Source organism: Neomonachus schauinslandi, chromosome 1 (assembly GCF_002201575.2).
Source record: "Neomonachus schauinslandi chromosome 1, ASM220157v2, whole genome shotgun sequence".
Lineage (NCBI taxonomy): Eukaryota > Metazoa > Chordata > Mammalia > Carnivora > Phocidae > Neomonachus > Neomonachus schauinslandi.
This window is the reverse complement of record NC_058403.1, coordinates 144756990-144827324: the sequence shown is the minus strand read 5'-3', so window position 1 is coordinate 144827324 and position 70335 is coordinate 144756990. Positions and strand designations below refer to the sequence as shown.

The window sequence follows — 70335 nt, the reverse complement described above, 5'->3', positions numbered from 1 at the left end:
AAGCAAGATCCAACATCAAAGGCTAAGGTCTAGGTACAAGTTCCAAAAAACCACATCTAAGGTTAAAGTCCAAGTCTAAGATTAGAGTTACTGATCCAATGTCCAGAACTGAAGTCCAGGTCCAGTGCAGAGGTCCATGTTGCAAGTCCTAAGTTCAAAGCCAGACACAGAGCCAAGGTCCAAGCGCAATGTCTAACTCCAAGTCTAATTTCCAGGTCTAAGGTTAGATCCAAGGAACCAAAGACTATTCCAAAGACTAGGTCCATGGTCCACATCCAGATCCCACATCCAGATCCATATCCAAGGGATGAATATAGCATGTTCACATCCCACATCCATATCCAAGGTCAAGTCTAGGTCCATGACAGAGGTATAAGCCTCAGGTCAACATCTGAGGTTGGTGGTCCAAATCCAAGATATAGGTCCACCTACATTCAAGTTCCAGCTCTAAGGTCATATGCATGTAACTAGGAAAACCAAGTTTCAGTGTCAAGGTCCAACATCCATGTCTAGATCAGAAGTCCAGGTCCAAGGTCAAGGTCAAAGATGAAAGGTACACTTCCAAGGTCCAGAAAAACTGCATGTCCAAGTTCCAGGATCAAAGCTGAGCAACAGTTTGAGGTCAGTGATACAGGTTTAAGGTCAAAACCTAATACCAGGCTGAAGGTGTAAGACAATGTCCAAGGTCCAATTTATATTTCAAAGTCTGAGGTCCAGGTCCAGGTCTAGGTCCAAGGTACAGGACAAATGCAGGTCTGAGGTCAAGTTCTGATTCCCATAGAGTCCAATTTCAACATCCAGGTCAAGTTCCAAGATTTAAAGTCCAGTTTGAACTCCAAGTCAAAGTCTAATATCCAGATCCGTGGACAAGATCAAAGTCCAAGATCCTAGTTCAGGGTGCACATCCAAGTACAAGTTCTAAGTGAGAGGTCCAGGTCCAAGTCCAAATTCTAATAACCACATTCAGAACTATATCCAGGTCCTGGTCAAGGTCCTGTTCTTTTTTTTTTTTTTTTTTAAAGATTTTATTTATTTATTTGAGACAGAGAGAATGAGAGAGACAGAGAGCACATGAGAGGGGGGAGGGCCAGAGGGAGAAGCAGACTCCCCGCCGAGCAGGGAGCCCGATGCGGGACTCGATCCAGGGACTCTAGGATCATGACCTGAGCCGAAGGCAGTCGCCCAACCAACTGAGCCACCCAGGCGCCCTCAAGGTCCTGTTCTAAGGTCCAGATCTGGGTTTAGGTCCAAGGTCTAAGACTGACTCTAAAGGCCTAAGTCCAGTTCCAGGTTGAAGGTCCAGATCCAAAGGCAAGTCCAGGACAAGGATCCAAAGTCTAGGTCTCGGTCTAAGGTCCAGATTCATGTCAAGGTCCAAAATCCAAGTCCAAGATCCAGGTTCAGGTCCAATTTCCAGGTGTAAAAGCAGGTGAAAAAAATAAAAATAAAATAAAGTAAAAGTAAAACAGATAAAGTTTAAAGTCTGCAGTTGCAATCCAAAGTTTAGATCCAAAGTCTAGGTTTGAAGTCTAAGTTAAAAGTCCACGTCTAAAATGCAGGTCCAGGAGTCAAGGTTGACTTTCAAGATTCAAGTCTAGTTCCAGGTCCAAGTCCCAGACCCAAATGCAGGTTCACAGTAAGGGTCAAGGACAAGGTCCAAGTCCTTGTCTAGGTTTAGATTAATATCTAAGTGTAAGATCCAAATCTTGGTTCAAGCTCCAGATCTAAGAATGGATCCAGGAACTGGAAAAAGTCCATGACCAAATTCCAGGTCCAAAATCAGTGTACCAGGTTAGTTCCAGGCCCGAGTCTGCATGCCAGGTCTGAAATCCATCCTAGGTTTAGAGATCCAGGTCCAAGGTCCAAGATAGTTCCAAGGTCCAGGTCTTAATCCAGTTTCCAGGTCTAATTCATATCCACATCAGAATGCAGTTTCAACATCTAGGACCAAGTCAATGTTCAGGTCTTAGATCCAGGTCCAGGGTTCAGGTCCACAGCCTTGGTCCAGGATTGAGTACCAGGTCCAAATTCCAAGGTCAAGAATCATGTCCCAAGTCCAGGTCTGAGCTCCAAGATCAAGGTAAATGTCATGGTCTCAGATTCAAGTCCAAAATCCAGGTCCATAACCAAGGACAAAATCTAAGGTTCTAGGTCTTAGAAAAGTCCAAAACCAAAATTGAGATCCTATGTCCGATTTAAGGCCCAAATCCATATCTAAGGGCTATGCCAAGGACTAAGATTCAAGATCCAGTTCAAAGGCTGAAGTCTGGTACAATGAAAGTAAGTTAAATAATCCATCTTCAAGATCCTGGCCCAATACCAAGATGTAGGTCTGAGGATAGGTCTATGTTTCAAGTAAAAAGTTCAGGTCCAGGTCTCAGTTACTGATCCAAAATCAGAATCCATTACAGAGGTCCAAAGTCCAGGTCCAACATCTACATCCATTATGGTCCATGTCAAAGTTTGGAGGTCCAAGCCAAGGTTCCATTGTCCAAGTCCTGGTTCACATCCAAGGTACAGGTCCTAGGTCCAACTCCAAGTTACAAAGTTTACATTTGAGGTTCCGGTCCAGGTTTGAGGCCTAGATCTAAGCAATATGTCCAAGACTGAGGTCCAGGAACAAAGTCAAAATTCCATTACCAAAATTCAGGAACAAGGTACAAAGCCTAGATCTAAGGTTGACATTCATGTCAGAAGTCCTTGTCCAACATCCATATCCATAGTCATGTGTCAGTTCAGGTCTGATGTCCAGGTCTGAAATCAACTCCAAGTTTAGAGATTAAAGTCCAAATTCCAGTCCAAAGTCCATTCCCAGGTTCAAGGTACAGAACCAAAGTCGATATCCAAGTTCAGATCAAGGTCCAGATCAGAGGTATGGGTCTAAGTTTCAGTTCCAAGATTAGAGATGCTGATCCAAGGTCCAAGCCCATGACAAAGGAGAGGTCTAAATCCAGGTCCAAGGTCCATAAGAACCAGGATGATCCCCAAGATACAGGTCCAGTTATGATGTCTGGGTTTAATATCCAGCTACCAAAGCTGGATTAATTTTAATTTAGACTTGTTGGCACAAATACTGGTTGGATTTGTTTTAACCTGTTTTAACTTTCAATAAAAACTTTTGAGAACACTCTGTGACTTGGAGCTAGTTTTCACAAATACTGCATGGATTTATCTTGTTTGTTCTAACTCAAAATAAGAGTTTCCTTTTTAGAGTAATGTGTGACTCTGAGCTTGTTTTCACATATACTGCTGAGATTTATCAGTGTAGTTGACAGGAATGTGTATTTTCAGATTTTGCTCATGTAATGCTGATGCCCCTCAGATCATTATGCCAAGCAGTAAGAAGTTAATCTGTAGAAGGGCTTCTGAGACTGAACTTGTTTGCACTAATGCTATCTTGTTTCAAAACAACAATGCAGTTTTCCAGCTCCGTGAAGATGGAGTTGTCCCACTCTCCCTGCTCCTCCTTCTTACAACTAAAAATCCCTGGACGTAATACAACAAACAAGCATAAGAAGACTGACAGGTAGAAAGAAGAGCACAGACTGCCTAGAGACCCCTAGATTTGATCAACACCATGATGAGTCCCCTGGGTTTGTTTCCTCCTTACCTCCACATGTTCTGGACAGGTATTGCACAAGCTCCCAACCCAGAACTACAAACAGGCACAGCCATAAAAACTTCAACAAAATCCTGTTCTCTCTAGCCAAAGGACCCTCCCCGCCCCCCCAAAAAAAGTGCTCTAACAACAGAAAACTTTGGCAATATTTGCCCTACTCTAATCAAACATCAATTTAAAAAACACACCCTGCCCTGGCAATTTGAGCAGAAACATGAGGGGGTAAAGGGATTTGATCTCCCACCCACCCCCTCACACCACGGAAGTAAAAGGCACAATCTGACTTTTCTGCCAGCAGCGTTAGTGAGTCTGAGCAAGGAGCTAATATTCCATTCCCTGCCTGGCAGAAGTAGGCAGCATTCTGATTCCCCCCAAAGGTGGTGTCAGCCAGGTCCAACCCTGAGCTCATCCTCCATCCACCCACACCTGGCATCAATGCAACCTGACAAGGCACTGCAAGTTGGGGCTAGTCGTCCCTCCACTTTCCTTCCATTCCAGGTATCAGGGAGGCCCAGGTGTGAGCTGTACCCCCACATGCACCCAACAGCAGTGAGACTGAATGAGGCAGTGCAAAGCAGGGCTAGTCAGCACTCCCGCACCACCTTCCCAAGTGCTATCAGGGCACAGTGGGGGGCTGAACTTCCACACCCACCCTGTGGCAATAAAGTGGTATGGGTCAGTCCACTTCTCCCCCAGTCCCTGGTAACCGTGCAGCCCAGTGGGGAGCTGAGCTTAAACTCCCACTCAGAGGCAACAAGACAGTGTGAGTTGGTGGCCCACTTTTTCTGTGTCAGTGAGGCACAGGGGAAACTGAACTTCCATCCCACCTCTCTGCAACAAGCCAGTGCCCCACTTTTGTCAGGGTGGATGTTGTCCATGCCCAGTGGGAAGCAGAACATAACACTCTCCCAGCCCATGTGCTACATGTAAACAGAGGGACTCCCTGATTAAAAAAAAAATAGGGGTGCCTGGGTGGCTCAGTTGGTTAAGCATCTGACTTTCGATTTCTGCTCAGGTCATGATCTTGGGGTCATTAGATCAAGCCCAGCGTTGGGCTCCATCCTCAGCATGGAGTTGGCTTGGGTTTCTCTCCCTCTGCCCCTCCCCCCTTCTCTCTCTCTTCTCTCTGTCAAATAAATAAATAAATAAATCTTTGAGGAAAAAAAAAGACTAAACAGGACCCAGCATCTTATGATATGATATCCAAAACATCCAAGAGACAATTGAAAATCTTACCATCATACCAAGAACCAAGAAAATCACAACATGAAGGAGAAGATACAATAAACAGATTCCACTACTGAGATAAATCAGATGTCAGAATTACCTGACAGAGACTGTTAAAGTAGCTATCATTAAAAAAAATGTTTCAGTGTGCAATAACGAATTCTCTTGAAACAAAAGAAAAAGTAAACATCTCAGCAAAAGAAACCAAAGGTTTATTTTTAAAGAACCAAATGAAAATTATAGAACTGAAAAAAACAATAACTGGAAAAAGATTGCTGCAGGGGTTCAATAGTAGAGTGGGGATGAAGGAAAATAGAATCAGATCAATAGAATTTACCTAGTATTAATAACAGAGAGAATAGATTGGGGGTGGGGAGGAAGGGCACCTAGGGGACGATAACAAAAGACATAACATCGTACTGTTGGAGTCCCAGAAAAAGAGGAGGGGAAGAGAGGGCATGCAGAAGTATTTGAATAAGTAATGGCTGAAAACTTCCCAAATTCACTAAAAGACATAAACCTACAGATTCAACATGTTCCAACCAAGATAAACCCAAATAATCTTATGCCAAGACACATCATAATTAAACTTCTGAAAACTAAAGATGAAAAACCATCTTAAAAGCAGCCAGAAGGAAACAATGCATTATTAATGAAGGAACGCCAATTCAAATGACAGCAAATTTCTCATTTGAAACTAAGTTACAAGGTGAAAATGACACAACGTTTTTCAAGTACTGAAAGAATATTATAGTTAGAGCAACCACTAAGAAAACCATACAGAGCAATATACTCAGAACGACTATAAATAAATCAAGAAGGAAGCCTTACAATGTTCAAATTTTTTTAAATTTTATTTTATTATGTTATGTTAGTCACCACACAATACATCATTGGTTTTTGATGTAGTGAATTGTTAAAAATTTTTTTAAATATTCAGGGGTGCTTGGGTGACTCAGTTAGGCATCTGACTCTTGATCTCAGCTCAGGTCTTGATCTTAGGGTCATGAGCTCAAGCCCCGCATTGGGCTCCATGCTGGGGGTGGAGCCTACTTAAAAAAATGTTCAAATTATACATGAGAAGCCAAGAAAAGACAAATAAAGGAATAAGAAATACAGAAAATGTGATAAAATAGCAAATCACCAATTAATGTAAATATACCAATAAAAAGAGATTGACAGAGTAGATTAAAAAGATGATTCAACCATATGCTATCTATAAAAAACTCATTTCATATACAAAGACACAAGTAGGTTGAAAGTATTAGGGTGGAACACTCCACCTAACAATAGCAAAATACACATTATTTTTAAGCATACATGGTACGTTCACCAAGATAAACCATATCCTGGGCCATAGGACAAACCTCAACAAATTTAAAAGAACTGAGATCAGGACATATATGTTCTCTGATCATAATGGAATCACAACAGAGATCAATAACAAAAAGATAACAGGAAACTCGCAAAACACTTGGAAAGTAAATACACTCCTAAATAATCCATGCATCAAAGGAAAATTTTAAATATGTATATAAAAAGAGAGAGCTGAATTAAACTGAAAATACAATGTATCAAAATATGGAGGATTCAGCTAAAACAGAAATGAGAGGGAAATTTACAGTACTAGAGACTTACATTAGAAAAAAGAGAAAGTTTCAAATCAATAATTTAAGCACCCATTTGAAGGAACTAAAAAAAGAAGAGCAAAATAAACCCAAAAGAAGCCAGCAGAAATCAATTGAAAAAAGAAAAAAATAAAAACAGAAAAATCAAAAGGCCAGATGTTTGGAAAAAATTTTTTTAAGATTTTTATTTATTTATTTATTTAAGATGGGGGTGGGGGTTTGAGGGGAGTGCTAATGAGGGGCAGAAGCGGGCTTCCTGCCGAGCAGGGAGCCCAGTGGAATGACGGAATGCAGGGCTCTATCCCAGGACCCTAGGATCATGACCTGAGCCAAAGGTAGCCACTTAATCGACCGACTGAGCCACCCAGGCGCCTCTGAAAGAAAAAAATCTTTTAAGATGAACCTCTAATAAGACAAAGATAAAAAGAGAGAAGACACCAATTACCAGTATCAGAAATGAAATACTAAAAGCAATTTTATGCTCATAAATTCGACTACTTAGAAGAAATGGACCAATTCTTTTAAAAACACAAACTACCAAAACTTAGCCAAGGTGAAATAGATAATTCAAATAGCCCTATAACCACTAAAGAAATAGAATTTATAATTTAGAAGCTCCTGGAGAAGAAATATCCAGATGCAGATGGTTTCAATGGAGAATCCTACCAATTTTTCTAATTGGCACCAATTTTACCAATCTTTTCTAGAAAATCAAAGAGGAAGGAATACTTACCAATTTGTTTTATGAAGTTGGTATTACCCTGAGATAAAAACCAGACAAAGACATTACAAGAAAAGAATACTATAAACCACTATGTCTCATAAGCACACAAATTCTCAACAAAATATTGGCAAATTGAATCCAACAATGTATGAAAATAATTATACATCAAGGCCAAGTGTGATTTATCTCAAGTATGCAAGGTTGGTTCAACATTCAAAAATCATTCAATGTAATCCACCATTTCAATCAGTTTAAAAAAAAAAAAACAAACATGATTATAAATATACATGGAAAGAGCATTTGACAAACTACAGCACCCATTCATGATAAACCTCTCAGAAAACTGGGAATAAAGAAGAACTTCCTCAACTTGATAAAGAACATCTATAAAAAGCCTCCAGCTAACATCTTATCTAATGGTAGATCTTTCCCTTTAAGATCAGGAACAAGATAAAGATGCTTGCTCTCACCACTGCCAATTATTGCAGTACTGAAATTTCTAGCCACTGGAGGAAGGGAAGAAAAAGAAATAAAAGCATATAGACTGAGAAGAAAAAATCAAGTTGTTCCTATTTGCAATAATATGATTGTCTATGTAGAAAATCCCAAACAATCTAAAAACAAAAAACAAACTTCTTGAATTAATACGTGAGTTAAGTGAGGTCACACACAGGACACAAGATCAATAAACAAAAAACAACTGCATTTCTATATCCCAATAATAATCATGTAGAAACTGAAATTAAAAATACAGTACCACTTACAATCATTCCAAAGAAAACACGGCACTTAGATATAGCTCTAGCAAAACATGCACAGGATATATCCTGAAAATTTTAAAGTACTGACGAAAGAAATTAAAGAAGACCTAAATAAGTGTAGAAATGTACTATGTTCAGAAATGGAAAATTCAACATATTAAAATAGGTTTAATGCAATTCCTGTCAAAATTCCCAGCAAGTGTTTTATAGACAAGTTTGTTCTAAAATGTATATGGAAAGACACAGTACCTAGAATAGCTAAAATAATTTTGAAAAAAGAAGAATAAAGTGGGAGGAATCACTCTACTCCATGTCAATTCTTGCTACAATAATCAAGACAGTGTGGTATTAGAGACCGATGGGCACGTAGATCAAAGGAACAGAATAGAGAATCCAGAAATAGACCCACACACATATGCCCAACTGATTTTTTACAAAGGCACAAAAGCAATTCGCTGGAAAAAGGGACAAATTATTTCAACAAATGATGCTGGAGCAATTGGGCATCCACAAAAAAAAGTGACTAAAATAACAAAAGAAAAAACAGTGATAACACCAAATGCAGAGAAACTGGATCACTCATACATTGTTGGTGGGAATGCAAAATGGTAGAGCAACAGTGAAAACAGGTTGGCAGTTTCTTATGACATTAAACTTGCAACCACTGAAAGACCCAGTGATTGCAGTATTGGGCATTTATCACAGAGAAGTGAAATTTGATGTTAACAGAAAAACCTATATGCACATGTTCAGACAGCTTTATTTATAATCGCCCCAAACTGGAACCAACCTTCATGTCCTTCAATGAGTAGATAAATAAACAAACTCTAGTACATACATACCTTCAAATACAGCTCAGCAATAAAAAAAGAATGACCTTTTGATATGCTCCACAATTTAGATGAATCTCCAGGGAATTATTCTGAGTGGGGAAAAAAAAATCCCAAAGGTTATGTACTGTATGATTCCATTTATATAACATTCTTGAAATGACAAAATTATAGAAATGGAGAACAGATCTGTGGTTGCCAGGAATGGGGATCAGGAATGGAATGGGGAGAGAGGGGAAGGTGGGTGTTGCTATAAAAGGGCCACTGGAGAGATTCTTGGGATGGACAGACTGGATCAAGGTCAACATTGCGCTCTAGTATTGTAAGATGTTACCGTTGAAGGAAACTGGGTAAAGGGTAGACTGGATCTCTCTGTATTATTTCTTACAACTGCATGTGAATCTATAATTATCTTGAAATAAAACATTCAATTAAAACATTTTCAAATACCAAAATAAAAATCTCTCTCTCTGTCAAATAAATAAAGTCTTTAAAAAAAAAATTTCTATCTAGATTCATCTTAACTGGCTGTAACTCACAATGAGAAAAGTCAGTTAACAATGTGTTTCTTAGCTTTTTTGCCCAGATAAAGCTTACATTCGTATCTGTTTTCTGACAAAAATTAAGTAGTTACTTTTGAGAAGAATTTCTGAGACTGGGCTTATTTCCACTTATTACTGTTTGTTTTCTCAAATGCAGTTTGAGTCATCTTCCTTTGCCTATGTCACAAGTAGGCAGAGTTGAGAAGAAAATGTGTTTCTGCGTGTCTTTGTTCACATTTGTCTCTAGTTATTTTAAAAAGCAGTAATAAGTTACTTTAGAGTAGAACATCTGAGACTGAGCTTCTTTGTTCTAATATTGTTTCTTTCCCAAATCCTGCTTAGATTCATCTTTGTCTACAAAACTGGCAAATACTGGCTTTTAGAGCAATTTCTTCCCCAACTCTAAGATGCAATTCCGGATCGTTTATTTGGCTGCCATGTCTATTTAGTCGAATTTGTAAACAATCTTCACTCTTTGTTTTTTGTGACTTTGACATTTTTGAAGACTACGGGTCCACTGTGCAGAATGTCCCTCAGTTTGGGTTTGTCTGATCATTTCCTCATGATTCAGGTAATGCATTTATTGGCAAGAATATTACATAAATGATGTCTCCAAGATCACATCAGGAGGCAAATGATGTCAATTTGTCTCCATAACTGGTGATGTTAACATTGATCACTTAGCTAAGGTGGTATCTGTCAGGTTTTGCCATTCTAAAGGTACCTTTTTTCTCTTTGTAATTTGTGTAGGTTTTTATTTTATTTTTTTTAAGATTTTATTTATTTATTAGAGAGAGAGAGAGAGAGCATGAGCAGGGGGATTGGCAGAGGGCAGAGGGAGACACAGACTCCCCGCTGAGCAGGGAGCCTGACACAGGGCTCGATTCCAGGACCCCGTGATTATGACCCGAGTCAAAGGCAGATGCTTAACCCACTGAGTCACCCAGGCGTCCCTGGTTTTTTATTTTTTTAAGTGTGTTTGATAATCGTGTCTCTTGATATTTGGAATATCCATGTTGGGAGTAGAAGGGCAAATATCTTCCTATTTCTGCCTGTTTAAATGTCAATTCCAACAAGGTGAACCTTGGTGGGACCACTTTCCAGTTTGGGAAGTTAATATCTCCACTATTTGGCGAGGTTGTCCTTTGAGCACCAGGAAGCTGTTTTCACACAGTGCTGAACACTGCATTAGGTAAATGCTGGAAGCACTAGCGTCTCCAGCAGTGAAATCCATTTCATCCACCATGATGGGATGAAGAGATGGTTGCTTTTCTGAGGGAACGTCCAGCCAGAAGAGCGCACCTTTCACCTGGGCACTCACTCTAGTCCCCACAGCTGCAGTGGATGTGGTGACAGCCCCAGGTGTTCCTGCATATGCTATATTTTTAAGTAATCTCTACCCCCAATGTGGAGCTCAAACTCACGACCCCAAGATCAAGAGTTGCATACTCTACCGACAAGCCAGCCAGGCACCCCTAGGCTATTTTTAACGTTCACATAGTCAATATGAAGCTTTTGTTTTAATGAACACGGACATAGGTTACTTTTAGAAAGAACTTTATAGGGGTGCCTGGGTGGCTCAGTTGTTGAGCATCTGCCTTCGGCTCAGGTCATGATCCCAGGGTCCTGGGATCAAGTTCCACATCGGGCTCCCTGCTTAGCAGGGAGCCTGCTTCTCCCTCTCCCACTCCCCCTGCTTGCGTTCCCTCTCTTGCTGTGTCTCTCTCTGTCAAATAAATAAATAAAATCTTTAAAAAAAATAGAAAGAACTTTATATTTGAAATTAATCCATTAATAACAATGACACAGGTCTGCCAATAAAATATAATCAGTTTGTTGGTCAATACATAAATAATTTTTAAATACATCATCATTTAAAGCCTTCCCTTTCAATAAAGAAGGTGTGATATATATGCAATGGAATATTACTCAGCCATAAAGAAGAATGAAATCTTGCCATTTGCAATGACATGGATGGAGCTAGAGAGTATAATGCCATGTGAAATAAGTCAGTGAGAGAAAGACAAATACCATATGATTTCACTCATATGTGGAGTTTAAGAAACAAAACAAATGAACAAAGGAGAAAAGAAACAAACAGACTCTTAATTATAGAAAACAAACTGGTGGTTACCAGAGGGGAGGATGGTGGGGTTATGGGTGCCATAGGTGAAGGGGAGTAAGTACGCTTATCATGATGAGCACTGAGTAATGTATAGAATTGTTGAATCACTCTATTGTACACCTGAAACTAACATAACCCTGTATGTTAATTATATGGGAATTAAAACATTTTTTTAAAAAAGCATCCCCTGAAAGTCTCAAAATTATCCCAGTTTGGGGCACCTGGGTGGCATAGTCTGTTAAGCATCCAACCCTTGGTTTCGGCTCAGGTGGTCATCTCAGGGTCATGAGATTGAGCCCTGTGTTGGGCTCTGTGCTGAGCACAGAGTTGGCTTGGGACTCTCTCTCCCTCACCCTCTGACCCTCCCACCCCTCCCTTTCCTTCTCTCTCAAATAAATAAATAACTCTTTTTTTCCCCTAAAGTTTGTCCCAGTTTACTTAAATGTAATACTTAAAACTACAAAACTCTTCGAAGAAAACACAGGGGAAAAGCTTCACAACATTGGATTTGGCAATGATTTCTTGGATATGAATGACACCAAAGGCACTGGCAACAAAAGAAAAAATAGAAAAATTTAACTTTATGAAAACTTTAAAATTTAGTACATCAAAAGACTGTCCACAGAGTAACAAGGCAACCTACAAAATGGAAGAAAATATTTATAAATCATATATGTATGATCTTAATCATAAGGGATTAAGATCCAGAATATATAGAGAACTCCTAAAACTCAACCCTCCAAAAAAATTCAAAAATGGGCAAAGGACTTGAATAGAAATTTCTCCAAAAAAGTTATGTAAATGGCTAATAAATGAAATGATGCTCATGAAACGGTGCTCAACATTATTGACGTTAGGGAAATGCAAATTGAAATCACAATGAGATACCACCCCACACCAATCAGAATGGCTACTATCAAAAAATATATATATCAAAAATAAAAAATGTTGGCAAGGATATGGAGAAATTGGAACCCTTATGCACTGTTGGTGGGAATATAAAATGGGGCAACTGCTATGGAAAACGGTATGGCAGTTCCTCAAAAAATTAAAATAAAATTACTATAGGCTCCAGCAATTCGACTTCTGGTATATACCCAAAAGAATTGATAACAGGGCCTAGAAGAGGATTTGTACACCTATGTCCATAATAGGCTTATTTGAAATAGCTAAAACATAGCAGCAACCCAAGTGTCCACCAGTGCATGGCTGGATAAGCAAAATGTGGTATACCCATATAATAGAATATCATCAACCTAAAAAAGGAAGGAAATACTGACCTATACTACAACATGAATGAACCTTGAGGACATTATACTAAATGAAATAAGTCAATCACAAAAAGACAAATACTGTGTGATTCCACATATGAGATACTTACAGTAGTTAAAACAGAAAGAATAGCCAGGTAGGTAGCCAGGTTAGGGGTAATGAGGGGATCACTGTTTAATGGGTCCAGAATTTCAGTTTTATAAGATGAAAAGAGTTCTGGAGATGGATGGTGGTGATGGTTATACAACATCATGAATGTATTTAATACCACTGAACTGTACACTTAAAAATAGTTAAGATAATAAAATTATGTTAGACGTATGTTATCACAATAAAAAATGTTTTTAAGTGTCCCAGTTTGGACACGTTAACCCACATGCCTGAGAATTCAATGGAAGATTGTCCTTGAGAAGTTGAATTCAAACATTGAGGCAGAGAGGGTAGAGGTGGTTCCAGAGTAGTCTTCAGCACCACTTTCAGTCACCCTCCATACATCCTCCCTTCCTCCATAAACTCAACATCAGAGCCCTGAGCCCCAAACCAGATATGCCCCATTGACAAGCAAGGGCATGCCTTACACCCCACACTACCAACAGGTCAAAGTTCCAAGCCAACAAATAGCTCAAGGGACTTGGGTTCTTCTGAGCAGATTGATAACCGTAACTCTTCTCTCTTCCCTCCCCCCATCTCTCCTTCCCTTAAATGCCCTCATTTCACAGGTGAGGACGATGAGGTCCAGAAGGGGCAGAAGCTGAACCAATGGCATTGCCAAGTTAACCATAGAGCCAGAAGCCAGCCTATCCTTCTAATTTCAGGAGAGTCCCTGCATTGGGGTGGGAAACAGGAATCTTGACTCAGGATTCAACTGCTCTGGCTTTTGACAAGCTGCTCACTCCAGCTTAGAGGAGAACCACTGTGGCCACCAGGACAGAAGCCCACACAACATGAGACCAGGCCTCTAGGGAAGGCTATGGGGGAAGGCCTATGGGTCCCTGGCCCCTCCAGGCTGCAGTGCACTTCTGGGTGTCCAGGGATGAAGTGCTCTCAAACACTGGAAACTCTCCTTTTTAAGGATCTCAACTCTCCTACCCCAAGAAAACCCATCATCTCAAACCTACCCATGGTCAGCCAGACGACCCCAGGGCTGCAAGTCCCTTCTATAGTCTGAGATAGCCATAAATCGCTCCATGACCTGCTGGAACACTGTGGTGATTTTGGAGTTCTTTTTTTTGTTTGTTTGTTTTTTTAAATTCATGCTCACTAGTTTTCTGACTCAAACTCACTCATGAAAATGGGTAAGAAGTTTTATATTGGTCAATGTCAGGTCAGAGTCCCCAGAAGTGGATCCTGTGACAGGGTTTATTGAGGGAGGGACTCAGGAGAAGGGGAACAGATGAAGCAGGTTGGAGTAGGGGAGGAGCTAAGCAAGGATGGTTTTGACAGGTCCAAGCTCAGCCTGACCGCATAGGAGTATCGGTGCGGGAAATGCACCAGAGTTGGTCCCACCCATGGCAAGGAGTCAGACTATTTTTTTTTTCTCTTATCCCTTGTATTGGTTGGTCTTTGGCCCTGAACAGCCCCTGGGGGTGGGAGGTGTAACCCTCCAAGTGATGTAGTTCCCACTGGTGTAAGGCCATTCTCCAGAGAAGGCTGTGATCCATCAGAACCACATTTACAGAGGCTGAGATGGGGGGTCTAATGAAGGGGATCTGGGTGAGCACCACATCATCCAGTGCAGCTAACAACCAAGGCCCCTGCCCCTGGAATCACCAAATCCCTGGGACCTCCAAGACCCATGGATGGAGTAAAAGTTTAAGCCTGAGGGTGTGACTTCTGGTTTTCATATATAGCCACTGGCCTTGCCCGGCCTTGAGGCCCACCCACTGCTTCAGAGCCCAAGAATTCAACACCTCCTTGCGGTCTGGTCACCAACCCCCAGCCTGATCCTCAAAGCAAAGTCTCCACCCTCCCTGTTCTTGGACAATCTAGTTTCATCTGGTTTCCTCGGAGAGCCTGCTGAGAGGTGTCTGAAAGGTAGCCCATCCCTCCCAGACAGCCTCCCACTCTGGCGCACAAAGAGGCTGTTGACTCCTCCCTGGAGCTAAGGAGCACCCAGACCTTGGAACTAGGCTCCTGGGAGGGTGGGTTTGCCTCTGATCCCTTCTGACTGGGCCTTTGACCGCAAAAAACAACAACCAATCCTGTGACAAACCTAATTCACTCAGGCTCCTTCCAGCCAGTTCCCTCTGGCTTCTAGGAAAAGCTGTTACACAACTTCAGGCTTTGTGTGGGTGTGGATGGGTGGGGCTGGTCAGCACCCCCGCCCTCCCAGGTGCAATGTGTGCCCTTTGTTCAGAGCCAATACTCTAGGCCTCAGCCCCGAGAGGAGAGGAGCTGATAACCCTCCAACAGGTTCCCACACTGCCACACCTCCCCAGGGCAGTAGGTGGTGGTGTTCTCGGTGCTATGGGACCTGGCTGCCTCCACAGAAAGGGCTTAGCCATCCTCTAGGTCAGTAAGGCTTTGTGGGGCTCTGAGTTCATCTATCGTCAAATGATAGCTCTCCATTAACCAAAACATTCAATTACCCAGAACCTCATCTGCCAGCCGGGAGAACCTTCCAGTGTGGGTCAGGGGCTTGTGGGTGCTTCCTGGGCCCCTGGGCCTCCAGAGAGGCCATCAGAAGAGGAGAACGAACCCCGAGTTCTAGCCCAGCCCTACTCTGTGTACTTGGAGATCTTCTGAATCCTCTCTGGGTTTCAGCTTCCTCAGAGGTGGGCAGACAATCTCTTGGGCTGTTCATCTGGAGACTGCCTCTTGGCTCTACCGTGTCTGCCTTCTGTTGACTCCCCAAGCATCCCCCTGCTCTGTGCTCTGCCTCCATGGAGTGGGGTCCGGGGGGTTAAACCCTCCTCCAAACCACCAGGTGTCTTCCTGAGGCCCTGAAGCCCCCAGCCCTCTCCAAAGCAGGGACACCTTGCAACTCCCCAGAGGTAACTGTGCTCCTCAGTCCTGGGGCCACCTGGATCTCTCAGCCACATCTCTTTTCCCCAGACGGGTAAAAAACACAAAGTACCAAGAGGGTCTAAGGGCCATGATATCAAATAGCAGGAGGGAGGGCAGGGACTGGGAATGTTCAGCCTGATTCTTCACGTGACCCTCCCCAGAACCTTTCCTCTTCCCCAGCCTCAGTTCCCTCACCAATAAAATGGGCACAAACATACACATCGCCCAGGGCCTGGCCCAGACTCCCCTTAACACCTATTTAGTTCTGCTCTCTGCCCCAGCAGTCCCCTGATCTGTCACCCTCTACTCATTCTCACGCCACAGGGAAAACTGGGCCAGCTGACCCCTTCTCACGGGGAATTCATGGAATTCCATCTTAAGGGTGATGATCAAGCCCAGACACAGCCCTCACCTACAAAGGTCTGGTCCAACAGGAATTGTGCATTCCTTTTTCTGAGCCAAAAGGGGCAAAGGGACTGAACGGCCCCTGAATAACTTGCAGTTTCCCTAGATCAGTAAAGAGCTTTGCTGAGTATGAAAAATAAGCCCCTGCTGTCAGCTGGGCTGGACCTCCAGCCTCCACTGCAGTTAGCAGCCACCGTATTTCATGGCCAGAACACAGAGTCTCAATAGCTTTGGATGTGCAGCTTCTGAAAAGATTGGTGCTAGTTTCTGAAAACAAATTGATCCATTGTCATTGGTAGACCTAGGGGAAAAAAAAAAAAAAGCCCAGCCCCTTTCTAACATCCGTAGGGTTCCATTCCCAAGCCTGGCCTGAGACCAAGCCCCAACCCTGACCCAGACTTGGCCCTGACCTTGGAGAGGCCACGAGCCCAAAAGAAATCTGAGCCCATCAAGGCAGAAGTGTTTACACCAATCATGGGCAATTACGGCATTACACATGGCAAAGGAGCAAGTATTAAACATATGAGCTGAGAATTCTGGGCAGGGAAAACTCGATGCGCTGGACTATCTCAGTCATATTGGTACCCCCGGAATCCAGCCCAGACGCTGGCATGGAGTAGGCGCTCAGGAAACATTGGGAGGGAGGGAGCAAGTTGGACCCTGAAATGCAGAGAGCCTTCCAGACAGAAGGAGCAGCATGAGCAGAGATAGAGAATGGAAGCCCGTGGCAGACAGGTGGCCCCCGAGATCCCTGCCTCTTGGTGCTGACGCCTTCCTTGTGTGATCCCCTCCCTGTGAGTTTGGGTAGAACCTGTGACTTGCATCTAACCAATAGCATCCCATCCCAAAGGTGATGGAAAGTGTGTGAGTGTGTAATATAATATTGTAGTGACCATCTTGCAGGCACCTGGGGGGCTCAGTGGGTTAAGCATCTGCCTTCAGCTCAGTCCTGATCTCAGGGTCCTGGGATGGAGTCCCCATGTCAGGCTCCTTGCTCAGCGGGGAGTCTGCTTCTCCCTCTCTCTCTGTCCCTCCCCCCCACCCACCCCCGCTCATGCTTGCGCACACACACTCTCTCTCTCTCTCAAATGAATACATGAAATCTTAAGGGGAAAAAAAAGAATGTAGTGTCCATCTTGCTATTGTCTGTCTCCCTTCCTGGCTTTGAGGGAGCAAGCAGCCATGTTGTGGAACGCCACATGGCAAGGAACCCAGACAGCCTCTAGGAGCTGAGGACAGCCTCCCCCTAGCAGCCTGCAACGGCCTCCAGCAGCAAGCAAGAAAATGAGGCCCTTAGTCCTAAGCTACAAGAAACTTAACCCTGTCAACACCTCTGTGCGCTCGGAAGTCAATCCTTCCCTGGTTAAGCCTCAGATAAGATCACAGCCTTGGCTGACAGCTTGATGGCAGCTTCACGAGACCCTGAGTTAGTGGACCCAGCAAACCATGCTTAGACCCGTGACCCACAGGAACTGTGAGATAATAAACATTCATTGTTTTAAGCTGCTAAGTTTGTGGTCATTGGTTACACAACAATAGATAACAGAGGGCTGCACTGGGAAGTCTTGATGGAAATTCTGGTCATTGGCATAGTTGAGGACGGCTAGCAGGTGACAAAATATTGGGTCGCAGTGGGAGTGGGGGGAGGGCAGCATGAAGCAGGTGATAACTGCTACCTTTTACCGAGCACATACCATGTGCCAAGCACTATGCTATGTGCTTTACATGTGCTAACTCATTTAATCCTCACACACTCCAGGATGTGGGGACTATTACTGTCTCCATTTTACGGATGAGGAAATTGAGGTGCAGAGAAGTTAAGCACCTTGCCCAAAGTCACACAGCCAGTAAGTGGTAGAGCTGGAACTCAAGCCAAGACGCCTTACTGCATTGCTCCCCCACTCACCCAACCCCCTGTTTTAAAGCATTTTCCCACGTGACTTAAAGAGCGAGGGAGCTAGGATGTCAGTCCGAGGAACTGTGTTCTTGGGGCAGTGGGAGGCCTCGATTGGAGGGACAGAGGAGTGGCACCATCCACTGTATGTTTTGGAAAGTCCTCTCTGACGGGGCAGGAGAGAGGATGAGGAGGCAGGCTGTGGGAAAATTTGGAGGCTGGGGCAGTTTGTGAAGGATGGAGGTGTCAGAGGGGAGACCCAGAGCCAGGCAACCTGCAGATGGGCTGGGGAGTGGACAAGAGACAAAGCCAAGATGCTGATAAAGAGCCACTGAGACCAGCAAGCATCTCTGGGGTCAGGGCTGGATTGAAGTGATCCAGTCTGGTCCCTGAGCCTTGTCACCGCTCAGGGGGTGCTGAGGCTGAAGGAGGCTGGGCCTCCCGTCCACAGCCCCCAGCCAATCGCTGGGCATGTTCTTCCCTCCTCCTCCAAAGGCTCCTGGGAAGTGCATTCAGGGGTGCACATGGGGGGCAGACATAGCCAGTGTCACCAGGGCACAGACCCCACCCTCTCCCAGGCTTGGCCTGGGTCCCCTTGAGCTGTCCCTACAGCCTCCACAGCCCCCACCAGAAATGACATGACGCTGGACATGGACAGGAATGAGCCAGACTTAGGGCAAATGCTATAATTCGTTTTTTAATCTGGTGATTTACAAACCTCTACGGCATCCGGGCCGCTGAGCCTCAAAGCAGCTGATCCCACACTAGCTAATGAGGGCAGTGGCTTCCAGCTGGACACTTCTGGGGCTAGCTGTCCTAAAGCCAAGACGTGGACTGGTGGCTGGACCGGCTCTCCCGGTGGTGCCCACAGGAGGAAACGCCTCGAGGGCTCAGCACCGTGGAGCTGGGGCCCAGCCTGCCCGCCTGCTCATCTCTGGGCCTATTCTTACTGTCCCGCCCTCCCTGACTCTCCAGCAGCAGCCTCACAGAAACGTGCCCTGTCTCCTGCTGGGGCTCTCCTCCACCACCCTGCAAATCACACTTGACCCTCACAGGCCAGTGTCCCAGTGACACCTTCCCGAACGAAGCCCCTCAAAAATGCCCTCTCTCCTTTCCCTAAGGCTCCTCAGCCTTCTGATGGCCCTGACCACATTCACCTTATACGATAGCACTATCTCTATGTTCCTTTCCTTCCCGACTGAGCCCCAGGGCGGGGGCTGACTTCGCTCAGCTTTGCCCTTACCTAGAAGCCATGAGGGTCACAAGGCTAGAGTTTCCTGCCTGGCCCCAGGGTCTGGATGCACCCAAGCTGGAACTGCTCCTGACCTCATTGGCTCAACAGCAACCAGCCCAGGCAGGGAGGGGATCTCCAACGGGGTCCATGAGGCCCGAGAAGGTGACCCATCTCAGGTGAGGCTCCCCAGATGTAGCCAGTGTCACCAGGGCACATCCCTGGGTCCACTGACCCCCAAAGAACACAGAAGCAGAAATCAGACGGTCCATATATTTGGGTGGGAGAAACTGACACCTTTATTCCCACTAACTTTTAACTGAAATTTAGCATTTTCTTCCACCAAGAATGTAGGCAAGAACACACAGCGGTATCCACAGGAGCTGTGACTTAGTCACCAACAGAAATCCCAGATATTCTCATTTCACTTCCGCACTGGTGGAAAGGCCTCAAGATGTCACCTACTCTCATCCCTGCTTTAGAGTCACTCTCTCTCAATTAAGTAAATAAATCTTTGAAAAAACTTTTTTAAAAAAGGGGGCACCTGGGTGGCTCAATCGGTTAAGCATTTGACTCTTGATTTCGGCTCAGGTCGTGATCTCGGGGTCGTGAGATCGAGCCCCACGTTGGGCTCCACACTCAACGGGCAGTCTGCTTCAGATTCTCTCTCCCTCTCCTTCGGCCCCTCCTGCACTCTCTAAAATAAATAAATAAACCTTAAAAATTTTTTTAAAGTCACTATAGCTATTCAGCCTGCCACTAGGTCTTATCATTTGATACATGAATTAAGAAATATAGGGGACGGATAACTATGGCATAAATTTTTCAATTTTGATTGATTTCCTTTGCAATCCTTTATGTTTTATTTTTAATGCTTTAAAAACATCATCCTAACCAGAGTCCACAAGCTTCACCAGAGGGTCCATGGCAGTGACAAGGTCCCAGCCCCTGCCATGGAGTGATCCCCAGGGGAGAGGGAAGGGGTGACCTCCAGCCGGGAGGGGTCCTCTTTCAACCCTTGCAGAGAGGGACCAGGGAGTGCTAGAAATGAGTGCTCTGGGACAGGAGCTGGGCAGCCAGACTAGCAGACGGCTTTATTCCATCTCTTCCTTCTACTTATCTTTGTTTAACTTGTATTATGGCTTCCATTTCTGAATGTTTCCATTATGCCCAGCATGGAGCTTGGCAGAAGAGGATTCCCAGCTGGATGGAGTGGAAGATGAGAACCTGAGGGTCATGTCTGTGGTCCTCTGAATTGAGGTTTCAGGTGATGGCCAGCAGCCCACAGGGAAGCCCTCAGTTACCCAGTTGGGGGGCCAGGGGATGATCAACATTGGCTGTCACTAAGGGCTGGTGATACAGGGCCAAGAAGGAAGCCCCAGGACAGGAACCAGAGAAAGCCCACAGCGCCGGCCCTAAGGAGGCAGCCCAAATAGATTCAAACTTCACAGCCCAGAGAGATTGCTGAGCTGAGCCCCCATCCCCTAAAGCAGAGACCTCAATAGCCGACTCCCTGCCCTCCTCCTCCAGCCCCATAGGATCACCTCCCAAATAAACTGTGCCCACGTTCCTGCCTGTGATGTTGTGACTTATAATAAGAAATATGTATTTGGTCCTCATCCCTGGTTCCCAGCACAAAGTTCCTAAAACCTTTGGAATTTCTAAGTCATAGGAGCACTAGGAGCATCTTTAGTTCTAATATTTGGTCTTTGACCCCAGTTCCTGACACAGTATTAAATGCTTTGGAGTTTTCTGGGTGATGGGAGTGACTTTTGTTCTAGTGAGACAACTCCAGTGGGCTCCTGCATGGCTCCTAGATGGGGTCTGGTCACCAGAGAGACCAAGCTATAATTAGAAACCTGAAATTTTCAGCCCTGCCCACCATTTTCTTAAGAAGGAGCACTGAGGGAATGCCTGGGTGGCTCGGTCAGTTAAGCATCTGACTCTTGGTTTCTGCTCAGGTCCTGATCTCAGGGTTGCGAAATCCAGCCCCACGTCGGGCTCCACACTCAGTGTGGAGTCTGCTTGAGATTCTTTCTCCCTCTCCCTCTGCCCCCCCCCCACTCGTGCTCTCTCTCCCTCTCTAAAACATAAATAAATCTTTAAAAAAAAGAGAGAGTGGGGTGCCTGGGTGGCTTAGTCGGTTAAGCATCTGCCTTGGGCTCAGGTCATGATCCCGGGGTCCTGGGATCGAGCCCCGCGTCGGGCTCTCTGCTCAGTGGGGATCCTGCTTCTCGCTCTGCCTGCCACTCTGCCTACTTGTGCTCCCTCTCTATCTCTCTATCAAATAAATAAATAAAATCTTTGAAAGGAAGGAAGGAAGAAAGAAAGAAGAAAGAAAGAAAGAAAGAAAGAAAGAAAGAAAGAAAGAAAGAAAAAGAGAAAGAAGGAGAAGCACTGAAAATGGAGTTAATGATCCATCAATCATGCCCATGTGATGAAGCCTCCATAAGAATCCCAAAAGTACAGAGTCTGGACAGCTTCTGGGTTTGCAAATACATCCAGGTACTGGCAGGGTGACGTACCCCAACTCCACAGGGACAGAGGCTCTTGCCCTCGGGACCCTCCCAGACCTCACCCTATTTATCTCTTCCTCTGGCTGTTCATCTGAATCCTTTGTCATATCCTTTAACAAACTGAGGAATGTGAGTGTTTCCCTGAGTTCTGTGAGCCACTTCATCAATTTAATCCAACACAAGGAGGGGGCACAGGAACGCTGATTTATAGCTAATTAGTAGAAGCAGAGGTGACAACCTGGACTGGGCAAATTGGCATCAGAAGTGTGGTGGGTGGTCTTGTGGGACTGAGCCCTTAACCAGTGGGATCTGAGGCTATCTTCAAGTGGAAGTGTCAGAACTGAGTTAAATTGCAGGACACACAGCCCATCACAGAATTGCTTGGTAGGGAACCCAACCCCCAACCTTTGGTGACCAAAAGCATCTGAAGGGAAGTATTCCATGTGAGTAATAAAGGAGACCTGCAAGGAGTGGAGGACTGGGGTTTCCCCTACTGACGAGAGGAAACCTGGCTTTTTCTTTTTTTTTTTTTTAAAGATTTTATTTATTCATTTGAGACACAGAGATACAGAGAGAGAGAGCATGAGCAGGCGGAGAGGCAGAGGGAGAGGGAGAAGAAGAAGCAGGCTCCCCACTGAGCCAGGAGCCCGATGTGGGGTTCGATCCCAGGACGCTGGGATCATGACCTGAGCCGAAGGCAGATGCTTAACCATCTGAACCACCCAGGCGCCCCGAAACCTGGCTTTTTCTATCCACTGTCCCAGGTCCTGCTCTCAGAGAGACTCACACTAAGACATGCAGTAACAGAATTTTGAAGCAGGGCACAGGCTTGCCCCTGATAAAGACCACATTTCCCAGCTGCGCCTTGTCGCTGCGTGTGGCCGTGATTGAGTTGTAACAAGTGATATCCCACAGAAAGCCAGCAGACATGTCCCTCCAGGGGACTGTGTTACCTCCAGGTCAGTCTGTCACCAGGAAGGTGTGCTCTCTCCTTCCCACTGGCTGGAAAGCGGAGGTGGTGGTGAGCAACCGTGGGCCACGTGGACAAGGATCTTCACCTCCTGTGTGTAAGCCATTATGTGGCCTCCTCCCACACTGAATCGGGAGTGGCCGGTGTGACCCAAAGAATGTGGCAAAAGTGACTAGGTGTGACTTCCAAGACTAGTTAGAAGAGGCACGGTAGCTTCCTCCGTCTTGGTCTCTTGGACCCCTCACCTTGGGGGAAGTGAGACACCCTGACGTGAGGACCGTCAAGCAGCCCTGTGGACGGGTTGGGGGAAGGGGGGTGGGGGGTGGAGATGACTGCAGCCACATGAGTGATCTCAAGCCAGAACTGTCCAGCCAAGTTGCTCCTAAATTCCTGACCTGCAGAAGCCAGGAGAGACAATAAATGAATTACCTAAACCACTAAGTTTAAGAGTAATTTGCTACACAACATTGGATAACTGTTAGGGGTTGACTTGCAACCCCTCAAAATTCATATGCTAAAGTCCTACCCCCCAATACCTCAGAATCTAATGTTATCTGGAGACAGGGTGTTCATAGAGGTAATCTAGTTAAAATGGGGTCGTTGGGGTGGGTCCTAACCCAATATGGTTGGTGTGCTTATAAAAGGGGCAATTTGGAGACAGACGTGCCCACAGGGAGAGCACCAGGTGACGACAAAAGCAGAGATTGGGGTGATGCTTCTACAAGCCAAGCAATGCCCGAGATCACCTGCTGCCACCAGAAGCTAGGCCAGAGGCATGGGACAGATCCGCTCTTGCAGCCTCAGAAGAAACTGACCTTGACCTCAGACTTCTAGCTTCCCGATGGGTGAGATGATACACTTGTGGTGTTAAAGCTACCCAATTTGTGGTCCTGTGTCACAGCAGGACCTCCCAAGCTAATGCCGCGACTGACCCAGGTAACAGCCAAGGGACAACAGGGCAGCCAAACGGAAGGATCTGGGCCCTTAACATTTCAGGGAGGACCTCCACACAGCTCTGGCTTCCATGTGCCAAAGAAACAAATTTCCGTCTTATTTAAGCCACTGTTTGGTCTCTACCACATGCAGCTGAAGCTATATCCTAATTAATCCAGCATCGAAAACTTCCTCCCCACATGAAAAAAATGCTAATAATTTTAAGAAACAAATACAACTTCCCACATGCCCTCCCCTCTCTCCAGCACTCATACGGAAATGATTTCCGCCAAATAAGTAAATGGAGACCCGCGCTCTCATCGACGGGAAGCCTGCCTGCCTTCCACACGCAGACTCTTAGCGTTTCTTCCACAGGACAAGCAGGTGGGATTGGGCTGGAGGAGATGCAGAGGGCCAGCTCCCCACTCTCCTCGCCGTGAAAGGGCAGCAGGTCCAGGCAGGACTGAGGGAGAGGCACCGGGGACCACCTGCCCACCATTTGGAGATGCAGCAGAGCATCTCACTATGGGAAAATGAAGAAGTACCAGATGCAGGACAGACTCCAGCGATCAGGAGCGGAGGCCAACATGAGAGTCAAAGGAAATGCGTCTCTCAGGCAGAGCAAAAATGTACAGGCACATTCTCACTCCTGGGGGAGGTGGGGTTGCAGTACTAGAATTCTTTCTGATTTGTGTCACAGAGAGCCAGCATCCACTGGCTTAAGCAAAGAGGAATGTATAGCTCAGAAACGGAGAAGTCCACAGAGAGGTTTTCGGTGCAGCTGGATCCAGGGACTCAAATAATGTCATCAGAAATCTATCTCTCACCATCTCTTGGATCCGATTTTGTGTGTACTGGCTCAAATCTCAAGCAGGTAAATATGGCCACCACAGCAGCCGGCTTATAATTTCCTGACCTATAGCCAAAAAAAGCTTCCTTCTTTCCCAAAGTTGTGGCAAAGGTTCCAGGGCTGATGCTCATTGGCTCAGCTCCGGGCATGTGACCATCAGCTTGGCTCTCATTGGCCGGGTCTGGGACGCGTACCCACGGCTGGAGCCAGAATGGCCGATGAACCCCCCCCGACCCCCGAACCGCATAAGCCAAGAGTACAGGAGCTGTGGTTTTCACCCCAACCACCAAGGGGCTGTTACCAGCAAGCCCCTGGATGATGATGGGTGTGTGCTACCTGGATGTTTTCTCACACTGACAGAGGACTGAGGAGATGACTGCGGTAGCTGAGTGGCCACCTTGTGCCAGGCGAGAGCAGCCCGGCCGTGGTAAAACACAGCCAGCCCATCCATGTGGAGGGGAGACCAAGACCCCAACCCAGTTCTGGCCCCAGGTGAAGCAACCTGGCACTTCCCCTAGACCGGGGGTGGGACATTTCTTTAATGCAAACGGTTCTGTACTTTCCTGGGGCAGAACCTCTCATGGTCCTCTGGTGGTGCCCAGTTACCCTCAAATGTGGTCTTGGCTCCAGCCCACAAGGCCTCTGCTCTCTGGCTCCTTCCTGTTCCCCCACTGTAGGTTACACACTCGCATATGTGTGCGCGCACACACACACACACACACCTTTCCTCCATCACCACCTCCATCACGCCTCCCTGGTCCTCCATTCCCTTCAGTGCATGGTTCCCACTGAACCCCTCTCTCTGGCCTGCACCACCCCAAGAGGCCAAGCACGGCCTGCAGCCCCCACTTAGACACTAACTCGTCCCTGTAGAGGATTCTGGTCTCTCCAACTACCCTGGGGGCTCCCTCCTTGCTTCTTCTCCCCAACCAGATCCTCCCCCGTCAAGGCAGAGGATAGACATGTCACATATAGCCCATGGGGAGATAAGTAGTCTCATATGTGGAGCCACCACAAAGCAAGAGAGCTAACAGTCAATCCAGGGTGGCTTCCCAGAGGCAGCAGCAGATGTCAGGGTTTACTTGGGCTGCAGCAGAGTTGCTGAAGTTGCCTGGACCCCTGTCCCACCCCAGGCAAGAAGAGGCCTAGGGCCAGATAGAGCTGGCAAGTGACTTGGGCCTGGGCAGGATCCAGGATAAGGAGGAAGTGAGAGAGGCTTGCGTAGCTGAGGCTATTTTTACCCAGACCCATGCAAACAGAGGCGTGGGCTGGTCCGGCCAGTTTTCCCCTCCCCTGGTGCCTGACCTCAAAGTCTCTTGCCAGGTGAGCAGCACCCCCGGGTTGGGAGCCAGAGGGGAAGGATGGGTAGAGGACCGCCCCCCCAAGTGCCCCAAGGCTCCCAGCTTTGAGGCCCTGGCCTGTGGACTCAGCAGCTCACACACTGCTAGTAACCAGCCACACACTTTCACTCCCTAAGACAGGCAGTGTGGACTGCGGCAGGAGTCAAAGTCAGGGGTCAGCCTGGGTCAGAAGTCAAGCTGAGCTAAGCCCTGTAATCAGAGTTAGATATCACCCTGGTGTCATGGGCCACTCTGGGCTGGGATCCATGATCAGTGTCAAAGGTTAGGCTGGATCAAGATCCATGATAAGGGTAAGGGGTCCGGCTGGGGTCAGGGAGCAGTCTGGGTCATGGGTAACTCTGGGTGGAGGCCCAGGATTGCAATTAGGGATCAGCTGTGGTCAAGGGTCAGCTCTGGCCTAGAGTCAGGATAGGTCTAAGCAGGAAAAGCCTAGAGGAGATCCGTTTCTCTTGCTAACCAACTTCCACTGACACCCACTCTGGGCCTATCATCCCCAGCAGAGGTCCCCAAACGTCTTCCCAGAAGGGATGACTGACATGAATTCAAGTCCAAAAGCATGACAAAGTCACCCCCAAGCAATGTGTGGAGGAAATCATTCCTGGCAGAAGGAACAGCCCAGGCAAAGGCACGGAGGCACAAAAAGCATGGCGTTCTGGAAGGCTTGGGTGGTGCAGGACCAGCCTCCAAGGCCAGGCTAAGGAGAAGGAAGAGAGGTTTCCCCTAGAGCCGTGGGAGGGCCGCGTTAGAAACCTGGGACACAGAGGGCTATAGGTTGTAGAAAGAATCACTCATTCACTCACTCATCCTGTAGATATGAATAGATTGTACTGTGTGCCGGGCACCACTCTAGGGACTTGAGATAAGTTGAGAACAAAGTACCTGAAAATCCCTGCCCTTGGGGAGCTTCTGTTCCAGCAGGGAGAGATAGACGATAAAATGTAATAAAGTAGATTCACAAATAATTAAAGGGCACGGTACCTTGGAAAGTGGTGAATGAATGGGGGAAAGTAGACTGTGTAGGGACCCAGGAGTTCGACGGGGGGAGCTCTTTGCAGGATTCAGGACAGATACTCTGGGAAGAGCAATGCCAGCGAAGGGAACAGCCGGTGCAAAGACTAAAAAGCAAGAGTGGGCCAGCAGTGAGTTCTTGGAAAGGCAGGGAGGCCAGTGTGACAGGAGACAAGAGGAGAGGGGAAGAGCGACAACGGGGCACTTATTCAGGGTCCGCAGGCACCTGGAACTGCGGAGCGACAGGATCTCACTTGTTTTCAAATGTATTTTAAAATCACCAGTCTTGGAGAGATAAGTTAAATAACAGCACAGGGATGCCATCAGCACACTCGGACGGTGGGAAGCAGGTGGACAGGACCAACCCTGTTTCTTCCAAAGAGAGTTTGCAGGGGACGGAGAGGTGGAGGGCACCTCTGTATTAAATTATAACGTGTGAACCTGATTTAAACAAACAACTGTTTGAGTTTTTTTGTTTTTTAAGCATTTAGGGGCACCTGGGTGGCTGAGTCAGTCAAGTGCCCAACTCTTGATTTTGGCTCAGGTAGTGATCTCGGGGTGGTGAGATCAAGCCCCACATCAGACTTCATGCATGATGGAGCCTGCTTAAGATTCTTTCTCTCTCTCCCTTTCCCCATCCCGTTCCTATGCGTCGCTCTTGGACAGGTGCTCTCTCTCTTTAAAGAAAAAAAAAGCATTTATAAAGCAAAAAATAGATATTAAATAACAACAGAATATTTAATGCTATTAAGGAATGGAGGGTTAGGTGTAAAATTGTATTGTGTGATCACGCTATTGTGGTCATTTTTTTTTTTTTTAAGAAAATCCTTTGGAGAGACATACTGAAATGTTTACAGATAATATGATAGATCTGTGACTTGTTTCCAAATGATCGAGGCTGGGATGGGGACCCAGGGAAAGAACTAAGTCATGGGGGAAACGAGGGAGCTGATTATATTATTTTATCTACTTTGTATATTTTGCAGCTCTTCTTAATAAATTAAACAAATAATAAAAATCAACCTGGCTGCTGAGATAGGAGAGTGGGGGGGCCAGGGAGAAGCCAGAGGTTATGAGGAAGCTACTGCCCTGAGCAGGGGAGGGATGAGATGCAGATGAACTGAATGAAACAGGAAGGGGTGGGTAGCAGGGATGGGCTTGCCAGAGAAGACTTCCCCTTGCAAGACTTCCCCCTGGCTCCAGCACTTGGCTTCCCCCCTCCTGCCTTGCTCATTCTTTTCCTCCCTCCCAAATTTCCTTCCTCTGCCCTGACTCCTAACCACCACCCCCTGCCCCCCCCACCTGCCTTCCCCATCCCTCCCCCATGTTTCCTTCCTCAATTCTCTTCCTCCCACCTCCCTTCTCCTCCAGCTAGCATCTTCCTGGCCTGGTTCCCAGGCCTGCGCAGGTGGTCCCACCCAGCTGCTGCTTCTCTGCAGTGGGGATGCCAGTCGCCACCCCCTTCCAGCCTCCCAGGCCTGTTCTCCCCGTGCTGAGGGCTACCCCCTCCAAGTGTCTTCCAGAGAAGAAAGGCTGTTGCAGGAGCTACTTACACTCCTCAAAACAGTACCTCAGCAGTTCTGGCCCAGCTCAGGAGGGTGGGGTGGGGCCCAACTTGGCAAGGAGACCATGACGTGGTTTTTTCTGTTCTTCTCCCAGGAAGTGAGTCCTCTCTTGGGCAGATGATCTCTCCCCACAGAGCAGGGCTGAAGCTCGGAGGGAGCTGACCCTGCAAGGGGAGGAGAAGGGGAAGACCTCCTTGGGATTTCCTGGGACTGCCTTCCTTGAGCAGCACTAAACTCCTTGCCTGCACCCATCGCTCCCCACCTCGAGAAGGGGACTGCAGTCTATACTGGAAGGCTGGACCCTGGACACAAGACCACCAGCCCCATCAAGATTCTCAGGCCCTGAAACCTCAACACCACAAAGGCTGGGCTAATGAGAGAGTCCTGGAATCAAGCAATAAGGCCCAATAACCAAGGGGGATAGAGAAGGAAGGGGCTCCCTAATACTTTCCCAGCACAAGGCACTCTGGAACCAAAGAAAGGCTGAAGTTGTACTTTCTGCCAATCTGGTGTGATGAGGGGATCAAGTCGATATTAATTTTAATTCGAAGAAAATAAAGACAAGCTGTATTTCACGGACCTGGGACTTTGTGGACTGAGAGTCCCACCCACGTGAAGGGGATGGCAAGGAAGGGAACTGAGGGCTTCTGGCTCCAGTGAGGCCCCAGCCGGGCTGCACCAGACCGCAGACCTCAGACGGCGGTCCCTGCCCAGGGGCGGTACACCAGCATGTGGGCTGCCTCTCACGAGGGCCAGGGACCCTGACATAGCCTGTTGCCACAGGAAGGCTGTCCACACGCAGTCCCAGAGAAATCAGAGGGCACAGCCTGTGGTTGGGGTTCTGATAATCATCACAGGAATAAAGATGATAGTAAGATGCATTAAGGAGTATGGCTGTCCACCCATGGGCAGAGTCAGGCCGTAAAGACCCCAGAGGCCTCCTTGCTAGACATCGGTGGCTAGGGTGGGGGACAGAAGAGGGACCAGAGACAGGCTGTCCCCACCCTCCCCTTAAGTCCCTTGCTCTGTTTGCCCAATGTTCAACCATAGCCAAGCCCCAGTCCCCGAGCCCACTCTTTGGTCTGGAAGTCACACGGTAGCTGCGGCAAAGGCCAGGTCAGACTGTAGGTCTTGCTGATGGGACAAAGGAAGCCAGCTGGATGCTTTCCCCCTAGCCCTGCAAGGACCAGGATGATGGTCATGCCTGACATTTTCCAGGCCCGGGTTGTGCTCCGTCTTCTGTGGCCCACGTCAGCCCAACTTTGAGCCCATCCCTTTCTGGAAACACCTGGTTTCTCAAGAGCAGCCTCCGTGTGACCAGCCAGGGTTCCCTCCTCCTGTCTCAGCTCCCACCTGGCAGGTGAGACTGGCCTCTGCAGAAACACCTCCTGGGCCCCGGGGCCCCCACCCCACCAGGCAATGGCTGGCAGCATCCTGTCTGAGGGCGTCCACTGACGACAGGCCTGCCCCCTCCGTTCCCCACCCCAGCGGACATGGTGTGCCTCCTTTGTCTCCATTTTTGCTTCTATGTGTATGTAGGAACGTGAATTAAACATTAAACGCTAAATTGAATTATGTATTAACATAATTCGTAAAATTCCTTATTTGTTAACATCCAGCAAATTATAAAACAGAATTATGGTCTTCTCCACTGGTGCTCTCTGTGTCTTGTTTTAATATCAGCATGATGATACCCCATAAAATATCTTGGAAAACAGTCTGTCTTCTTTGCTGTTGTCGAGCAGTTTGATTACATAAAAATCATCTGTTCCTTACAGGTTTTAGAATTCTCCTATAATAATCCCAAACATCTTCTTGATAGACTGGACATGCTAATAATATGAACTAGCTCTCTCAAATTTTCCGTCTTAAATTCTCCTGCATTCACATGGACTGTGGTGATTAGTGTTTGTAATTATTCCTGATCTTTGATTCTTTGTTTTTATTTGCCATGTATTCTTGTCTCTAACCTATCCCCTCCCCTGTACATATGATCTTTTATTGAATTGGTAGTGTTTTCTTAATTTTTTCTTCTTCTAGCTGTTTAGGAGTTACATAGAGACCTCTTTTTTTTTTTTTAATTGATACCCTTACATTTTTAACACACGCACTATTCTCTCATGACATCGATTATGTTACTTACCCCATGTCTGTCTTGTCCCACCCACATTATCTTCCTTTTCCAGAATCTCTGCCTGAGATCAGCTACACACCGATTCACAGGAACACAGGGCTAGGAAGTGGGGAGGTGAGTGTGTAAATTTAGATTTCCTGTGGGGTTACTTTGAGCTCTTCCTGGGGTGGGAGTGCTCCAACCCCCACGGGAGTCCACTGCCCCAGGAATGAGCTCTGAGAGACACCCTGGTACTGTGGTCCTGGGCACTCTCCATGACATTCATTCCCTCTCTGCCCCTAGTTACCCAGAACCTTGCCCCTGACTCCACCTCCCAACACACACTGGCCAAGCCCTGCTCTCAGACACGCCATGCTCTTATAGACGGACACGCTCACATGCGCTCCCGTGCACAAAGATGTTGCAGTAAGCATTTGACCAAGAGACTGTAGCTGCTGTTAGAGAGCAAATGGGGAGTCCTCCCCTTCTAGAGTCTCCCAGAATCCCTGCACCATGACCCGCATGCCAAATGGCACGATGACAGACGGCTGACCCCTTGGACTGAACTGAGCCTTGGGATTTTGAAGAAAGGAGTTCTTTCTCAAGTCATCCCTCTGTGTGCCCAGACGGACTTGGCGCTCCCTGAGAGTAGGACCTAAGTCTCCTCTTTCTGACTCCGCAGCAGGAGTGCTCCGACTCCCTTCATTATCCATGCCTCAGTTTCCCCTCTGTGGTAGCCTTAGACACGCATCACTTGGACCTTCCTTCAAGAAAGAACTTGCCAGGGTCACCTGGGGTGGCTCAGTCATTAAGCATCTGCCTTCGGCTCAGGTCATGATCCCAGGGTCCTGGGATCGAGCCCTGCATGGGGCTCCCTGCTCCGCGGGGAAGCCTGCTTCTCCCTCTCCCACTCCCCCTGCTGTGTTCCTTCTCTCGCTGTATCTCTCTCTGTCAAATAAATAAAATCTTTAAAAAAAAAAAAGAAAGAAAGAAAGAACTCGCCATTCAGCTGTGAGGAACGCAGTGAGCTGATGCCCCTAGAGGTGGCACTTTCAGGATCTACCCCAGCATTGGAGCTGAGGTCCTGCTCTTTGCAGACAGCTCCCAGCCGTGGACTGCGCACAGTGGAGTTACTAAGGCCTCTGTGGGCCATCTCTGCTCTGGAGCTGGCTGACACGTTGGCAGAGGCTCTGCCTGATCCTGCTCTCTCCTCCGTTATCTTTCTCAGGGTTCCCCTGCCACCTACCAACTTCCACCGTCTTAGTTCCATCGTGGCATCTGCTCATGGGAGGGCCTGAAATGATGCACCGTCCCCTCTGTTCCCTCTGAGCCCTGACCTCCAGGACCAAGGGATGGTAGAGGCCATTCCAGAACTGGTCCCCACGTGTCATGTCAGGACAACTCTCCCTCCATCACCTGTGCTCCCGTGAACTTTGGTTTCTTCCTAGGTGCAGCTCTAGCACGGCCAGAATCTCCCCCCAGGGTCCCCTCCACCAAGCAGGGCTAGGTTCTCCTAGAGGCATCTGCAGAACCCGTCACTGTCCAGCACCAGTGTAGGTAGGCGATACACACGGGATAAAGGAATGCTATTTGCTGCCGGCTGTTAGGGAAGGGACAATGGATGGAACATCGTTTCTTTAAATACCTGTCTGGGCCCCACTTGCCCTCCACCAAACCACAGCTTGGGGTGAAAATGCATCTTCTCACAGGAAGAACGGGCCCCAAAGAAGGGCAAGAGAGGCTGCATGCACACAGCGATGTGGATGCTCTGGAAGGGGAATCCTGGAGCAGTGATCCCCCAGGCCAGCTCCCTGCCTGCCCAACACCCACCCCCACCCCATGCAGGCCAAAACTACACTGTGGTGCCCAGGCGCCCTTCCCATTCTACCGCAGCACCGCACCACCAGGGAGTTCCTGAGCTGGGAGCCTTGAAGCAGTGAGCGCACGACTCAGGGACGTGGGGAAGGACTGGGGGAGGCAAGGGTGGCACTCAGTGCAGGAATGAGGCAGGCAGCCAGGAAGCCAGGCAGGCTCCAAATGAGTAACTGCAGATTCTTTCCTGCCGTGCCTGTCGTCACGGGGAATGGCAAGTGACTGCCTCTCTCTCTTTCCCCCCATCTTCTGCACCCCTTGATTTCCGGCAGTCAGCCAGCAGCCTGGAGGGCTCTGGGGTTTGGGCCACAGACAGGGGATCCAGGAAGGGACACCTCAGAATAGGAATCAATGCAAAAAGATATGGGGGAGCGGGTGGCAGAGGGTGGCTGCCGCCCCCTCCCCAAGCCTGGACTGCTGAAGCAAAGGACAACTCCAGATGGGGAACAAAGATCCAAGTCCCCGCTTCTTACCCCCTCAGGTAACCTGCCCCCCACCCAACCCTCAGCTTCTGAAATTGGCCCCCTCCCCCCAGAAGCCTTCCCAGACCACTGGACCCGTGAAAGGATGGCTTCTCTATAAGATCCCTCAGGACTCTCAGGTGATGCCCCCTGGGCCTCCGAAAACAGAACCGAACAAGGGGAAACCGTTAGTAAAAAACGTGGTCAAATCTAACCTGGGCTGAATTCTTTAAGTTTTTGTTTGTGTTTGCTCTTTTCTTTTTTTCTGCTCCTTCTTTCCCTTCTGAATTTGTTTTGTGCCTTTTGATATGTAAGGAAGGGTGGGTCCCCCAGGGGAAAAATTCTGAAAGAACAAAGGAGTAATTTTCATGGCAAAGAATCTGCAGGGAAACTATTCTCCCTTAGTCACCTGCTTCCTTCCTGGGAGCCAGGGGACTGCCTGAGCATGGAGAGGCCCTGCCAGTCAACCTCACTGCCACTAGCCTGCCCAGGAAGCTAAAGAGGTTTCTTGTGGACCACCCTCCCAAGCAAGGGGAAAAGCAGCCCGTCTCTGGTTGGGAGCCTTAAGATTCCCTGCGAGGCCAGTGTCAGGTGGCAAAGTGGGGTCTGGCTCCTTCCTAATTCCCCAATCTTAACCCCCATCACAAAGGACTCTCAAGTACCCAAGATCCCGGTCCTCGGAGACAGCAGAACTTCAATAGACCAAGAGACAAGCTTTAATGATGGGATTTCAGCATTCTGTGACTGGCTAGGCGGTGTGTGTACATGCGCTTGCGCGCGCGCGCGCGCGTGTGTGTGTGTGTGTGTGTAGAGTGAGCAAGGGTTTATGAGAGCCAAAGCCCACGGATTTGCCATTCATGTCTAGGACTCCTAGGACACTGTGCCAGCAGAGGTGACTCCCCAGAACTCGGACCCAATTCCACTGTCCTGCTGGGGAACTGAGGCCTGAGAAGGGGTTCTGTCAGGGTCACAAGGGGAGGCAAGGACCCCTAGCTCCTGAGCCTAACCTGGCCCCCAGAAGCAGAAATGGCCAAGAAGCCTGGAGATTCTTCAAACACATCCTCCACTAAGGGGTTGGGTCCAAACCCTAGAATGGCCAGGTCAGAAGCAGAGGCATCTCCCCTGTTTCCCTGTGGCAGAAGGGTTTATGTCCAGGCCATCTGGAAGGAGGTGGAAATTGTGGAGAGTACAATAGCTCTCCTCTGGCAAGAGGCCCCAATGTCTTACCCACAGCACAGAGCCTGGCACACTGCAAGCTATTAATAAATGTGCAAGGGTGGGGGGGGCAGGGAGAGAGGGAGAGAAGGAGGAAGCAAATGCTAGCACCCCAAATAAACCTAAATTGAGGACGGGCTGGGAGCTCATCCCTTTCAGGCTTTTCCCTGATTCCCCATAACTTCATCCCACGCCAGAAAGTCAGCGGCCGGAGTGTCCCCGCGCTGTAAGGAGGGAAGCCAGGTGGGTCTGCAGGGAACTCTGACGCACCTGCTGGTCGGCCAGCTCCCGGATTTGGACCTCCTTCCAGCAGCCTTGCATCCCGCTGGGAGCCCGGGGAACTCGCCAGTCGTCCCCGCCTCTCCACTGGACACTGTCATCCCCTTATCACATTCATCCACCATCCACCCTATCTCTGCCGCCACCACCGCCACCTCCAGCCTCCATCACACCGTTCCGAGCCCTCGGAAAGAGGGCAAGGCATCCACCTGCTCTTGGTCTACAAGAAGACCTCCCGGGGCGCGGCGCTGGTTGAACCGTCGCCTCATTTTAGGGACGAATAAAATTGAGCCCTGAGGACGCGAAGTGGAGACAAGCTTGGTCCGTTGTCACCCAGCGGCCGACCCGCTCAGGCTTGGAAGCGAGGCACCAGAGGCAGGCGGCCCGAGGCCAGGCCTTTCTCTGCACTTCAGTTTCCCCGGCTGTAAAGCAGGGAAGGCGGGAGGAGGAAGTCTCCTGCTTCATTTTAGGTAGGTTGCGCAGCCTGGTCCTGAGCACCAGGGACAGATCCTCCCTCCCCGCGCGGGGGCGCTGGAACTTCGGCCCAGCCTCCCTCGGGAGGTGCCGGGGCCGAGACGCGCGAGGGCGCGGACGTGCCATCCTCCCTCAAGCACGACACTCCACTCTCTGGTCGTGAAGGGCCCGGGAGCCCAGCCAGTGCCAAGCGCGCCCTGCCGGGTCGCCTGGGATCGGGGGGGCACCGAGGAACCCAGAGTCGGGCCTCACTCGCGCCCTTGTTTCCCCTCGCTCGGCCCGTCGGGAGGAGGGATGAGCTGGGCGATTGAAAATGGATCAAACCACGTGCCCCACCTCCGGGTCGCTTACAACCTAGGACCCTACTCAGGCCGCAGCCCACAGCCTGGGGGATAAGAAGTGACATGTCCTGTCTCTTAGTCCGGCCCGCCCGCACCAGTCCTCCGAGGCGCAGAAATGGGAAATGGGGAGGCTGGCTGGGAGGCTTCCTGGAGGAGGTGGCTCTGAAGGTGGACGTGGAGAGCGTCCTGGGGCGGGGCTGAGGGGGCGCGCGGGAGTGGGAGATGCCATCCAGGCGCTTGGAAACGTTGTGAGCTAAGCAGGGAAGGATGCGGCGTGTTGGGGTCTCGAGACTCCCGAGGATGCGGTCGGAAGGGGTGAAGGCTTGTGAATTCCAGGCGACTGAGGGCTGACGTGGGGGGATAGGCGGAGGGAGCGCGGGGACTCCCCACTGGCGGGAGAGCCCCCAGCCCCGCCCCACACCTGAGCGGCGGCCCCGCCTCTGCCGATCCATTGGCCAGACCCGCCGCCTGTCAGACGAGCCCCCGGGGCCCGCCTCCAGCACCGAGCTGCCTCTTCGCGCTGGGGCCACCGCGACCGTGCCACTCTGCCGTGGCTCCCCGCCGTCGACCGCGCGGTGGGCCGCCTGCCCGCGCATTCCCGGCGCCGGGCCGCCTGCCGCGGGTTCAGGGCGGACTATGCGTCCGACCAGCACGCCGCCGGCCGGCTGGCTATGCGTGCTAGCCAGCGCCCTCGCCTGCGCCCTCGGCCCCGCGGTGAGTGCCCGCCGGGCAGCCCAGAGCCCCGGCCGCCGCGGGTGGAGTGGGGGCGGCGGGAGCCGGGCCGTCTGTGCGCACGTCTGTGTAAGGGGAATGCGGGGCACGGAGCACCGGGTCTCGCCTCCCAGCTCAGCCTCGGACCGGATCCAGACCCGAGGGGTGGGGTCCTGGTCGCTCCTAGTCCCTCCCAGCGGGGCTGAGGGCCCGCTCAGAGCGGCGATCTGGGACACCGGTGGAGGGGCGCCAGGAGAGAGTGTGCTCCATAAACTTGCCTTCGGTGTAGTGGCTGCGTTGTGCGTGGGGCGGGGAAGTCAGTGCTGGTGCAGGGTGGGGGACCGTGGTCGATTGAAATGGAAGGCCTGGTAGACAGTGGGTGGCAGAGAGGGTGGCTGTGGGGGTCGTCGTTGTGTGCTGTGCCCCTCTGGAGGTATCGGCGGGGCGTTGTGTGTTACGTGTGGGAGTGACGTCTCAGCCTCAGACCCAGCGCTGGGAAAGGGCTTTTGGGATAAGGTGGCTGACTGACAGGCCCTTCCTGCGCCCTCCCACTGAGCAGAGCTGACAGGTAAGAGCCCAAGGTGGAAGGTGGTGGGCAGTGAGAGGGCGGTGTTTATGAGGAAGGGCCGGACATGTGCTCGGAGAAAGCTGAGCAAGGTGCACACAGCCAAGAGGCAGTGGCGTCCTCTTTCTCCCACTTCTACTTCCTCCCCACATAGGTGTCTGTATGCCTTTGATGTATGTGTGCCAGTGAGCACCCCCCCCCACGTGGCTGTACCCTCGTGTGTCGCTTTGGGTGGCTCACCTGTAGGACAGATGCTGATTCAGGCGGGAGATGCATGGATCATCTCCCTCTAAGATCAGGGAAGACCTCAAGACTCAATGAATCCACCCAAGCCCATTTTACAGATGGGCAAAATAAGTCCCAAAGACACCTGTCCCCCACTAATCAGTCCTGGACTGAGGTTGATTTTCTCTCTCTTCCTATCCCAAGACTTGAGGAATCTGGGTTTGCTGCTTAGTCAGAGCCTAAAAACCAAGTGGGTCTCAGATCTGACACCAGCTCAGGTTGACTGGTGGGTGGGTAGAGTATATTGATCACCTAGTGTCTTCTATCCCATGATTACCTCCCTTACCATCACCTCCATCGAAGCAGGAATCTCTGTGTTCCCATCTAGCTAATGTCTTGACATCCTGGGGATGAGAAACTCATTGCCTGTCCTGGGAGCAGAACTTGATAACAATTGGTGGGAGCCTCGCCTCCTCCCACTGAGAGGCATGAAACCCACCTCCTGAGCTCTCAAAGCCTCACCGGGTTTTGGCCCTAAGGCCACAGCTCCAGACCTCTGCACCACTTAGAGCCCCTCAGTGTCATGGAGCTTCCAGGCCTTACCCACAGCCCTCTGGCTTACCCCACTGGGTTCTGACCACTCGCATTCTCCTTGGATGAGCCACAGCTCTTGGGACTACCACTGGTACCCCATTCCCCAGCCTTGGAGGCTTCTCGGCCCAGGGGCAGGGTGCTTTCAGCAGGGTCTCCTTTCCTTCTCGGCCACATCTGCCCCCACCTCCTGAGGCCATCCAAGCCTGGCTCCTCCAATGCCTACGCCCCCCCTGTCTTTCCACATTTTATTCATTTAATACCCTACTCCATCACCTCCTCCAGACAGCCTTCCCTGATTGCTCCAGCCCACTCAGCCCTTCCCACTCTGACCCCACTCTTCAGCCCTACCCACCTCCCAGCCTGGGCTCTTCTGACCATCCTGTCATCCTCCCTGTCCCCCACAGAGCCGTGCAGGGCTGGGCCCGCAGAGGGAGAAGGGACGCACCCAGGACTGGATGAGGGCAGCCTGGAATGAAGGAGTCCCCACAGCCTTCACCACTTCTCCCTCCTCCCCACCAGCTCCCACCCTGAAGGGACACCAGGCAATCCCGCTCCAGCCAGACTCAGGGTTGAGGGGGGCTGACGTTATTGAAGCCATAAAATGGCAGCTGCAAAAGTTCAGTGTAAAGGCCCAAGGCCTTATCACTCCTGTTTATGGTGCCTTGACCTCAGTCAGGGAAGGGGGAATCTCTGAACACGGAAGCAAAAAGGAAAGAAAACCTCTAGTGTCTCAGAAGAGGAAGTCTGCCCCAAAGCCACCTGTCAGGCCTTCCACGGCTCCTACCCCCTGGACAGCAGGCACAGGGGGCAATGCCCAGCCCAGGGACGGGGGGGGGGGTGTCAGAGGAGGAGCAGATCCAGGTCCTGCCCTGGGAAGAGTCTCAGGCTGGTCAGGGAGAGCAGAGCCAGTGGCCCACGAGGAAGAGCCCAGGGGTGTGTGGGGTGCAGCCTCCCAGCCCTGAGGCAAGGGTCTCTGAGAGGAGCAGTCAGGGAAGGCTCCCTGGGGGAGGCAGGACAGTGCCCTAAAGAGTTTGGCCAAACGGGCCAACCTTCCACCAGAAACTATAAAAGAGCCTCTGTTGGCAGGACCAATGGGCCTGGTCCCAGAAGGAGGAAGAAGCCCCCAGCTCCCCCCACGCCCCCAGAAGCTGGGATGGCCCAGGGGTTGGGAAAGGTTTGGCTCCTCCTAACTCCTCTCTGAGGCAGGTTGCTGGCCACCTGCTCCTGAAGGGCTCAGCCTCTCCAGAGGCTGTCCACAGCTGGCCAGACCCTCTTGGCCCCCAGCAGACCACCTTGTGTGCTTTAGGGAACACGGCTACAGTGGGGTCCAGCCTCCTCTTCGAGTGGAGTGACAACCTCAGGCCCACCCGGGGCTCCTAGGGGACTGTGCTGGAAGAGTGACCTCCCCTCAGAAGTTTCCAGCCTCCCATCCTGGCGCCCTGAGTCTCAGCCCTCCCTGATGTTTCTGGAGCCATGAGAACTGGTCCTCACCTTACTCCATGGCAATGGCCAGTTGCCCTTGAGAACATGTTTGATCTCTGTGGAAGGGCCTCGGTTTCCTCATCACAAAAGGGAGGGTGGGAATCTTGCCCCTCCCATCCCCCCCCCAGGAGAAATAGGAAGAGAGGGCTGGGCTGGAGGCCAGCTCCACCCCGTGACTGGGGCACAATCTTCCCCCTTCTGCAAGACTTGAGGGAGGACCAAGTGCTGTGTGACCTGGGATAGGCCATCTCTTCTCTTGATCCCCAGCTCAGGAGCCCTGGGGACAGGGGTGTTTTCATCAGGTAGCCAGGCAATGTGGGGGTGAGGCTCCAGGCCCAGGTGGGTGATGGGTCATCTCAGGGAAGGCCGGGAGGAAGACAACAGTCTCCTCACATGGTGGGCAGCCTCAATGGCAACCCAACTTACGTTGAGGCTGCCACTCGCAGGACCCCTCGCTGTGGCCCCTCTGGCCAGGGATGCAGGCAGGGGCTAGGGGATTAGATGAAGCCCTGTCCCTCTCTCCCTGCCTTTGCTGCTCAACCTCCCACACTCTGCCCTCCCCAGTTGGACTTCCCAACACAAATGTATAATATGTGCAGAGGTGCTCCCATACCTTAGATGTATTTCAGAAGTAAAAGAAACACAGCTTCATCTCTCCACCACATTATGGGCTTTTTAAATTAACTTTTTACTGTGAAAGAAATTTTCAAACATATAAAAAAGAGAGAGAGAGAAGAATATAATGAGCATGGGAATAGCCAGTCCTTGGGGTGATATCAGCAAAATGGCAGTATAGGAACGTCCCGTGCTTGTCCCCTCCCAATCCCTGGGTTTGACAACCGATAACCCATAACAGTTAATATTGGCATCATTTCCCTTTTTTTGGCTGAAGTATTTTAACATCAAGTATAGACATTATGACCTTGCACCACACGTTATTTTAAGATGCATTCTCTAAAACCAAAGGACATTTTCCTATATCACTACGATACCACCACCACACCGAACAAAATGAACAAGCATTCCTTAATATTTTATGTTTGGATATCCCCAAACAGCATTTGGTCCAGCACCCCAAGCTGCGTGGTGATATTAGGGGTCTGACTGCAAGGATCCTTCTGGCCTGGGTTGTGATGAGCCTGTACAGCGAGCTGGTGGGTGGGTGAACATCAAGCCCTTCCCTGGACAGGGCCCCAGTCTTTATCTGTACCCGAGTTTCATGTGGCTCATGATATGAGGGTCTGTATCTCTTAGGAAGTGCCTCCTGCTATCTGAAAAACAAGTTCTTCCTGTATGCATCAGAAGGGGAAGAGGTCACCAACCGACTCTGTATGTCTGCCCATGCTGGCTTACAGCGCTCTGCAGGTGGCCCCCCCACACACCGTGTGTGTAAACTGAGTCCTCTTTCCCCCCGGGGTGCCCAGGATGGCTTTCAAGAGGCAGAGGATTTAAACCTGAGCCCCTGCTGCTCCTGCTTCTCTGGCCATCGCCACAGTGATCCTCTACAAAGAATCCCCGAGAGGCTTTGTGTCCCTAAGGATGCCCCGCCAGAAGGGCCCTTAAAGATGGGGCCAGGCTTAACCCCCGATGGAACATCTTTAAGCTTGTATTCTAATAATGAGAGCCCTTGCGCTGGGGCCACCCTGAGATGTGGAAAGTTCTTTCTTGCCCCACGCCCACACCAGCATCCCTGGGTCTCCCTCTTTGTCTTACCCCTGCCCGCCCCCCGCATACCACCCAGAGCTCGGCCTCTCCCAGGAGGAGGTGTGGTTGGCAAAATTTGGATATTCAGAAAGGGGAGGCTTCAGATTATTGGCAAAAGGATGTAAAAATAGGGAGGGGGGAGAAATCAGCAGTAAGGGGTGAGGGAATGCCCGACTCGAGGCCTCCCCTCCCGTGGCACAGCGGCCACCCGGCAGCTGGCGGGACCTGCAGACTGCCTGGCGTTCTGCAACACGCCCAGGCTGTGGCGAGGCCCGGGTCCAGACGCAGACGGCAAGGCCAGCCGGGCGCGAGGGGCTGACTGGGCCCTTGGCAATGACTGCTAACCTTTCCTGGTGGTCCCCTGGTGTCCTTGACATGTGACCCTGGACACAGCCCTGGAAGTAGATGGTGCTGTCGTTGTCCCCCTTTTACAGATGAGGTGGGGAGACTTGCCCAAGGTCACCCAGCCAGGAAGTGGCGGGCAGTCTGATTCTGGGACCTCTGGACTCACCAAGAGGAATTGCTTCTACCAAAGCTGCTGCGGGCTGCCCCAGGACTTCAGAGACATTTTTTAATTTGTAAAATGTGCAGATCTGCAGTGACTGGTCAGGAAGTTGTCACACGATGTGCACACCTGTGTAGCCACCACCCAGATCAAGCTAGCCCACGTTCCCCTCACCCCGGATGTCTCCCCTGTGCCCCTTCCCAATAGGATGAGGCCTTATTTCAACTTCTTGGAGTGCCCTCTGCAAAGCTGGGAGCATGTTTCTCCTCTTTTCTGTGACTTCTGCATCCCATGATTTACCTCACCTTCCTGTGCCCCACCCCCCGCTGCCCCCTGTCTCCTTCTCTCCTTCCCCCACTGCACCCTCTCCATCTTCTTACCAATTCAAACACAAAAGCCAGAATGAAGGGCACAGCCTGGGAAGCTGGGTTGGGGTCCTGCATGCCTTTGACCACACTGCTTTCTCTCAGGGTCCTCAGTTTCCCTTTGTGGTTCTTTGTTGCCCCATTATTTCAATGGGGGTAGGAGGCTCAAATAAATCATGGGATATGAGCTGGTGATGGGGGAATGGTAAATGGGACCACCCCTGCTCTTTATTCCCCCATTCCCCAGTCATCCCTGGCAGGGGCAAAGGGCCCTCCTCGACAAGCCTCAGAAGCCCAAGTCATTCAGGGTAGCTCCCAGGGCTTGGCAATTTGCAGGCAGGAGGTTCTTTCTTCTGTCTCACCGAATCCAACAGCCTGCTGCATTTTAGACCCCTCTCAGAAACCAGCTGCCCCTCAGAGGGACTCCTGCTCCCTCACCAGCCTCCCTTGGCTTCTACTGCCACAGTTCTCTGGCCCTGGATGAGGCTGAGGGTTCTGATTCCAGGCCAGTAGCTGTGAGCTCAAGCTCCCGTTGAGGGGTGGGTAGGGCACCCACAAAACTTGAGTCAGCCCCTCTCCCTGTCTTTCAGAGCCCCGAGCATCTAACAGCCACAAATCCCAGCATCTGCACCCTACCCCAGCTCTCAGGGAGCCCCACCTGGACTTTCTCCCAAGACCCTCACAGTGAGGATAGAGAGGAGGGACCCAGGTAAGCAGGCAGAATTAACGAGATTTGGTTAATCCCTGCCCCCAACCAGAGACTCAGGATTCTCCTGCCAACATCCAGTCCGTAACCTCCCACATCCAGCCAGTACCTTGGCAGGGGACAGAAGAGGACCCAGGTGCAAGGGAGGCTAAAGACTTCCTCACTCTTGCCCGGGTCTCCTCTTCTGGGCTCAGGAACTCCTGTGATAGGGAGGGTGCTGGGGGCTCCATCTGGCCTGAAACTTCCACCTCAACCCACCCACAAGGTCAGGTGACTTGAAGCTCACTGGAGCTCAGCCCAGCAGGGGAATTAGTGAGGGCTTGAGAGAAAGCCCTGCTTTCTCCTTTTCACGTGGGGCATCAGGAGACAAGTCAGGAAATGTAGGCAATAGTAGAACTAGGGAAGGCCTTGAATGCCAGTTTTGAAGTGTGGGCTTTGACTCCTAGGCCCTGGGGACCTTGGGTTGCAGGTGGTGGGGCTGAAAGCTAGTACACTTGTCCAGGCAGGAACTGATGAGGCCTGGCCCCTGCCTGTGTCCCACAACTTGTCTCCCGATGCCTCAGGACCCTTTGCTGCAGCCACACCATGTATTTGCAACCTTGTGTGTATTAGGCATTTTCAAACCTCCATGCTTCTGTACACACTGCTCCTACTTTTTGGAATGTTCTTACTCCACCTCTAATGATCAAATTTACACCTCTTCAAAGATGCACCTCTACTACCCATTCTCTATGAAGCCCACACCCCAGCTATATCCCACCCTGGAACCCTTTCCTAGAATCAGTAGGCTTGGCTGTATCTGGCTGGGAATTTTCCAACTTAGTGTGTCTGGAGTCCAGAGGGATAATGAGGATGTTTAGCATAGGGAAATAAGTGGAAGAGGAAGTTCAAAGTCTGCCTGAATTCCTCAGTGATAAGGGCTACAGGGAGCTGCCCTGACCCTGTCCCCCAAAGAGCAATGGTAGACCAGATGGCCCAAGGCAAGGTCATGGAGCAGGATTGATGTAGTCCAGACTAGTGGTCAGAGATGCAGGTCCCATCTAGGAATGTGCACTTGCTAGGGGATTTCAGGTCCCTCATTGGGTCTCTCTTTCCTCTACCCTTCTGCAGATGGGGTCTAACACTCAGCTAAATTGGGGTGAAGACTGAGCATATCTTCCAAACTACCCTCACTTTATTCAGAGACAGCCCACACTGCCAGATTACCCCAGGGCCTCCTGCCCCTCCTCTGCAAACTGCCACTCAGGAAAGGCTTTGTGGCTATGCTGCTGAGTGGGGCAGGCAGAGTTGGCTAGAGAAGTTGACCCAATATCCTTCCACCGTCAGAGAGTGGTAAGCAGAAGCTGCTAGGAACCCTATGGTGCCCTTGGTGATTGAAAAGGAATTATCTCTTGGCAAACAGCATGGCCACAGCTCTGGCTTAAGAGGACCCAGCAAAGGGGTGCCTGGGTGGCTCAGTTGGTTAAGCATCCAACACTTGATTTCAGCTCAGATCATGATCTCAGTGCCGTGAGATTGAGCCCTGCATTGTCTCCACCCTGGGCATGGAGGCTGCTTGAGATTTTCTCTTTCCCTCTCCCTTTCCCCCTCCCCCTGACTTGCGTGCTCGCTCAAAAAAAAAAAGAGAAAAAGAGGACCCAGCAAATGAGGGCATCTACTGTCCTGTCCTCAGAGCACAAGTCTGGACTTTTTTGGTTACAGGGATAGAAACTCAACTTACTCAAGCAATAAGCAAAAGTATTGACTCATGTTGCTGGAAACAGGGTTATTTTCAGGCATGGCTGCATCCAGGGACTCAGATAATGTCAAGAGGACCCAGTTTTTCCTCCATGTCTTTATTCAGGCTTTGCCCACGTGGCCTTCATTGTTGTGTTCCACAACAACACAAGAAGCAACAAGATGGTAGCAGCAGTTCCAACCCCTGCACCCTTTGAGGTTTCCAGTCTAGTTGGAAAGACCAAATCTACTTGTCTAATCGCTTAATCCAAACTCCCAGGAATGAGCCTGCTGGCTCTGAGCAGCCTGACTTGGGCCATGTGCCAGGCACTAAGGCCAGGAATGCTCTGACAGGCTCAAGTCTGATCACCTCTTAGAAGACACCAAGAACCCCAAGAACCAGGAGTGGGGAACCCCAAGAACTAGGAGTGGGGAAGGAGGTGGTTTCCCAGATAGAGATGAGGACATGGCACCAGAGGAGGGTAAAGGACGGTAGAAGGCAGCAACAAGAGATGGTCTACTACCATCCATCCCATGTTCATGTTGTGGTGGGGGGGGGTGTTGTGGAGAATGGGCAGGAGACACAGGTGAGGCTGGGAGGGGGCCAGAAGGCAGAACAAACTGCATTGCTGGAGGGCAGTAGGGCTGGGAAGGCATTTTGGGGAGAAGCGTGTTCCAGACAAGACAGACCAATGGTGGGACATGAGCCAGTCCCCAGGTTCTTCTTCCAGAAGTCACCTCTGGGGTCCTTTGGCCACCCCTCTTCCCATGTCTGAGCAGCATGTGCCGGCCACAGATCACTGAAGACAGAGCATCTCGAGTGTTTGAGTCTGAGTAATGTTTTGGGGCAAGAAGGGAAGCATGTGACCCCAAAGAGGGACCACAGCTCATATCCTTCAAATCCCATGTATTTTCTTTGAAACAATTATATGAATAACCATATCCTGCTCTATAATAGATCTGTGTTACTTTCCATATGCCAAGTTTTAAATGATTTACCAGCTCATGTCTTTACCTCCATTGGCTGATAAAGTTCACAGTCCAAGATGGAACTCAGGTTCAGGGTGGGGCTTCCAGGCCCATGGCACATGGGCAGGTGAGGCCTGGGTGCTGGGAAGTCTGAAAGGCATCCTGGACAATGAGGCCTTCCCTTGCATCTGGGCTAGGCCAGCTGTGGTTCTTAGCCAAGTATGGGAAAGTTGGACATTGAGGACTCTGTGACAATGAGGCTCCACCAAGGCCTCCACAAGGGACAGGAGTGTTGAGTGGAAGGGACTCAGCTGTGCAGCCTCTTGAGCACTGAGTTGTCCAGCTTCTGTTTGGACCCCATTCCTCCATAGCAATGGAGAGCTCTCTGGCACCTGGGATGCTTATCCCTCTGTGGGGTCACCTTACTTAGAACAGTGGTCAAAGTCACACCCTTGGTACCAGGCCAGAAGGCAGGAAATGCTTTCCTCCATAGCCCCACTGCAACATGCCTTTGAGTCAGCAGGGGAGCTGCTTGAGGCCCATTTGAGGGAATTGAGGACTTTGTCCCAGGGCAGGAGGGACAAGATGGAAGAGACACCAAGAGTATTTGATTCTGGAGCTGCCTTGCTGAACTTTCTCCAACGGCCCTGTTGGGGAACTGCGGCATTCTCTTCCCTGAGCAGGGAGAAGGAAACTGATATGGGGTTGCCCAGGGGTGGCAGCCACTTCCCTAAAGCCAAAGAGACTCGCAGAAGTTTCCACCGGCTCAGTGGTTGCTCCATGGAGGTCTTCACCTGCCTTTGCCCACCCAATGGTTCTCAAGACCTGTTTTTTCCTGTCTGTCCCTGGGCAGCCATCACCCATACTCACATGTTGGCCCCAATGCCGATGCCCACCTGTCCCCCACGCCAGCAGGCAGGTCTGGTTCCATCCCTGATCCCTGGCCAGGGTGTGGCAAAGGGGAGGCTGGGAGGCGTGGGCCTTCCCATCCCTTGTCCCCACCTCCCAGGGGCAGGGACAGAGGCAGAGGCAGAGGAGGTGTGGCGGGATGGCAAGCCATCCTAGAAGGGCCTCTTGTATTTCCTGAAACCTCCCCTCCTTCATTAGATCTGATACAGCTGGAATCGTTTGGAAGCTAAGAAGAAAGCAGGTGAGGTCTGGGCAAGGAGGGCCAGTGTCCTCCTCCCAGCCTGGTGGCCCAGGAGACTGAGCACAGCCTCCTGGAATGGGGACAGAGCCTGGAAGATGCAGCCAGACTCCTGGATTCCTCCTAGGCCTGGCTCCAGGGACCTAACTCCTCATAACCCAGTAGCACTAGCTGGGCCCCACTCATCAAGAGAGACTGAGGCAAGGACCCAGGACTCCCAACCCAGGCTGGAGGGTGGCAGAGTCCCAAAGGCCAGCTCTGGGCCCCAGAGAGAGGCCCTCCAACCTTCGTCCAGAGTAATGCCATAGTGCCCCCCACCCAAAAAAAGACCAAGTTGTTACAGCTGCAGCACTGTTAGAAGCCACCAGGAAGCCATGACAGGGCCCTCCAGGCAGACCCAACTTTGGGGACGGCGGACAGGAGTTCTGGGTCCAATCCAGGTCTGGGTCGGGTTTTAGTCTGGGGTTGGGATTGAGGTTCTGTCTGGAACTTGGGTCAGTCAAGTGACAGGCCTTGTTGGGCCTCATGTTCCTGGAGTCTGTGGATGCGAGGTAGGCCACTGATGAGGATGACAGGTCCCCTCCCTGTCTCTGTCCCCCAGGGTGGCCAGGCAACCAACCTGCTGTGGGAGGAGGAATGTTACCATCTGCGGATGATCGAGGTGCAGCACAAGAGGTGCCTGGAGGAAGCCCAGCTGGAGAATGACACAGCAGGTGAGGGCCAGCAGGAAGAGAGGGCCCCGGACCCCTCGGGGAGCCCTGCTTTTCATCACACTGTGAGCCCAGATCCAGGCACATTCCTCCCACACATGTCGGGTGGGGATGGCACCGTGGAGCTGCTGGGGGCGAGGAGAGGATGCTGGGAGAAGCTGGGGGACCAGATGGAAGCAGGAAGCCCTTACCAGGCCTCTCTGATCCCACCACCTGCCCCAGGTCTGGGATTTCCCTGCTGTTAACCAAGGAGAACACACTAGGTTGGGGGTTCTGAGGTCCAGCTCCTTCCTCCCAATCCCAGACTCTGCACCCAGACGTGCCATCTACACACACTTCCCTCCCCAACCCGACCCACCTTCAGCAGGCCAGATGAACCATCAGCTCATTCATTGTCCAGCTGATGAGACGAGTCACAGTCAAACCTAGAGGCTGAACACATGGGGGCCCAGTTCCTCCTCCTGAGGGGGTGTGGGAGAGCTCCAGCCTCATGGTGGGAAGGGTGATGCCAGGGGCACCCTTAGGCCGAGGCTGCCCAGCTGCCCAGAGCCGGCAGGACCATCGCATCAGACGACAGACAGCACCCTCTACCCCTGGTGCCCCGCCCTTGGCATGGCTGCCCAGGGAAGGAATGGGAGGAATTAGAGACCTTCCTTTGACAGGTACCCTTGAGCCAGATTCTGAAGGGTGGGCAGGACGTGGAGAAGCAGAGAGACTCGGGGGGGGGGGTGGGAGGTGCGAGGTGCCTGGGCAGAGTGCTTATGAGGAGCGGGGGTGGGTATGGAGCTCGAGGCTCCCTGAGGGCAGAGAAGGGCCGGAGCAGGTGGGGGGGCTGTGCCTGCTCTGGGCGTCCCTACCAGGTCACCTCCCTGAGGCCACACTTGCAGTTATGTAACCACCTTGCTCAGGAGTAGGGAGCATCTTTACACCCCCCGGGCTCCCCAGTCTCCTGTCACCTCTCTGAGGCTGACAGTTATGCAACCCCTCCTGGATCCCTTCTTCTTGGCCCTGGTGCCCAGAGTCTCTGCCTCCTGCCTCATAAGGGAGTGTCTGTAGCCTCCTGGAGGGCCTTTACCTCCCCCAGCTCTTAAGGAAGGGCAGAGCCCTGCCTCCTGGGGCCTTCAGACTAAGCCCTGGGTGAGGGGTGGCCAGACCACCCACTGCCTATGCACCATCCCCCACCCTCCAGGGCAGGGAGGCAGGAGATGCGGCAGACGGGCCTCAGCGGGCCCCCGCAGTGGGGTCTGGGGCTGCAGGCAGCCCAGAGAAGCCCAGACCCCAGAATCCCAGGCCCCACTGCAGTGCCTCCTAGGCCCCGAGGGCAAGCCACCCTCGTGATCCCAATGAGGTCATTGCTGGCACAGGGCACCTGTCGGGTGCCAACATCCTGTCACCAGGAAGGTGGCCTGGGATCCGAGGAGGGCGAGAATGCGTCTGTGGGCGATGAGTCTGCCCGTGACCTTGTGGGGCTCTGTGCATGTTCGTGCATATCCAGATGTGTGCTCTTGGCCCACGTGGGTCTGGAGCTGCCTGTGTCTCTGGGATCTGTAAAGCCCCATGTCGGACTCTGAGTGTCTCTGTGTGGCAGAGGCATGTGTATCTGTCAGCCTGGCTAGGCCTGGTGCACTGTGTCTTTGTGTGTTGGTTTGTGGATGTGGGTGTACGAGTGTGAACATCTGCAGTATGCCCACTCCTGTCTCTGCGTGTGTATCTCTGAGCTGCATGGGTCTCTCTGTGCCTTTGTTTGCTTGTGCCTGGTCTTTCCATGTCCAAGTAAGCATACGTGTATGTGTATTTGCATGTACGGCTGCGGTTCTTTGTGTCTGGGAGTGCGGTCTGTGTGTCTGTCGGTGCACACGTACCTATAAAATGGCAGAGCAGAAGCCCCCCGCCCTGCCTCACCACCTCCCACCCCAGGCTCCAGGCTTGCTTTCTTGCTGAGGTGGCAGTCCCCAGGGGGCACACACAGCCAGCCAGGGCCCTGCATCTCTGTGGGTCTGGGGACATATGTGGTGGGGCCTATGGAGCCTCTCTGGGGCATGCACAGAGACAACAGGCTCTCCAGATCGCTGGCATTTGCTTGCCTGTCACTCCCTTCTCAACTTCCTGAACCTGCTGCCTCCTCCAGGAGGCTTCCCTGACCACATGCCCTCAATGGCCTTTCTTCCCTGGCTCCCCTGCCATGTCACAGTTCACAGCCCAGTCTGGTGGTGTTGAGAGTCCTTGAGGCCAAGTGCAGCCTCCCGAAGGGCAGTGCCCCGTCTCCCTCTCCCTGTGCCGCTTCTGGGGAAGCTGAGCTCAGGGCCAGGGACCCAGCTCCGTGCTGAGCTCAAGATCCAGAGAGCTCAAAGTCTGGCGGGGACCCAGACACAATAACTGGCCTACAAAACAAGGTGTGCCCAGCATAGTCAGAGGGCTAAACAGTCCAGCAGAGCAAAATTCCCCACAAGAAATGGGCCTGGAGCCCTTCAGAACGGGAGGAGTGCAAGAGGTTTCCTGGAAAGGGAGCGTAGGAACGTGTGAACGGGCTGCACCATTCACCAGCGATGTGACCTTGGGCTAGTTACCTTATTGCTCCATACCTCAGTTACTCCTCTGTAAAATGGGCGGGTTAAATAAGTTGTTTATTTAAAGAGAGTAGAACAGTGCCTCCCAAATACAAAAGCTATGGTAAGCATTTGCTGATATTATTAACAGGGCCTTGAACGGCTAGCCGGAGGTGCCTGGCCTCGTGGACCTCTCCAGGGCCTCCAGAGAGGCTGGCACAGGAGTGCAGGAGGGACTGGGAGCCAGAGGGAGGCCACAGAAGCCTCAAGACAGAGTGGACAGAAGTGGTTGGGGCCCCCAAGGAGGGGAGGCTGTGCTCTCTGGCCAGGCCCCGCAGATCCAGGTGCTGTCAGCCTTCAACCTCCGCCCTCCCCAGGCTGCTGCAGCCCCAGAAGGCCCCCTTCCCCACTACCAGCCCATCTGGCACTCAGGTCCAGCCTCCACTGTCCCCCCACTGCTGCAGCCCCAGAAGGCCCCCTTCCCCCCTGCCAGCCCATCTGGCACTCAGGTCCAGCCTCCACTGCCCCCCCCCTGCTGCAGCCCCAGAAGGCCCCCCCTCCCCACTGCCAGCCCATCCGGCACTCAGGGTCCCAAGTCTCCTCCCCAAGTGGGCACATCCTTTCAACTCCTCTTCCCAGGCCCCCTTCCTGAGAACTTAGGGACCTTCGGACCTCGGCTGGGCTGGGCTGGATGCAACTGGCACTGACTTTGGCTTGGGGTTGGGTTTCCTGAGAAAATCTATGGGCCCGGCACAGTTGCAAAGAAACAATGAATTCTCCCCCAGGCAAGGGGATCCAGAGGAGTCCTAGTCCCTCACTGGCACCCAGACCCCAAACAGGCAAAATCATGCATCTGCCTATTAGAGCAGACGCCTAGGGACCCCGCTGTGCACCCTTCACCAACCAGCCCTCGGGGCTCACCTGCAGGGCGGGGTTTTCTCTGAACTCACCTCCTGAACGCCACCACCCCACAGCGCAAGTCACAGTTTGACTGAGTTGGGGGCGTATGTGTTGCTTTTTTAATTTTCTGAAGACGCCTCAAGACCTAGCTGAATCCCAATCTCCCCACCACCCCATCGTACCCAGCACCTCCTTTTATGACAAATATTTTTTAATGTCTCCTTTACTATAAAATGAAATTCAGGACATGTGCATTCATTTTTTTTTTTAAATGAAGTTCTGGTTGTAAAAGAAAAATAAAAAGGGAAGTGATTTAAAATGAAATACTGTGCACGTATTCAGGCACGATCACACTGACAGATAAGACATAGTCTAAAGATTGTATCTGTCTTTGTACATTCTGGAAATGTGCCAAGTAGGTTGACCTAGACGGTGGTTGCTTCCCTGACTCAGGTCCACGGGCAACGTTGCTGGAGGTAATGTGATTTTCCAAAACCTTAATAATGTTCAACATGCAACAAAGCACAGTCTTCCCTCCCTTTACTCAGTTGCATTTCTGGAAAACCCCATGTATGTTAAATCTGTACAGTAAGTACCTGGTGTTTATATGCGAAATGGAGTAAGAGTCTAGGCTCTGGTCATTACAAAAGGTTTTCACCTACACAAATGCCCAGGGGCTCATCTGAAAGTCTTGCAGAATACTACGCAATTAATTATTGTGTGACACCTTGCAGGATGTCTGCCTGACATCCCTGGCACTTGCCCATAAATGCGGGGTGAGACCCTCAATCTCAAACAAACAAAACCCCCACCACTCTTCCAAACACCCCCAGGGGCGCTCCATCTCTCACTGAGGACCATGGAGCTGTAGTCCTGCTGCCCATCTGGACAGGCCCTCTGCAGCCTGGGCAGGGTGGGGCCAGCTCTCTCAGACTGGAGGTTCCTCCAGGTGGGACCCTGGAGGAGGAAGAAGAATGGGTGCCTGTGGGCTCAGGCCCCAAGGCTGGAGGAACCCGGTGACCGCGCTGACCTGTGTGTCCTCTGCCTTCCCCCCTTCCGCCATCAGGCTGCAGCAAGATGTGGGACAACCTCACCTGCTGGCCAGCCACCCCTCCGGGCCAGGTGGTCGTCTTGGCCTGCCCCCTCATCTTTAACTTACTTTCCCCAGCTCAAGCTCAAGGTAAGAGGCCTGGATCGAAGCCAGGGAGGTGGGGCAGCACAGGTGGTTCCAGCTGGAGTGGGTCCTCACCTGTCAAGGAAGTGAGAAGGCAAAGGGCAGTGGTCAAAGCGGCTCGAGCCATCGGTTGGGGGGCTTCCTGGAAGAGGTGTGCTGGCATCAGGTCTTCGAAGGATTCATGGGATTTGATGAGCTCTTCACATAAAAGATAAGCACGTGGGAAGGGCTCACTAAATATTTGTTCAGCAATTGATAACCGATTGACTGACAGATGCATGACTAAATTATGGCTCCCATGGTGCCGACGACATTTTGGGCTTTGCTTACACACCTTGTCATGTTCTGCTTCAGTAAATGTTCTCATAAAAGGCAGAAAAGAAAAGGAGGAAAGGAGGAGCCTCTTTAGGAACTGGGCTTTCTTGCTATTGACTAGCTAAGGAAGCTTCCAGCATATATTCAGCCATTCTTTCATTCCGTGAACGTTTCTTAAATATCTACTAGTATGATATGCATGGGCTAGACAAACACAGGGCAGGGAGCATTAGAACAGCCATGCTGTCTGCCTGGCTCTAGTTGAAGAGACATTTAGCATGAAAACAAACACATGTCATAAACGGTGAGGAGTCCTGGCAAGGAGAAGGGGGTAAGGCACAACATTAAGGCAGGTGTTCATGGGTAGAGGCGGTGATACTTCAGCTGCCGTCCGAAGACCTGGAGGTAGGAAAGATCCTGGGTGGGGCGATCACGGAGAGGGACAACCAGCAGCCCACGGGATGGACACCAAGGAAATGCAGTGGAGGCCCCAGGGTGAGCAGAAAGAGCTAAGGGGAGGGAGGAGAGGAAAGAGACCGGCGGCAGAAGCCCTGCTGGCCCTGAACACTGACTGAGGACTTGGACTTTTTCCTAAGTTCACTGAGAAGCCACTGGGGTGGCTCCCCCTCCTCAGTAGGGGACTGACGTAGTCCAATTTAGGTTTAGGTTTTTAACCGATAATTCAGATTTCCATGAAAGAAAGGATTCTGGGAGTGCAATGGGAAGACCCAGTCACAAGGTAATGGTTTGGACTTGGAGCATGGCAGAAGAGAGAAGTGGTAATGGTTTGGACCTGGAGCATGGCAGAGGAGAGAAGTGGGAAACTTGCCTAAGAAGGGTGTGCGTGACTCATGGCAGGGAGTGAGGGATCCAGCATGTCCTCCTTGGGTCTAGGTTTGATGAGCTGGGAGACTCATCGAAGACTAAGGGAGGAGCAGGTCTAGAGTGGGGAGGACCTGAGGGAGGAGCAGGTCTGGAGAGGGAAGGATCCGAGGGAGCAGCAGGTCTGGAGGGGGAGGACCCAGGGAGGAGCAGGTCTGCAGTGGAGAGGACCCAAGGGAGGAGCAGGTCTGGAGTGGAGAAGACCCAAGGAGGGAGCAGGTCTGGAGGGGGAGGACCCAGGGAGGAGCAGGTCTGGAGAGGGGAGGATCCAAGGGAGGAGCAGGTCTGGAGGGGAGAGGACCTCAGGGAGAAGCAGGTCTGGAGGGGGAATGACCCAAGGGAGGAGCAGGTCTGGAGGGGGAAGGATTAAGAGGAGCAGGACCTAGATAAGAATTCAGAGGCTGAGCAGAAAGACTCTTGGACATCTCTTATTCCAGGTGGCCTTTCCCTCTCTGTACCTGTTTCTCTGTAAAATGGGGACAGGTGGTGGGCCAGAGGGACTCTTTGTTGCAGGCTGGTTTTGCACACCCCCCCTTCCCCTCCGCCCAGTGCTCAGTGTCATGACCTCAGCAGTGAGAGAGATATGTCGGTGCCCTCCCTGAGGAGTCTGGGAGCAGTCAGAAACGTGCCGTAATCCAGGCCGGCTCTCACCTAGCCCAGCTCTCCGGGGGAACCCAGCACCTGGGCAGGTAGGCGATGAACTCCGGCAGCTCTGGTGTGTCCAATCCGCAGAGCCTGGCAACCAGCCTTCTCTCAGATCCCTGGAAGTGCCTGCTACTCGTGTTCCTCCCTGACACTCGGCTAATTGCATTCCTCCTGACGGCTTTTCCTTCTGTCCCTGCTGGAATTGCCAAGGCCGCTCCTTCACTTAAGAACCTGGACGGCAGCCCACCATCTGGCTAGTCCCCCCCCCCAAGGCTGCCAGCCTCATCGAGGCCCACATGTGCCTTTGTGCAGATGAGAAGGTAGCCCCTCCTCAGCCTCTTACCAGAACCCACCTAATGACAAGTTGAATATGAGGTAGACTGTAGCCGCCATGTTTATCAGCCAGATGCCCTTGTGCAGTGAACAACCTGCACAGCTATACCTGGTGGCCTTAGCCTCTGAAAAGGGTGGAGAGAAAGAGGAGACCAGGTTAGGGGCTAAAAATGGAAGGGAAAGAGGGCGTGTTTTCCTGGGAAGAAGGTGTGAGCCAGTGACCTTAAACTCCAAAGAGAGAGGTTTGCGAGAAGGCAAGTGTAGAGCGGGGACAATGCCAACCCCAACTCTCACCCCTTTGGGTAACAGGACTGGGGAAGGAATGTCCTCGCTGGAAGTATTGGAAGGGTCGTAGTTCTACAGGGAAAGCTGAAGACACCTGAAGAGGATAAAGACTGTAGAGTTAGAGAGAAGCCATCTCCCCAGGCTGGGTGGTAACAACCGTGGAGGAGGAGTGTTGGCCAGGCAAGGGACTGCTCATCAAGGCACCAAAATGTCTATGGGGGCTTAGTCCTTTGATTCCTGGTCTTCACGTCTTTCATCTGTGGTGTTTTTACCTTCAAATATTTGAAGAGACATTTTTTAAGAGTGACAACTAGGATCGATGTTTTCGTTGAGAAGGCTCCACATGGGCTGCATTACCCATGTCTGTGGGTCTGTGGGACACCTCCTCGCCCCGCTCCACCCCCTGCGTCGTGAAGCCCTAGATAAGAAGTCTTGACGCCAACCTGAGACGTTTGCCCCGGCTCACTGGGACGGGGCACCACTAACAGGATTTCAGCCGGAGAGCACCATGGTCAGAGCTAGGTTTGAGAGCAATCTCCTCAGCTATCTCAGGGTTGGGGGCGGGTTGGAGGGGACAGGAAAGCAGGGAGACCCATCAGGAGGCTCCTGCCTAATTCCGGAGAGAGACGATGGTGGTGGTTGTGAGGAAGGGTAGCTGGGATGGGACTGGTGACTGATGGGGGAGGGGAGGAGAGAGCAGCAGGAGGAAGCAATTCCCGTTTCTACTTCCAGTCACTGAGCTGTGCTTTTCTCATGAAGAGCCCAGGGAGGTGGGGAGGGAGGGCAGTGACTTCTTTGTGTGACCCAATGAGCTGCAGGAAACTGGGAGATTGTGGGGTTAAAGTCCCTAGCCCCTCCCTTTCCCCCTCCATATTTCCCTCTACACACACAAGTTCTACTGGTTCCCAGGCCCAGGCTGGAGACAGACTTTGGACTGCTTCTTGGGGTCTCATGGTGGCCACCCTTGAGAGCTCTCTTCAAGAATAGTTCCCTTGGAGACCTGGGCCACAATCCCAGGGCTCTACAAAGAGGCCACCCAACCCTGAAGATGACCCGCTATCCGCTCCCATCCCCCGATATCTGGGGCAGCCAGCCTTCCAGCCACTCTGGGAGCCCAGAAAGATGCGGAGCCAGGCTAACCCACGACTGTATCCCAAGCCTGCTCCCTCCTTGCTGTGTGACCGTAGGCAAGTCACCTGACCTCTCTCGGCCTTGGCATCCCCCTCCTTTAGTGAAACTCGTAATAACTCCTAATGGCTAGCTATAACACAGTCACATTTGCTGTCCCCAGCGCCTGCGGTGTGGATGCTGATGGGTCACCTAATTCATGATGGCACCAGGTGTCCGCTATGTCACGGGCCTGGCCTCACCGAGCCCTGGTCCTTCTGGCCAGTGAGGAGCTCAAAACTTGAGGCATTGGTGTCCCAACCCCAAGGCTGGCTCATTTGGCCTTGTCGCCTTTTTTGACTTGCCCCAGGCCCCCGGTTGGTGGGGTAAGTCCGCACAAGAATCAGATCCTGGGAGGGGCCCTCGGTGAGGTCCTGAGATCTGGGGCTGAGGCAGGCCTGGTTGAAGCCTACCCAGGCTGCATGGGGGGAAAGCTAAGGGGCTGAGTGAGGCTGTCTCTCTTGCCCTGAGTGAGGCTGTCTCTCTTGCCCTGGGAGCCTCTGGCAGCAGGGCCGTTGGGAGGCCGGCACAGAAAAGGGCTGCCAAGTCAGGAACTGGCCCAGCCCGACACCTCTGCCTCAGCGGAGTCTCTCCTGCTGGCTCCAGGACCTCACAGTGGGAAGAGACCCAGGCCGGGCTACTCCTCCCTGGCTGTCCCTCAATTCCTCAGCCATCAAGTAGGGTGGTTAAGAACCTCTTTCAAAGGGTGGCCAGGAGGATTTCCAGAAATAGCGGACAGGGAATCACCCGGTCGGGTGTATTCCAAGCCAAGCTGAGAAATATTAAATGCACATGCACAGTGACCCTCCCCGAGCTCTCAGGACAGCTCGACTCCTCCTACAGCTCTGCACCTGGACACCTGAAACAAGTCCTCAGGTCCCCTCAGTGCAGGCGGGGGCAAGGTCGCCTGGGACGACTCTGGGGATCACACCTGCCCTAGCTTCTCCTCTCCGTGTGGCCTGGGGCAGGCAGGTGACCAACCTCGGGGAGCCTGGCTTCTCCAGTGGGAAATGGGATTCCCTTCCTCACCAGAGGGTTGAGGGGATCCAGTAAGACGCTGGGCCTCAAGTGCTCTGTCCGGTAGCAACAAACGAAGGTTCTCCAAACTTGCCATTGTGCTGGAGCTGGTGGTGGTGATGCTACTTGGTGCTGATGCTGGTGACCCCAGGGATGAGAGCGGCTGGGCTGCTGGTGGGGAAGGAGCTACAGGGCGAGGACATTAGGGACCCTTCTTCTTTCTCAGCTCTTCCTCATCTCACCTCATCATACTCTCCCTCCTCCTCCATCCCTTTACCTCCTCCTCCTGCCCCTTCTCTCTCCTCCTCCTTCTCCTGTCCCCCTCTCCCTCCCACCCCAACAAGCCAGCTTTCTCCGGGGCTCAGCCCTGGGTGCTCTTTAGTGAGTCCTGGGCTCTTCTCTGGCTCCCCCATTTTCTCTGCATCCCCTCCCCAGGGCTAGAGAGCGGGCCACCACATGGGTAGCCCTCACACCACAGGCCCCCTTAGTAGGTCCTGTCCCTTTGCTTCAGCTTTGGGCCTCTGAGGACAGTGGAGGATGCCACAGCCCTGGAGCCCCAGCCACAGCGAAGTTCAGCCCCAAGATCCTGCAGGGCTGTGCTGCTTGATCACCCCTCACACATGCCTTTGCCTTTCCCTGGCCAGGACTCCCTGCTTCTCCACTTAGGATTTCAGACTTGCGCCCTTATCAGGCGTCCTCCTTCCTGCCTCACCTTTGGTCCCTCTCCAGTGGCATGTCTGAGCCACGCTGGGTGCGGGAGGAAAGCAGGCCCATCGGCCCAGGCAGAGGGCACCTGTCTGTACCCACTGGGCAAAGAAACCCTCTGCCACACCAGCGCCTGTGGCCCTGTGACAAGGGTGAACACTCAGCTCATGACGAGGGTCGCAGGTCATTCTGTACCAAGAATCCAGGCTGTGACGAGGATCACTTTATTTGTTTTGCACCGGGGTTCAGTTTCAGACGTGACAAGGGGCAGGGCTGAGCCCAGGAAGGTCTGCTCTGACTGTCACTCGTGTTGGAGGGTCCCCCTGGGCAGCCCTGGAGGAGATTTTCCCCACCCCAAGTCCCCCATGATGCCCCGGGGTCTAGGGCAGGGCGGCTGGAGCCCATCACAACCGGGGGTGGCAGGGATAAGGTGAGCTCAGAGACAGCCAGGCCCCACGCCTACTCATGGACTCACCCTGCTCCCAGCCTCAACCTCTCTCCTCTCCACCCCCGCCCTCCGCCCAGGCCGCAACGTGAGCCGTAGCTGCACCCACGAGGGCTGGACGCACCTGGAGCCTGGCCCCTACCCCGTTGCCTGTGGCTGGGATGACAAGGCATCAGATTTGGACCAGGTGGGCCTCAGTGCACCCCTGCCCCACCCCCCACCCCCAGCGGGCATCCACCTGCAAGGCTCCTCCCACTCTCTCCTAGCAAGGAGTAAGGTTGCTGTCTGTGTGGAAGCCAGGATTCCAGGTAGGGGGGGAGGCTCCGCCCTGCCCAAGCCTCCTCCCTCACCAGACCTGCACTTCCAGGGGCTCATCCCCTTGTCTCTCCCTGACCTGGAACAGGAAGGGGGCTTTCACGAGGATGACGAAGAGCAGCAGAAGCTGAAGCAGCATCCCCCGGCTGGGCCACCCCAGCGCCTCGTGGGAGCCTTGCTCCATCCCTAGAGGGGACAGGCCAGGCAGGCCTCATCTTCCCGTCTCATGCAGAGGAGAAACTGAGGGGCAGATCCTGGAAGGACCACCCTCAGATACCCAGCAGCCAGCCAGGGACAGGAACAGGGATAGGACCGTGGTCCTGAGTCCCAGGACAGGGAGATGCCCTGGAGCAGGTGAAGATGTGCTCACTGTATGGATGTGGGCCCAGGAGCCAGGTAGGGATTCTGACAGGAAGGTAGAGTGTAATTGGAGTCGTCAGCTAGGAGCCCCTCACTGCTTTGGTGTCAGGACACAGGTGTGTACGTATGTCTGTCGGCTGTGACGTCTGTCCCACCCCCAGACACTCTTCTCAGAGCTTTCACTCCTCCCACGAGGGCAACTTCCTCAGAGGTCCTCAAAGCCCACCAGCTCCTCAGGCAGGATCTAAATCCCCTAAATCCCACTTCACCACTTGCCTGGACTCCGGCAGGGGTGGGACGTGGAGAGTGAGAAGGGAAGGGCCCAGTGACCAAGGCTCTGCATGTGTGTCCCTGGGGAGGGCACTGGGGAGGCATCCAGCAAGAAGCCCTTGGATTCTAGCTTCGTCCTGCCACCCCCTGAAAGGCCAGATTGCCCTCACCCTGCAGACCGCTGCCTCTGAGCCCACGGGGGCAAATTACCTGCGGTGTCTTCTTTGGCACCCTCATGCCCTGCAGCCTCTCTTGCTGCACAGGGAAAGGGCCTCATATGGAGTTTGAAGGGCGAGAGTGTTGGGCCGTTGGGGGACCAAGCCCTGGGCCCCTTCATCTGCCAAGGCAGGGATGGGAGGCAGGGTGTGTAGGGCACACACCCCTGCCAGTACCCCCTAGATGAGCCCTCCACAACTCCACCTCGGACCCCCCCCCCCCCTTTCCCCTGTAGCAGCAGTCCATGTTCTACAATTTCGTGAAGACCAGCTACACCATTGGCCACAGCCTGTCCCTCGCTGCCCTTCTCGTTGCCACAGCCATCTTGAGCCTGTTCAGGTGAGGTCTAGCCCCAACAACAAGCCTCAGAGTGGACCCAGCCAGCTCGCTTCTCTGCTCGAGCCCAGCCTGGCCCAGTCGTGCTCTGGCCCCCTCCCCGGTCACCCCCCTCACACCCAGGCAGCACACAATCCCTGTCCCCGCCCCCTGCCAGGTCAACATCCTGGGGAGACAGCAAGCTGCTCAAAGTGGTCCACCTGTCTCAGCCTAGTCCCCACAGGATGGCGCCGAGCCTGGGATAGGGCACCAGAGGGTGGGGCCGGCCCTGGAGGCTGAAGCACTGGGAGGCCAGGCTGCCCTGGGGCTGGGGTACCTGCGGGCGGGGCCTGCACTTGGAGGCCACATGCTGCCCCTGCCTTACCCACGCGCGCGTGTGCAGAGCACTGGACAGTGTGGTTGGGGTGGGGGTCCAAGGCCCCTGCAGCCGCCCAGCTCTGCCCGCCTTGCTCAGGAAGCTCCACTGCACGCGGAACTACATCCACATGCACCTCTTCATGTCCTTCATCCTGAGGGCCGCCTCTGTCTTCATCAAAGACTTGACCCTCTTCGACAGCGAGGAGTTGAACCATTGCACCATGGGCTCGGTGAGAACCCTGCCCAGGCCCACCTCGCTCTCCCTCTTCCCCTTCACCTTCTCACACTTGATCCCTCTTCTCCCACTTTCTCCCCCTTTCCTTTCTCCTCCTTTCTCTTCTCTCTCTCACCAAGGATGGCCAACCCCCCATCTGCTGCCATCTGCAGCTCCTTGAATCCCACTCCCCTCCCAGCAGCAGGAGATGGTGCTCAGCTTCCCCGGGAGCTCACAGATCTGCCCATGCCCATGACAAATGCCTCTCCTGGGTGGGAAATGCGACATTTTATGGCCAGAGTCCACAACCCCCCTGTCCCGCCACTGTTGCTGACTTCCCAAGTGACCTTCAGGAACTCCCTGCCTCAGTTTCCCCATCTTGCAAGGACTTCCAAGCTTCCTTCCTACACCCCTCCACCCACCACCACCACCTGGAGCCATTCCAAACACACAGCCCTTCTATTGCCTTCTTCCCCTGCCATCAGCCCCGTTCTGGGCCTTCCTTGGGAAGGGAAGTTAAGAGAGTGTCTAAAGAATTCATTGCCCATCACTAAGGGGTCCATCTCCAAGTGATCGTGAGCACTGGGCCCCCTCTCTGAGTGCCCCAGAGCTAGGACAGAGAGCTCAAGACCAGCCCTGGCTCCCACCTATTCCTATGATTCTTATGGCCAGGGATTCATTGTTTCATGAGGGACGTCAAAGGCAGTGCATTATTTCGGGGGTCAGCAATACCTTCTCCCCAGAGACTAAACCTACGATGGTGGAATCTCGGGCATCTTGACAAGAGGGAGGGAGAATCCAGAGTGGCCACCCTGGCCAATCCCAGAGCTCCTCAGAGGATCCCACCCAGGAACTGGGACCCTGGGAAGCCAGGAAGTCTCCAGCACACTTGTTAAGGAGAGTTGTGGAGACTGGCTTCCCAGTTCATTAGCAACTATCTGAAGCTTTTCTAAGGCAGGAAGCAGAGATAGTTGTCCTGTTAAAGAGATGAGCTATTCTAATTGTAAAGCAAGTGGGGGAGGATGGGGGACACCAGCCCCCCTGTAGCTGACAGGACTGGAGTGCCACCCGAGGAAGGAGCCTGCAGCCAGAGGGACAGGAGAGCAAGCTGCTCTCTGAGGATGTCTTAAAGCCAAGGGCACAGGAAGGAAGGGTGGGCACCTGTGTTCCAGGGAGGTGTGGAATCTACAGGGCTTCCTGGAAGGGGATGGCTTTAAGCTCTGGCTCACAGCTCTTTGGGCTTGCTCTGAAATGGAAGACTGTTTCTGGGAGAGGACAGAGGGCCCAGAGGACCTTCTGGTCATGCCAGGTGGGCCACCCAGAGCCCCTGATTGCCCTACTCAGGGATCCCCTTGACTCTCCCGTTGTCCTCACCTGCCTGGGGAACCCACTCTCCTGCCAGCTCCTCTGCCCCCAGGAGGAATGACCATCCCTTCCCTCTCCTCTTCTTCATTTCTACTTCCTTCTCCTCTTGCCTCTTCTCTGCCCCCATCTGTCCTCAACACTTCCATCAGGGCCCCACTCCACAGCCCGCAGTGCACAGCCCCACACACTCAGGCAACTCTTGCGAACTCAAGCAAGAATTCTCCCTTCTTCCAGCTACCTTCAATCCTTATTGCAATAAGGTGAATGAGTGGGTGAGGAAGGGGTTAAGTGAATGGGTAGGTAGAGGGATGGCTGAGTAAGTCGGTGCATGGATGGCTGTGTAGGTGGAAGGATAGATGGGTAAAACAAGAGAAATTGGATTGATGATTGGTAGGGGGTGGGTGAGTAGATAGGTGGATGGATGCATGACTTGCTGGATGTTTAGGTGGATGGATGCTAGTGGGTGTCTAGTAGGTGGAAAGGTAGAAGAATGGAGAGATGGATGGGTGAGTGCATAGATGGATTGATAGATGGGAAGATGAATAAATGATCAGTGGATGCATGGATGGTGGATGGACAGATGGGTGAGCTGGTAGTGGGTATCTTATGGGTAAAGAAATGGATAGGTGGGTGGGTGGGTAGATATATAGAAGGAAAATGAATAGATGCTAAACTGATGGATGGATAACTAAAATTGCAAGCTTATCCCAGAATATCAGATGATCTAAAATCAAGGATAATGGGAAAACCACCAGGGACATTTCTAAGGGGACAATGCAAAAACAACAGAGAGATTAAGTTGGCCCTGCTGCACTGTGTTTGTTGCCCCAAACAGACTGGGGGAAGGCAGGGGACTCCTGTGAGCCCCAGTGAGCCCCTTCTCTGTCCTCCCCCTGCAGGTGGGCTGTAAGGCAGCCATGGTCTTATTCCAGTACTGTGTCATGGCCAACTTCTTCTGGCTGCTGGTGGAGGGCCTCTACCTGCACACCCTGCTTGCCGTCTCCTTCTTCTCTGAGCGGAAGTACTTCTGGGGGTACTTACTCATCGGCTGGGGTATGGTACCAGGGAGGGCTTCCAAGCTGGGGACAGAAGGGGCGAGGCCTGGGGAGCTCACTAGGGGGTGGGTGCCAACCCTGCCTGCACTCTTAGGTCTCCCTGGGCTGCGGGTCCTGCCTGCCAGGCTCTTGGCCAAGAGTTGACAAAAGTGCCCCAAACATCTGACCCCGGGGCAGGTGCCCTCAGGCTGCAGCTGCACCTAGGGCTGATCTGTGGCACAGGTTCTGTGAGCATCCATTACCCCTTCAGCCCCTGAAACACAGGGTCACTGCTAGTCTGTAAAGTGCCTCCGTCAAAATTAGAAAAAGATTCTCCCTTTGGGTGGACACAGCCCCTCAGGCATAGAGCTCCACCCCCTCAGTGGAGTGAGTATCTTTGCTCAGTGAACAACCTATGTAACTGCAGGTGGCAGCCCTGGCAACCCACCCTTTCCTCCCTCCCTCCCTCCCATTCTCCCTGGTTCTTTCTCCTAAACCTCTCCCTTGTGCCCTCTCCTCTCTTTCTCTCGCCTTTGGCCCTGACAGGGGTGCCCAGCACATTCACCATTATCTGGACCATCATCATGATCCATTTTGAAGATTATGGGTGAGCTGCCACCCCACCCCCTCCCCCTGGCCGCCATCGCTTGGGGCAGATCCCCTGGGTGGGATGAGGGGGACCTGGGAGCAACAGACTCTGGGCCTGTAGTTTCTAAACGGTTTGGGGGCAGAGCTGGAACACCAGGGAGGGTCTCTGAATCCAGCTACGGACAACTGCTTTCATTCTCCCCCACCATGCCCTGTCCAGATGCTGGGACACCATCAACTCCTCATTGTGGTGGATCATAAAGGCCCCCATCCTCACCTCCATCTTGGTAAGGCCTCTTCCCACCACATAGAGATGGGAAACTGAGGCCCAGCTTGGGTAGTCAACTTTCGTCAGGCCACACAAGAGATTCATGTCAGATTCATGAAACTTAGGCTTCCCAGTGCCTATGCAGGATTATCCCCATCCCTTTCCCCATCAGTTCTTCCTCTAGGGTAAAGAAAATGGATTGGGAGGCCCATTCCTTAGAGATGTGAAGTAGAGTTCCCAGATGGCCTGCCCAAAGGGGGAAAAGCTAGGGAAGAGATAAGATGGACAGGCAGCAGAGTCCTGGGGGAAAAAAACAGGCCATCAGCCCAGGGAGCTGGACACCCCAGCCTCCCCTCTCTGACCTTGACCTCATCCACCAGGTGAACTTTATCCTGTTTATTCGCATCATCCGAATCCTGGTTCAGAAACTTCGGTCCCCAGATGTTGGGAAGAGTGACAGCAGCCCGTACTCGTGAGTATCCCTGGGTCCCCCAGTGTCCCCATCCCTGGTCTTCAAATCTGCCCACATTTCCTTGAAGTTCTCCAGGAACTTTGGCGACTCTGGAGTCACCAAATAGCCACCTCCCTCTTGCCCACCTCCACCCCCATGACCTGGCTCAGCCCACAAGTGTTGCCTGACCCAGGCCCCCCCCCCCTTCACCAGGGCTGCTTCTCCTGCAGTCACTTACCTAGCAGGTGATCTGACCCAGGTATGCACCTGCTGCCAAGCCAGGGAGCTTGAGAAGACAACAGATAACCTGTGCTTTATTCACACCATGTGCCCAGTCCCTGGCATGTGCCTGGCACAGAAAAGGGACACAGTAAATGCACAGTAGATGCATGCCCTGGGGGAGCCCCCAGGTGAACAATGAGGTAGCCACATTCAGGATGCGGCAGTCCCCAGTAATAATACCTGCGGTTTACGTGTCAGGCGTGTGCTAAGGGGTTTCCACGCATCGTCTTATGTCATCCACACAGTCCCCTATAAACTGTTCCCATTTTACAGGTGAGGAAACAGACACGCGCTCCCTCCTCTTCAGGGGTCTGGGAGCGTATCGCCATGGCAGGGGAGGGCATGGTGTCCATGGGACAGTGGTCGTGCTCCTTGCTTAGAAAGGTGTGAGGGCTGTCCTCTACTCCCGGGAGGACTGGAGAACTAGGTAGGGTTTCATGAGAACAACAGGGCTCGAGGACAGAACTAAAGAAACATGGACATGGTGGCTGTGGGGAGGTGAGTAGGGGTCTGCCTGCCTACAGATGGGAATAGGAGATGGCTTATCAGTGCTGCGGAGACCGGACAACCCTGGGGCGCCCCATAAGGGCCTTCCAGTCCTGGGATTCTGGACTGTTTCTGGCTTGGCTTCTCTTTGGGGAGTCTTGTGCTGTGGTTCTAAGATTCTTGTCTAGAATGTCACGAGCTGCTGGATTTAGGATTCTATTCTGGAATCCTGTGATTCTCTCTGATGAGACTAAGGCTCACGTTCCCGGTGTGACGGCATTCTCCCCTGCTGGGTGCGTAGGAGGAGCTTCCCTTCCAGTCTGAGAACAGAAGGCCCTGCAGGGCTCTGTCCTCTGCCAGGGGGTAGCACATCAGGCCTGTGCATCCCTATCCTCTGCTTTGCCTGTGGGGCCCTGTTTTCCCCAACGTACAACTGCTCCAAAGGGCTCGAATCGGAAGCAAAGAGAGCTGGTCATCACCAGGTCCCTGTGGGTGAGACAGAAACAGAACAGCTGTTGGCAGGCAGACGGGGTGGGGGGGAATGGGAGATGGAGCTCCCCGCTGAGGGGCTGTCAGCTCCCACTCTCCACCTCCCCATAAGCCTTCAATTTAAAGAAAGCCTCCATCTGTCAGCCTTGGGCACGTGGGATAGGTTTGTGGCCCAAGAGGGATGGGCAGTGCTCAGGATCTTGGCACGGCTGGGAACCGGGTCCAGGAAGGAGCAGGAGGGGCATTGCCAGCTTCTCTGCCCCCAGTCGGCTGTGGGACCTCAGACCCAGGACCAGGGTTCCCCAGACTGACTGCCAAGGCAGAAAAGATAAAGGCAGAGACCCCTGCCCCTCAGACCTCTCCCAGCCAGGGAACCATGGGCTCACTGAGCTGCCTGGACAGGCTCTGAGCTCAGGTGGCTGGGAGGTCTCAACCAGGATGAGCCCTGCTCCATCGGAGAGGGAGGAGTCATTCAGAATGAGTATCAGCCCTGCCCAGCACACAAGGCTGGTGAAGGAGGCGCTGGCCCTTCCGAGCATGCTGGGTGTGTATTGGTGTGGGGAGGCTGGGAGAGAGGGCAGCAATTCCAGAAAAGGTGGCAGCTCCTAGAGGAGTGGACGGCAGAGAAGCCAGAGACAGGGAGCTGTACTAAACCAGGCACAAACTTGAATGCCCAGCATCCTCCCAAGTGGCCTTGGGCATATGTGGTCAGCACCCCAATTACAGAGACTTCCTTCCCTAATGTCCTCATCCCCAGTAGAGAATTGGTTTCTCCTGGATGCACTGCATTTTATAGCACCCAAAGCACTTCTGAATTTACAGTGGGCCCCGTGTCTGTAATTTGATCCTGTTGAGCAGACATTTACCCCACTGTAAAGATTAGGGAAACTGAGACCAGGAGAGGGGGAACCAGATCTCCTGAGGGCTGAGAACATCTCTCCCTTTGCTGCCATAGAGCTTGAAAGACTATGTCTCATCCTCAGGGTTCAGTACTGGCCTCCTTTATAGTCTCTCCTCTAGAAGGGTGAGAATAGAGTTTCTTTCTCCCTCATGCTTCCCTCCAGGCTAGGAGAGCTGAGGGGCATGAGGGAACAGGCACTGCAGATCTGGAGCAGGAAGAGAAGTGCACATAATATTTCCAGGAGCCAGCAGCCCATCCTCACACATCCCGGTTGTCCCTACCTCCTGTACCCACTGTCTGCCCCTCTCCTGTCCCCAGGAGGCTGGCCAAGTCCACCCTTCTGCTGATCCCCCTGTTTGGAGTGCACTACTTCATGTTCGTCTTCTTTCCCCACAACTTCAAAGCTGAAGTGAAAATGGTCTTTGAGCTCGTCGTGGGGTCTTTCCAGGTATGAACCGTCGACCGAAGGCTGCATTCTTCTCTGGGCTTTAAGGGTATTCAACCTGGGGCCTTGGCCCCTTGCCAATGGCTTCCATTTTTTTTTTTTCACTGTAATAAGTACTGATTAAGCACCTGCTGTATGCTTAGCTCTTCGGTTAACCAGGGGAACACAGGGGCCAGGGCCAGGGGTGGTACAGGGCTGGGGGCTCCAGGAGTCTGTTTACCTCACCTCTCCTGCCCCCTTCTTCCCCAGGGTTTTGTGGTGGCCATCCTCTACTGCTTCCTCAATGGCGAGGTAAGCCCCTCCCAGACCTTGGTGGGCCAGGCAATAACACTCTGGTTGGCCCAGGGTCTGGAAGCATTGATGGGATATGTGCAGAGCAAGGATGGGTTAAATCTTGCTACTCCAAGTGTGGTTCTCAGGCCAGAAAACAGGTGGGGGCGCACACCTAGGACCTTGTTAAAAGGGCTGATTTCTGCCCCCACCACGCTCCCCAGACCTGCTGACTTCGCATGTGCATTTTAAGACACACGCGCACACACCTGGGATTCGTGTGCACATCAGTTTTTTAAGCAGCTGTGTGCGGCGAGTGGAGGTGGGGGAAGGGGGTGGGCAGCCATCGGTTACTGTGGAGCCCTGGTTACAAAGCATAGAAATCCATCCACTCAGATGAGCCCAAATGAGCTGGAGGGCAGGGATCGGAAGAACAGGAATACAGCCACCCCCAGGCAGCACCCCTCTCCCTTCCTGGACTGCACTCTGATCATCTCTGCCTCCCACCTCCTCCCACTCCCCCCAGGTACAGGCGGAGCTGCGGCGGAAGTGGCGGCGCTGGCACCTGAAGGGCATCTTGGGCTCGAACCTCAAATACCAGCACCCCTCGGGAGGCAGCAGCGGGGCCACGTGCAGCACGCAGGTGTCCATGCTGACCCGCGTCAGCCCCGGCGCGCGCCGTTCCTCCAGCTTCCAGGCCGAAGTTTCCCTGGTCTGACCGCCCGGCGCCCAGGGGCCCAGGGCGGCCCCTCCCGGCCGCACCACCCACCCCCGGGGCGGCACTGGGGACGGAGCCCTGCCCGGGCGAGGCCAGCCCCAGCCCTGGGCTCGGAGGCTGTCCCGCCCCCTCCCCCCCCCCCCCGCCCCAGGCCACGGTCCAGACGCCCCTAGAGAACTCTGCCCGGCGTTTTCCTGAGGAGAGGAGGGCGCGCAGAGGCGGGTGCGCGGGGCGCTCGGGCCCCGGGCAGATGCGGGGTGGAGCTCAGTGGTCAGACTCCTCCCCCAGGCGCCCCCTCCGCCAATCAAGGGCCAGAAGTGCGCAGCCGCTCGCGGGACTGGCGCGCGGCGCCGTCAGGAGCCATCCCGGGAAGGCCGCGGCGCGTCCCCTCACGGTGTACGTGGGACCGGGGAGTGCGCTGAGGACACGCAGCTCGTGCGCCTTAAGGCCACCCGCCGCCGCCACGGCGACAGGGCCTGAAGTTCCGCCGCGGCCGTCAAGTTCCTTTGGGTTAAGCATTGCCATTCCGGCACCTCTTGCAAGATGCAGTGCCCTCCCCCAGCGCCGCCCTCCGAGCTGCCCGCGCCTCCCGGTGGAGGCGTTCCTCCGCCTCACGCAGATGCGGTCCTGCGCGTGGGGTGCCCGGCGTCTCCATGGTCCCCGCTCAAGTGGAGTGGTCCCAGGATGGCCGGAACAGTCGAGACTGCCCTACGGGGCTGTGGAAGCTGGGAGAACCCGGCTGAGAGACGCGCGCACTCCCGCGCCCCGTAAGCCTCGCGTACTCAGTAAGGTGGGGAGTCCGGCCCCGACCTCGCAGGTGAGGAAGCAGCCTCGCGGAGCGCGGTGCCTCGCCTGTCACGCAGCTGGCGTTTGATCTCGGATCTGACTCACCCGGGATCTGACTCACCGGAAGGTGAAAGCACAGGCTCATAACTGCTGCACTTTATATATTGTAACAAGCTGAACCCTCACTACTACTTCTTCCGGATTCCCGGCAACCCCGTTCCCATGCGACCCAGCCTGGAGTGTGGCTGCGGAGGCCTCTGGCCCGTGTGGCATCCGGACCCGAGCCTCTGGTCGTAGCTTCCTCCGTCGACCCTGCACCCTGTGGCCACGTGGCCTCCTGCCCGCGCCCCGGCTAGAAGACCCCCTCAGTTCTGCAAGCAGGCTTGTACAACAATAAATGGTGGGTTGAATTGGCTTGGTTTCTCTGGTGGATGATATTCCCATGTGGCTTCCAACGGACAGCCGTTTCCCCGCATTCAGAGGAGGGGAGGTCTCCGGGGCCCCCGCCGCCACCCCTCTGGCTTTGGATGGGAATCCTGCACTTCCAGGGATGGAGCACGCAGTTCTAAAGGCCTTCAGCTCATGTTTCACTGAGCGGTACCCTCTGCCTTCTGAGAGTGATGAAGGTCCTCACTCTCTGATGAGGACCCTCGGATGAGAGGCCCTGGTATCCTAAGGCCCTCATTGTGTCCCCTGACCCTCTAAATCCAACCAAGAGGAGACAATTCTATTCTTGGGCCACTGCAAAACAGCTGCCAGAGCTGCCTGTGGTCCCCAAAATGGTTAAGTGGGAGCATTTTCCAGGCCACAGTGATGCCTGCAGACGGGGAGGGGCGCGTGGGGTATGAGCCGACAGTGTTGACATTGCCCAGAGTTCGGCTGAGAGGAGATAGATAGAGGACAGAACAGACATCACCAGAATGAGTGACAGAGCCAGTACGACTAATGGAAAAGGTTAGATGCAGAGGCAGGAGGGCGAAATCAATGTCAGTTAGCAAGAGGTCTCCAAAGCCACTGCCTGACCTGACCCCTTGGCTTCCACTTCCTGCAAACTTGCAAGGAGGCTGTCTTGCTAGAGGCTGGTTCCAGAGACGTTGTCTACCAGTAAGGTCCAGAAGACCCAGACCTAATCTTTTAGTCCCAGTTCTGATTCAGACGTTCTCATAGATCTTGAGCAGTTCCCCGTCTCTCTCTGGGCCTCAGTGTTTCCACCTGGTGGCTGGCTAGACTTAGCTCCTGGCTAAGGCAGGAGAGGCTAAGGAGGAAGGGGCTGCCCAGAGCCCTCTGCCACCAGCTCTGTCCTCTGGGCTCGGGGAGGACAGCAATGGGAGGGAGACCTCCAAGCAGACTGGGAACAAGGGATGCACAGAGGACAGAGGCTGTGAGAGAACAAGGAACAGTTCTCTGGAACTGAGGGATGAGCTCAGGCTGGTGGAAGGAGTGGCGAGGGGAGGAGGGGAAACAAATGGAAAGAGTTAACAGATCCTAGAAGCAGGGCATTTGCAGAGGAAAGGGCAGCACCTCGCCTGCCAAGTCAGGGACCCCACAGGCTGCCTGGGCTATGGGAAGGCCAGGAGGGGCCACCAAACCAAGCTGGACCCAGCCCGTCCACCACAGTGCCTGAAATCAACCATTAGTGAGTCATGGCTTCAGGGTAAGGAGAGAGCCCTGGGGAGACCAGATGTATCAGCCAGGAGGGTGGTAAGTGAAGCAAACATGGAGAGACCCAAGACACGGGCAGCAAAAGGGAGGACTATCGGTGGGGTCCTGCCCTGAGAGGTGGCAGTAGGTGAAAAGCCCAGTATTGGGCATTCAGGAACAGAGAGAAGCTGAAACAGTGTCCGAAGCCAGCAGAGACCATGGGCAGACATCCCAAGCTGCCTGTGGAGGGGGGGTGACCCTGGAACAGAATTTCTCCTGTGCTATCTCTTCCCTCCAGCTGCTCAGTCTCTCTCCTGCCTCTTAGGGCACTCCTCAGGCCAGTCTAGCTCATCTCTGTTGCCACCTGGTGGGTACCTTAAGGACTTCACCAAGGTTGGCCTTTGGGCCCCAAACACCAGGGTTCAGGCCCCTCCCCAGAAGGCCAGGTGACACAGAGGGCAGGCCTCTCTCCTCAGCTCCATTTCAGAGTGAAATACAAGAGGGAAGAGGGAGTGAGTTCCCAGGACTGGTGAGCCCAGGGGCAGCCTAGGATTAGGGAGACCCAGGGCCTGGCCCTCAGACCCAGGTCCCTGACTTTTGTGGCACGCGGTGATCCCTGTCCGAGTCCCAGCTGCAGAGCTGGGCCTCTCGGGCGCGGATTAGGCCCTGACCCTTGACTGAGCCCTGACCCCAGTTTCCTGAGGGCAAAGCCCAGTTAACTCAGGTGGGTGCCTCCTGGAAAGAGGAGCAAGGAGCCCCCCACCATCCCGGTACAGAGGACCAGCATCAATTCGATGGCAGAGGCCACCATGTGGACAGTGCTTGCCACTCTAGGACACAGGCTGAACAAGGAGGGTGGGCCAGTGTGCCAGCTGAATGGATAGGGAGCAGCTTCCCAGGTGAAGAGACATCGGGGCATCTCTGAGGACTAAGTAGGGATCTCTAGGTCCCAAGGGGGCATGATGGATGCCAGGGACACCCAAATCCAAGTAAGCAGATGTCTGCGGTTGGCCCTTAGCAGCAGGAACCCAGTGAAGGCTTCTTAAATGAGGCCAAGGGGATGAGTGTGGACTTGGGGCAGACTGCTCTGGCTGCCTGAGAAGGGCCCCAAGGGTAAGTCGAGGAAAAAGGTGCCCACCCACCATCCAGGTGAGGGAGGAGGAGGAGGGGGCTTAGGGAGATGATGACCCCGTTTGGCACATGCTTTATGTAATGTCTGTGGGATGTCTGGGGAGAGCCCTAAGGCTACTGAGCTCAGGATCTAAAGCAACAAGGCGCAGGCAGGGGTGGGGAGACCAGGACAACTCCCACAGGGGAGGGGGCCCAGCTGCGGGCACCCCCATCTAGCAGCGCTGGGCCCAGTGGGGTGAGGAGTCAGCGTCAGGCCCTGCATTCCCACCACTTGCCCAGGGCCTGTTTCCTGAGCCATGACCCTGCCTCCCCCCAGGTCCCCCCATGTGGGAACAGGAACTGCTCTTATCTCTCCCGAGGGAGGGGGCCGGAGCCAC

General features: G+C 52.5%; 1 protein-coding gene across 2 annotated transcripts; it reads left to right on the top strand.

The window, feature by feature from the left end:
• The first annotated feature begins 35905 nt into the window (after positions 1 to 35905).
• On the top strand, positions 35906 to 66455 carry VIPR1 (vasoactive intestinal peptide receptor 1). 2 transcript variants are annotated; one of them, XM_021678854.1, is made up of 13 exons: positions 35906 to 35936; positions 46513 to 46624; positions 51134 to 51247; positions 57116 to 57222; positions 58432 to 58535; positions 58987 to 59119; positions 61368 to 61521; positions 62049 to 62109; positions 62311 to 62377; positions 62739 to 62830; positions 65286 to 65415; positions 65662 to 65703; positions 66209 to 66455. In XM_021678854.1, exons 2-13 carry the CDS (start codon positions 46564 to 46566, stop codon positions 66398 to 66400), a joined length of 1257 nt encoding a protein of 418 aa, XP_021534529.1. In that variant the 5' UTR covers positions 35906 to 35936; positions 46513 to 46563; the 3' UTR covers positions 66401 to 66455. The 2 variants fall into 2 exon arrangements, with proteins under 2 accessions (XP_021534529.1, XP_021534530.1); XM_021678855.1 differs by lacking the exons at positions 35906 to 35936; positions 46513 to 46624; positions 51134 to 51247; positions 58432 to 58535; positions 58987 to 59119 and having other exon boundaries at positions 57197 to 57222; positions 61368 to 61501; positions 66209 to 66400.
• The last annotated feature ends 3880 nt before the right edge of the window (positions 66456 to 70335 follow it).

Coding starts and splice junctions, on each gene's coding strand:
- VIPR1 (XM_021678854.1), top strand. CDS start 46,564: ATGATCGAGGTGCAGCACAAGAGGTGCCTGGAGGAAGCCCAGCTGGAG. Junction 51,248..57,115: donor TTCCCCAGCTCAAGCTCAAG/GTAAGAGGCCTG, acceptor CCCTCCGCCCAG/GCCGCAACGTGAGCCGTAGC. Junction 61,522..62,048: donor GTACTTACTCATCGGCTGGG/GTATGGTACCAG, acceptor TGGCCCTGACAG/GGGTGCCCAGCACATTCACC.